The sequence below is a fragment of the Apium graveolens genome, chromosome 3 (assembly GCF_009905375.1).
Source record: "Apium graveolens cultivar Ventura chromosome 3, ASM990537v1, whole genome shotgun sequence".
Lineage (NCBI taxonomy): Eukaryota > Viridiplantae > Streptophyta > Magnoliopsida > Apiales > Apiaceae > Apium > Apium graveolens.
This window is the reverse complement of record NC_133649.1, coordinates 69,868,337-69,940,425: the sequence shown is the minus strand read 5'-3', so window position 1 is coordinate 69,940,425 and position 72,089 is coordinate 69,868,337. Positions and strand designations below refer to the sequence as shown.

The 72,089-nt window shown below is 32.6% G+C and overlaps 2 protein-coding genes and 2 pseudogenes across 2 annotated transcripts; 3 read left to right on the top strand and 1 right to left on the bottom strand.

Moving 5' to 3' along the window:
- The first annotated feature begins 15,459 nt into the window (after positions 1–15,459).
- On the top strand, positions 15,460–15,948 carry LOC141714310 (brassinosteroid-responsive RING protein 1-like). Its single transcript, XM_074517834.1, has one exon. It carries the CDS (start codon positions 15,460–15,462, stop codon positions 15,946–15,948), a length of 489 nt encoding a protein of 162 aa, XP_074373935.1.
- A 919-nt stretch (positions 15,949–16,867) lies between these two features.
- On the bottom strand, positions 16,868–18,177 carry LOC141714309 (uncharacterized). The gene is made up of 3 exons (XM_074517833.1): positions 17,729–18,177; positions 17,534–17,636; positions 16,868–17,425 (listed from the first exon to the last, which is right to left on the bottom strand). Exons 1-3 carry the CDS (start codon positions 18,175–18,177, stop codon positions 16,868–16,870), a joined length of 1,110 nt encoding a protein of 369 aa, XP_074373934.1.
- A 20,361-nt stretch (positions 18,178–38,538) lies between these two features.
- On the top strand, positions 38,539–41,495 carry LOC141714307 (uncharacterized; annotated as a pseudogene).
- Positions 41,496–41,824: 329 nt separating this feature from the next.
- On the top strand, positions 41,825–53,173 carry LOC141714306 (protein FAR1-RELATED SEQUENCE 5-like; annotated as a pseudogene).
- The last annotated feature ends 18,916 nt before the right edge of the window (positions 53,174–72,089 follow it).

Here is a 72,089-nt window from a genome sequence, read left to right as displayed (position 1 = left end):
CAATTAGTAATAGCCTCGACTTTCACAGGATATAACTCAATGCCTCTACCGGATATAATATGCCCCAAGAATGCCACTTCCTACAACCAGAATTCACACTTTGAAAATTTCACAAAGAGTTTCTTCTCCCTCAAAATTTCAAGTGCAGTACGTAAATGCTCCTCTTTGCTCCTAGAGTATATCAAGATATCATCGATGAAGACCACCACAAATTTATCTAGATAATCATGAAAGGCCCGATTCATCAAATCCATAAATACCGCTGGTGCATTCGTCAACCCATAGGACATCACGAGAAACTCATAATGATCATAACGAGTGTGAAATGCAATCTGCGGAATATCCTCTTCTCTTACTCGTAATTAACTGTAACCAGATCTCAAATCTATCTTTGAAAAGTACTTCGCCCCTTGTAACTGATCAAACAAGTCATCAATGTGTGGCAAAGGATAACTGTTTCTGACAGTCACTATATTCAACTCCCTATAGTCAATGCATAATCTCATGGAACCATCCTTCTTCTTCCCAAACAACACAAGAGTGACCCATGAAGACACACTTGGCCTGATAAATCTCCTATCCAACAACCCCTGCAATTGCTCCTTCAATTCTTGCAACTCAAGTGGTTTCATTCGGTAAGGCGCCTTAGAAATAGGCTCAGCACCTAGAACAAGTTCAATAATGAACTCCACCTCTCTATGTGGTGGCAAACCTGGTAGCTCATCTGAAAACACATCTGCATACTCTCTTACAACTAGATAATCCTCGATGCAAGGTTCATCCTTCAATGTATCCTCGAAAGCAAGATAACCATCACAACCCTTAGATAAAGTTTGCTCCTTTTTATAGAGGAAATTATTTTAACCTCCCCTTTCGGCTGAGACCCTTGGTATACAAATTCTGGTTTATCTACATCCCTAAAGATCACCCTCTTTCTTTGACTATCAAATTTGGAACAATTTTCACTCAACCAATCCATGCCCAAGATAATGTCAAAGTCATGCATCTCCATTGGAAGCAAGTTAACCTTATAATTTCTCTCCCATAAACTATCAGACACTCTCGATATATATTATATATAATAACAGAATTCCCCATCGGGGTAGCAATAGACATATGAGTATATAATAATGAAGATGCAACACCAAGATGAAGAACAAATGATAAAAACACAACAGAATGGGTCGAACCAGTATCAAATAACACATCAGCACCACGTCTACCAACAAGAAGTGTTCCAGAAATGGTGCCTAAATTAGTTGTTGCCTGATTTGCCATCAATGCAAACACTCTGGATGTAGGATTCTGTTGACTGCCACTACCACCTCTAGCTCCTCCTCCACCAGTGTTACGCGATACTGTACAATCATTTGCCCTATGGGACATGCTACCACACAAGAAACAAGCCCCAGTCTATCTATAACAAGCTCTACCGGGATGATGTCCACCACATGTAGCACAAGGAGCCACTGGAATCATATTACGGTTTCTCCCATACACTGAGTAACGGCTCTGCCCCTGCTGACGATTCTGCCACTGTCTAGGCTGCTTCTGTCGTTGAAACTGCTGATTCTAATTCTGACCAACATACTGATTCCGGACGTGGAATGACTGACCGCCCCTATTCTGATTCTGTCTGTGACACTGTCCATGCTGACCACTATGACCTCCATACCACTGTCTACCATGTACAAAACCCCGATCATTCCTAGTCCTCTTACTACCACTGTTAGACCTAAAAGTATTGAAATCTATGCGCTCCTTCTCAACATTCTTTGCTGCATCAGTCACTTCTGCCACATCAAATTTAAAAGAAATTATGGAACCCCTCATATAAGACTTTAACCCCTATTTAAATTTATCAGCCTGCAGCGCAGCAGTCCCTGCAACTGTCACAACAAACCCAGCCAACCTTATAGATCTCGCCATATAATCAGTAATGCTCTCATCATGGTGCTGCACAATAGAATAAAACTCCCTCAAATAAGCCTCCCTATCAGCATTAGAAAATTATTGCTCATAGAATACCTCCTTGAATCCCTGTCATTCCAAAGCCTCTCCATAATGCTCCCCTCTAGTAGTTTTCACTCCTCTCCACCACCTTTGAGCATCACCCTCCAACTTATACACAGCTAACCTGATCTTGCAATCAAAAATCTTCTCAAGATGAACAATCCAAATTTCAGCATAAATAGGAGTCGGTGCTGAACTAAAAGAGTCTGGTTTCTGCTTCACAAACATCTCCAACCATACAAACGACTCCAACTGATAGCTCTGGCCATTTTGATTCTGATTCTCATTGCCATTCTGATTTCCTTGTCCATTCTGATTTCCATCACCATTCTGATTTCTATGTCTATTTTGATTTCCCTCGTCATTCTGATTTCCTTGGTTTATCAAGGCTTACTGTACAGCCTGAGCCATTGCTTTCCTTATCATCTCAATAAGCTGAGCGGGGTCAATGTGAAAAGGATCACGTCTAGGACGTGTAACTCCCTTAAATCTGGGGTTTAGATTTGGGAGTCACTAACTGATACACAATACTAAAATATGAACGGCAGAATAAAATAATAAATATGACCCCTTGCATGCAACTGGATCGATCAGAGGTTATAGTATGAAACAGGCACAAATACAAACCAAATATTATTACAACCCATAAGTATACTTAATTTTACAAACTATTCAAATTTTATTACAAACCACTAGACTAATCAAGCATCCCAAAACAGTCTACCTGGAAAACACACCAAACTATTTGCAAGCACACAACTCTTGGTCAAACCTGGAACTCGGGCCTGCTCTGGTCTATCTGAAAGATCAGAATAATAAACCATTATGAGCGAAAGGAATGCTCAGCAAGCAGTACAAAAGTATGCTTGAAGTGATAAACCACGTTATGATAATAACTGAATGACAAGGGATAAACAACAATACTTGATAAGAAATAAAATATAAACAAGCTATAAACAGTAAATGAAAATATTTAGATTGGAATCTTTCATTGACGGACGTACTATCATATGCTGATCAGCCCGTGTGATAGCACTGGATCATGATTCGTAGAAACATGTCCCAAAACACGAGTACTCAAATAAAAAGGAAATATATCTGCCTGTGACATAGTTTGTATTATAAATATTTCATATAATACATGGCCCTCCGCTGGACCGTCCGCCCCGGTCACTTACGCATTCATCCAATCAATAAAACATATTTAGTCAAAGGAGCTGAATCAAATGACATCATTAACAATATAACTCCCCATTTCATATGGTACAGAGTTATCTCAACAACTGATGGCGAAATAACTAGAACAATTAGTTATTCGCTAATCTCATCTCAAAGTTCCACTGTATAGAGTAATTTCAGCAAAATATAAAAACATTTAACCTGAACTTAGAATAGGGAAGATATACTTGCATGATTATGATTAAACAATCTGATAAGTAAATGTTAAACTATTCTGAAATTAGAATAGTATATAGAGTTGCATTTGGTATACGAATAAATAAAGTAATTCACTATTCTAAATTTAGAATAGGGGAGAAAACTTGTCTGGTATGCTCAATAACTTTCCACTATAATCTCGACTTATAACTGTTGGTTACCAACTCCGTCTAATACTTGACTGTGCCCCTTGCTACCTGATTCTATACACAAAGAACTATCTCAATTAACAGAACCAAACTCAATCGACATAACTATACGTCATGACATCTACCCAATCGTTTATAACTAATCATGGCATTTTAATATTGTATACAGATAGCATGCATATAACATAACATGTAATCATGTTATTCATATAACACGTAATCATATAATCCATGTAACACATAAGTCGCATTGTCAAAACATAGGTCTCAGTACGTTTAGAATTGAAATCAGATCAATATCAGTATTTATTGATAAGATACCGACTAAGGATGACTCAAAAATTAAACGGCCTTTCAATACTAAAAAATTAGGTCTCGAAAATATTTTTATTGGAAGCGAAATATTTTTCCGAGTCTATACGCGTTCATTTCGTATCAAACGGACGAACGGTTTATTTATTACGAATAAAATAGGAACAAATCAATTAATAATAATAATAATTAATTTTACCCAAATATAAATTTTAAAAGCTCAAAAATAATTTTTAGGGATTATTTGAATTAATTATAAAAAAGTATACTTTATTTAACTATTTATAAATAAAATTAATTGATTAAATATATTAATCAATTAATTAAATCTATAAATAATTACTTAAAATAAACTATAAATAATTAAATCAAATTTTGATTTTTGAAAATAAGAAAAGAATTTTTGGAATTTAAAATATTAACTAAATGATTTTTAGAATTAAAAGAAATGTATTTTGAAAATAGAATTTGAATTTTGAATTAAATTTAAAACATAAAATATAGAAACAGAGTTTTGATTTCAGTTTATAGGAAATAAAGATCAAACGGCGGGGAACGGGTGGGGGAATGGCCGTAACTCCGACGAACACGTCACCGGAATCTGGAAATTTCCAGAAACTAACCGACGTCCGACATAGTTCCGACGGCTTTAAAACCCGGCCAAACGGGTTCATTTCGATTCGATTTCAACACCAAATCGATTCAACTCAGTCCCAGCAACACAAATTCATCAATCAGAGCATCTATTAATTACCGCAACACAAAATCCGGTCAACACACATCCAAAAACCAGAAAAGCAATCGGAAAAATCCGATTAACCTTAATACTGAACGAAACTCGCAGATATTTGACTCAAAACGATCCTCTGATTATGCCTAATCTTCTACTACCATCAAAATCAATTAACATAACATCCATAATCAATAAAAATCGAATAATAAAACTCATAAAACCAAGAACTCGAACTAAGTTTCCCAGGAATCAAAAAATACATATATACACACAAATCGATTCCAAAAAACATTTTAAAGCTATCTGTAAACCCATAATCATTCAAAAATCATCCTATTTTAAGAACGAATTCAAGCTCAAGAACACAAAATTTGATTTTACTAAATACTAACCCACAGATCGTGATTTTGGTATCAAAAGAACGAGCTTGATGAGAGGATTAATTTGGTTACTAGAGCTTTACAAACGGATATCTATAGCTCTCAAAATCAGTGATTCTTTGTTGAAGAAAAAAAATTTACTCCCAATTTCTTGATTTTCTATTTTTGTTTTTAATAAAATAAAATTAAGTAAAATGGATAATTAGGCTATATATTATCTGAAAATTAATACCCCAAAATCAATTAAGGGTGTTTTCATCCCTTAATTAAAACAATTAGGCCCAAAAATAATGATTATGGGGAATAATTTAAAAAGCAATTAAATATAAAATTTATATCAAAATTTCCCAAAAATTATGAGTAATTCAAAAATGCAAAAATTATGGACATTTGGAATGTGTTTAATTTTATAAAAATGAAAATATGCATTTTGTGGGTTTTGACGTCCCGATGGGGTCCCGGTCTGTTGATTTTTGAAAAACCGAAACAATTCCTAAATTAACAGAAAACCCTGAAAACACATAAGATACATTCAAACGTACATAAAACGAGATAAAACAAGTATCTCGATAAAGACGCAAATAAACACGCGTCCAGATTGCGGATCGATTCATATAAATGCATTTTAAAACACATAACAATTACTCGAAAAAAAATTCTGGTCCTTGCGGGGCCACAAATAACAGTTATAACAGGTCATAACATGGCAATGATTTTTTTAAACTCATGTAAACACATAATATTTATTTAATTATCACAAAACATTCACATAATTTGCCCGGATATTACAGGAGGCATCTACAATATAAGATAGCGAACGAATGAAGATTACAAGAATAAATATGATGAAGCAGTTACAAACAGATTTCAAAATGATGAAGCAGAATGAAATGATAAAGAGCGGAATGAAATTAAATTAAATAGAACACACATTCTATCGTCTACCCAAACTCACAGGTTAACCTAAGTAGGTTTTCTACAAGAAAGAACATAAGCTCTAATACCATCTCTGTAACACCCCCTTTAAATAATAAAAGGTGATATTACTTATAATCTATAAACCTGCACACTGAGCACTAATATATTTCTAAATAATAATTAAACAATCTAAAAATCTCCAAAAATAATATTAAATCTCCAAACTGTCTAAACCGATAATATAAATGCTGAAATCTCTAATAAGTAATTAAGTCTAAATAATGATAGAAGTTCAAAATCCTAAGAACGAAATAAAAGAGAGCTCTCCATCACACAGTCCCAGATCCCCCTAAGCACCTGCCAAAAAAAGAATACGGCATGAGCCAAACGCCCAGTACGGATTTCGAATACAATTTATAAAACAAATATCAGAAATAAAGATTTCATAATTTATAATAAAACAATAATTTTAAAAACAAGCATGATTGAAACAGCTAGGGGTTAGGATATTTTATACTGAGGTCAGAACATATACAAATACACACATCATAGGTTACCTAATGTGTGCAATGGAATGGATAACGTGTAAGACATATACAACGTCAGCATAAATCAAATCACAAATCAAACTCTGGGTGCAGAACAAATATCAAATGCGCAAAAGTTCCTCCCAAGAGCTAACAGAAGGATATGTCGTTACCAATCACACTATCACGGAAGTGTCATGTCACTGGTGCCGCAATGACATGGTTGTAGTACCCCTACAGCTGGTTAAATCGTTATACCCTATATCACTCTAAGGATTAAATAAAAATATTCTCGTAAAATTTTAAAATCACCTGAGATAAATAATTCAGATTTCCAAAGTAGAGGGTGTCATAAATAATTTTTGAAAACCGCATAAACAAATATCTAAAATTTTCAAGATCAATTTTTTAAATAAATTTCGGAAGTTAAAACGGTCAAAGAAAATAGTAACGAAATGAACAGACCGTAGAACGGAACGAATCAAATAAATATAATGGACAAGAGGAGTAGCGCTAAATAAAAAGGGGACATAATCTGTACCTCGAATGTCAAAAACTCTAACACTCACGACATCCGTGAAAGATCTGCTAAATTCCCGGGTCCCGATTTAATTACAAAATGTAGTGTATTATTAATAATCAGTTTATACAATGTTTACCTTTATTTACTAAACCGTAATACTCAAATAAATTAAAACTAATTTATAAGCTTCGGTTTATACCATTCGAACATTCCAAGCTTTCTACACTAATCAATTATTTAATACAGGAAACCTGATAGTGTGCTCGACATGCATGTCACTGAATATATCTTTATTAACTAATTTATACACGTACATGTACTAAGCGTATGCAATATACAAAAAGTAGAATCAAATACAAAATTTAATATTATTATAATTCATTTAAATTTCTTGATCCACGTGACATTGGTTACAAGGTACAGTACATGTAGCGTACACTCTTAACCTCATCTACAAAACTGGAAAATAAATATATTACAATTTAAAAATAATTTTTGAAATAAATAAATAATTACCTGTATATCAATTGACAACCTTTAATCTTATACTATTTATTACAATAACATAGACATGAGACACGAACTCTACGATTAATAAAATTGTAATGTATGAATGTACCAACTAACATAGTAAAATTTATAAAATCAATAAAATATCAATAAAAACCAAATCCTTATAATTAATTTATAATCAAAAAATAAATATCCTAATTCTAGAACTCGCATGTCTACATAGTGAAATTATGTACGATACAATATTATAGAATTTGACTTTCATGAGTAAATTGAATGAATAGTTTGATCTCTTACATGTGTAGCCATAATTTCACAAATTGACAAGTATGAATATTTATATAAATATAATAATAGTACAAATGAGTTACCCTTATGCAAATTAGTTTGCTCGATCTGAACGACCCTTCTGTTGTCAAGCCAAGGTGTTGGTTGCCTATCTCCCTCTCGAATCTCGATACCTTCTCGCCGCCTCTAACCTCCTCTATTTTTTTTTCTTTTTCTTTTTAGGGTTTTTAATATAAGGAGAGACGTGTATACATAAACGCACGTAATCATAAAACACAGACTACTACTTGACTTCGCTATGTGCTAATCTTATTCTTTTCTAATTCCAATTTTATATAAAAAAAGTTGTTGTTATTATTATTATTATTATTCTCTAAAATTACTGATATTACAACTAGATTGGAGTATTTATTCAGTAAACAACCAACAAGCTAGGAATAAATATCTGAAAGAAGATCAGGCCCGATCATGCCTCCGAAATGAAGATAAACTGCTTGGTGAAGAATAATATTGTGGATTGAAAAAATTTCTAAGTCAAATTTTAAGAAGTCACAGATCAAGTTATATCAAGAATTATATCAAGAAGTTAGATAAGCTTGTAGATAAGTCATTACACTTGTAGCTAGAGATGTCACTTACTTGTAGAGAAGTCATTATACTTGTAGAGATGTCACTCTACTTGTAGAGAAGTCAAGGTATATGTAGAGAAGTGGAGATATCGACAAGTCAAAATATATGTAGAGAAGTGGAGATATCGATAAGTTAAAAATGCATGTAGAGAAGTGAAGATATCGATAGGTCAAAATTACATGTAGAGAACTTGAGATATCGACAAGTCAAACTGCATATAGAGAACTGGAGATATCAACAAGTCAAACTGCATAAAAAGAATTAGAGATATCGACAAGTCATGACTCTAGTAAAGAAGTGGAGATTTTGATAAGTCATTCACATTTCAATATGATACGTATCTATACAGTAATGAAGATCTACATAACTCAACCAATTTAAAGATTCAAGATTATCAGTCAACAAACTGTTTTATCACTAAAATGGAAAGTCTACAAATGCAGGTTGAGGAATGCAAGATCAAGGGTTAAGATGAACTGGACAAAGGAGGGTCACAGGCCTAGAAGATTATATGCAGATTTGCTGCACTTAAAATGGATATAGACATATGGACTTTAGAAAATGTATAACCTATTTTAGTGTAAGTTCTGCAAACTGTGCATGTTAACCTATAACACATGTCACGGGTCCTTAGTTCAGACTTAACAGAAATATATCTAGAAATCTTGTATTCTCTCAAGATAAGTAGCTGAGTTCTTATTATTCAAGAATACAAATTTGTCGCACAACTAATTTGGTTGTAATATTAATCAAGTAAGTTTTGATAATTTTATTTATATTTTTATAGTTATTTGATTATTGTTGAAGAGTATAAGATCATGTTCGGTCCTTCATCTACCACCTTGAGGTTTTAGTATGACTGGTTACTTAATATGGTATCAGAGCTCGGTTTACGGAGGGACTTGAGTTCGAGTCCTCCCACCCTCATTTATTTAATTTAAATATTTGTTGTTGGTATTGATATTAGTATTGGTTATATTTGTTGTTGTCAATCAGTACGAAAAGTATCATACGTTGTGGGGGAGTGTTGAACAGTATAAGATCTTGTTCGGGTATTCCTCTACCATCTTAAGGTTTTAATGCGACTGGTTACAATTATCAACTCAATAGACTATAGAATATATGCAGTGATAATTAGTTAACTATAAAATGAACATAAAACAACTATCAAAACTTACTTGATCTTTATATTAAAAATCAAATATGTTGTTGGCAAAAAAAATCATATATGTTGTGCTATAAATATGTGTTCTTCAATATTAAGAACTCAACTATTTCTTGGGAGAATACAAGAAATCCTAGATCTGTTTGTTATAATTGAATTAAGGACCCGTGATATATTTTATAGATTAACATGCACAATTTACAAGATTTGTACTAAAATAGACTAACATAATTTATAAAGACCTTTTGTCTATTTCTATTTTAAGTGCAGCAAATCTGCATACGATCTTCTAGGTCTGTGACCCTCCTTTGTCCAGTTTCATCTTGGCCCTTGATCTTGCATTTTTCAACCTGTATTTGTAGAATTTTTATTTCAATGATAAAATGGTTTGTTGACATATAATCTTGAATTTTCAGGGTTGGTACTTTCTGTAGTTTGAAGCTTTTATCAAGATCTTCAAAGTGTGTAGAGATGTCTTTATCAAGGTGTAGAATGGATTGTCGATATCTCAACTTCTTTACACATGTAAATGACTTATCTATATCTTCACTTTTTTACATGTATTATGACTTGTCATTATCTCCACTTCTCTACATATATTTTAACTTGTCCATATCTCCGCTTCTCTGTATATATTTTGACTTGTTAATATCTTCACTTCTCTACATGTGTTTTGACTTGTCAATATCTCCGATAAGACATCTCGATAAGACAATGTTAATTGTCGACATCTTCACTTCTCTATGACCAAATTGACTTCTGTACAAGTAAAGGACGTCTCTACAGGCCAATTTGACTTCAAGATAGACTTCTTGATATAGCTTGATCTATGACTTCTTGACATTTGATTTCAAATATTTTTCAATTTACAGCTTTATTTTTCACCAAGCAGTTTATCTTCATTCTGAGGCATGACCAGCCTTGATCTTCTTTCAAATATTTATTCCTAACTTGTTAGTTGTATACTGAAAAATACTCCAGTCCGGTCTATTTAGACACTTTTACAGACTTAAGAGACATCATTACAGATTACATAAAATTATAAGTCAACTTAATCGTAAGATTGTCAAAATGACTTAATCTTGTTATTTTAAGGCATGTCGATACAACTTTGATAATACATGTAAAATACGGGTTCAAAATTAAAAATATCAAATTAATATTTGAAGATAATAGAACTTCATAATTCATACGAAATACAGATTAAAATTAAATACTAATATCGAATATTAAATTGATACTTGTAAATAATGAATCAAATGAGAATGTGTAATAAATAAAGAGAGACATTGCCATAAGTACGTAATTAGGGAGTTAGGTAAGTACATAGTGTATTTTAATGATAAAGTTATAATTTTTTAAATTAATTCGCAATTATAAAATTACTCCTTGTGCATTCATGTTAAAAACACTTTGCATTTCACCTAATTTACGTGAGTACATATTTAGGAGTATTAGGATCATAAATAAATGTTATTATATTATGTAGTTAAAAGGATGGAACCCAATGCAGTTATGAACTTCCACCATATTACTCATAAGATTATTTTATGAAACGAATTGTATAATTATCTTATGAACCAAACATCTTTATTATTTTAGAAGATCTAATATTACATGATATTATTTAATATTATTTAATTATTGATAAAAAATTTATTCAAATTAAAATGAAAGAGATGTTATTTTACTTAATTTAATATTACTTAATCTAATATAAGTACAACTAATTTAAAAATGTTTTTTTAATTCAAAAGTAAATAGACGATGGGATGTGAGCTAACAAATACTTAAACCAATATTTTTCAGTTTAAAATTAAATGAATAGCAATAAAGTCATTTACCATTACTTAATTATTGTTAAAAAATATTTTTCAATTTAAAAGCAAATCGATGCCTATATGGACGCTAACTAATTGAAAAGAAAGTCTAAGTTAATTCGTGTTAGGGGTTGAGAGTAACAAAAATTTGATATTTTTGGTACTTTGATTATCACGTGATTTTACTTATTATATGGTTCTATTAATACGCAATTTTTTCATAGTTTTTTTATATTACTAAATTATTGATAAAAATTATTTTTTAATTTAAAAGTAAATAGATGTTATTTTTATTCTACTTAATTGAATTTAAATACAATTCATAAATTATCTTAAAAATTAATTTAAAAATAAATAGATATCTTTTAATTTAGAAGTATATAAATGTCAGTGTTTCCATATACATTAACTAAAAAGAGGATGAAATTCATAGAGAATAGGAGTCGTGTTGATATGTATCTCTTACGGGTCCTTCCTCGTTATTATTAATGTGCAGTTTATTTGACTTAACAAATAAAGCACAGGCTAATAGGAGCTTACCAGAAGAAGCATTAGGTGGATGTAGAGATGCACAAAAGGCACGTCGGGCCGGTTTTTGACCGGATCTTAAAAAACCCGAGTTTTGACCGGGCCGGATTTTTCAGGCATTGACTTTGAACGGGCCGGACTTTCCTAAAATGTCAGAGCCCGTTTGGGCTCTCGAGGCGGGCCTAACCGGGTTTTTTTTCGTGCCGGATCGGATCAGTCTGTGTTTTTTTTCTAATTTAAATCGGATCGAGTTTTATTAGAGATTTCGAATACTACATATATTAGCAATTTAATCATCGTAAAAATGTATTAGTTTACATGGAATATTTTATAAAAACATTACTTCGTTGAAAACATTTAAATTCGGCAAAAAATAAACATGTTTATAGAATAATATGTTTTATCATTGTTATCCAAATATATATAGTGTACTTATTCATTATTTATGCAATGAAATTTATAAATAATATTATTAATCACAAATATGTAAATATATATGTGTTTAAAGTATTATTTATATTTATAGTAAATGTGAATTCATAAATATATAAAAAAAATAGAATAATCAGATTTTAATCGGGCTTTTAATGGGGTCGGGCCGGGCCGAAATCCGGGCTTTTAATCGGGTCGGACCGGGCCGGGTTTTGCCTAAAAATATAGGGCTCATCGAGGCCCTAAGCCCGGGCCGGGACCGGGTCGGTCCTGACCAGATTTTTGGGTCCGGACTTTTTGTGCATTTGGATCAGTGTTATACATTTCTTTGTTAATTAGTTTACATTTGCATTGTTATCACTGTTCTAATAATCCCCGATTTTTTTAAAAATCTCCGATTAATCCTTAAAAAATATTTGGCCGATCTATTTTTTGAAATCCGATTAATATTTATAAATTATTTTTGAATTATATATTTCATAATAAATAAGGTAAATATATTAAATATTATTTAAATATTTAAACATATCCGATTTTTTTTTCAATTAATCCCTCCGATTAATCCCCGATTTGCCGATTAATCCCTAATCGGTACCTAAACCGATTAGTTCCGATTACCGATTTTTACAACCATGATTGTTATTGGTTTATTATACAAAATCTATAAATATTTTAATATATGTATGACTGTATTCTATAAAAAAATTAGGATAATGAAATAGATAGAAAATTGAATTTGTAAAGAGTTGTTGGAATGAGTAATTTTTTATTTTTAGTAACTAAGAGCCATTTTAATTATATTATTTATGAAGAAAATCTATCTATTTATATATATATATATATATACTTCTATATTATACTATACTAGTTATAATGGTGTATAATTTGATATGTTTTTTTGTTAGTTTAGTTATCCATATTTATGATCGTCGGATTTTTTTAATTAAGTAATTAGATTCAAATACAAAAATAATATACACTCAAGTTTCTATATTTACAACAAAAAATATTTATAAAACTATTTTACACTACTCAAACTCTGAGGTTCGAACTCCGGCAATAACAAATATTTATATTATTATTTATAAGTTATCTAAATTTGAGGTTAGAATCCCGCCAACAATAAATATTAATATTATTATTTATAAATATATTAATAAGATTAATGATTCAAATTTTATCAATTATATACTATTTACTATTAACTAACATTTTTTTTATAAATTTAAATAATATGAAAATATTAATAAAAATGGTGTATCTTGCTAGGTGTGAAACTAATGTAAAGTAATGGTAGGAGTTGCTGTAATAACTAAAATCCAATCTTATATATTGTTTTGAAAAGTAGTAAAGTAACTAAATTACAATTATATTATCTTTTTAAAAAGTAATATTAAAAATGTGTTGAAAATGCCCTAAGCTTATTTATTATAATTAATGGTGACCTATAACCACAAACATGGTAGTTTAAACACTTAATTCTAGAACGCTTGCGAAATTAAATGCTGACTATACTACTTAACCAACAGATGACTCTTCTACGATTTGATCAACACTCTTTCGCTATTTAATAAACAAACATGTTTTGTTGCACAACAAAACATATATAATTTAGTCTCCTTTATATGAAAATGAAACAAGACGAATATATTGACGATGATACTAAATTTAGCCGCAGAAAGTGTTGTAGCCTAGTTTTAAAGTATTTTTAATAAGAAAAAAGAAAAAGAAAAGAGTTTTTGTTATTTAAATACTTCCTCTGTTTTATTTTTTTGTCCACTTTATTTTTTCACACATTTTTAGATGCATATTAAACATATTTTTATAATTTTATTTTATTTTTTTGAAATAAAATTTTAATATTTAAATTTTGATTCTAAAATATATTTTTTAAATAAACGGAACTATATTACTTTGCAACTTACCGTACCTACAAAAGTAAAATAAAGTTGAGTGAATAAGAAAAAACTGGACGGTTGGAGTAATAATGTAATCATCTCATAAACTTAAGGGGAGCTTTACATTTGCTCCTCTAATACATGCATCCTATGGAATAATGAACCAGATTTATATACTCCCAAAATGTATGCAAATCATATATTTTAATTTTTTTCTTTTTGAGGATATTTTATATTGTGAGAATTATAAGAATAAAAAGAATTAAAGATAATATATTATTCTCTAAATCTGCCTCCTCTAAACTTGTCCTCTATCCTATGTTTACAGCCTTCTGTCATTCCTGTTTGAAGTTTAGGAGGTATTCTGAAATTAAATTTTCCTATTATATCATAAATTTCAGATCCTGTATCTGTCATGTCTTTTTGAAGTTGAGGGGTGTTCTGAAATTAAATTTTCTTACTGTATCATAAATTTAATCAGATGTGTGACTAGCATGCTTGAAACTAACATACATTAAACATTGAAAAGTGATAGACAATATTGAAGTGATGAATCATATATGATGAAATATTTATATATCTGCTACTTTTGCTATTGAGACATCTGTCCACATTAACATATTGATATATATTTCTATTTTATGTAGTGGAGAGTGAGGACCCCTGATCGAGAACATCGGCCCCCTGTGTCACTTGATTCCTTTTTTAATTATCATATGTTAAAAGAAACTCATTTATGCAGAGATTCCCAGCCCCGGATGTGTTTCCCAAAGTTTATTGCCAGTGTAGTAATTCAAGTAATTTTTTTTTCTATGCAAAATCATCCATCAAATCCTTAACCTCTTTTAGAGGACAGAAATCTAAACTACTGCATCAAGTTTTTGTTGAGCAGAAGTATTACTTGTAATGCATTTTGCATAGGTTACAATTTTAATATCTTAATTTTAGTAGATTAGATTAATTATTTCATAATTATAATGGTAAGTCACGAGAAGTGTCTACAAAAGCATTAATTTATTAATATAATATAGATACATCCACTAACCAAATAATAATTCATACTAATATTTTAAAATGTTCAATGTACAAAGTTCTCTAGACTTTTAGTCAACAATTCCTATCCATTTATCTTCTTATAAAGAGAGCCAACCAGCTAGCAAACTCGACCAAAATACTTTTAACAAAATAAACAAATGGGTGCCATCTCCAAGTTCTTCAATAACCTCTGCACTATCACCATTGTCTTCTTAACCCTTCTTTTTCTTGAACTCCTAATCCTTTTCCGTTCCGTCTCCGGTGCCTTTTACTTCTTCGGCAACTCTCCGATAACCTCCGCACAGTACTTCAAGCTCATTGAAAGAAAGAATCCAGCTAGTCGCTACAAGGAGGGACTAACAGGAGAGACAAAAGAATGTCCTGTTTGTTTGTCAATGTTTCAAGAAAGAGAAGAGATTAGGAAAGTTAAGCAATGTAACCACACTTTTCACAAACAGTGTCTGGACACGTGGCTCCAACAGGATTGTCCTACGTGTCCGCTTTGCCGGATTAGTGTGTTGCCGGAGGAAGTTGTGGCTAAGTATAGGCAAAGGAGGAATAATCAAGATTATTATGGAAGTGATGAGGAGATGATGGTGGTGTTGTCGGCATTACATGGTGGTTATTTGCGTAGATTAGCACATTAGTTATTTGACTTTTATTAGTGGGTTTAGTAGGTTTGTAGCATTAGTTTGGAAGAGATGATGTTATATTATATGGGTTGTCCTTTTCACTGTGTAAATGCAAAGATTATGTGTAATCCGGTGATTAGTTAGTTGTTTTACTTCATCATACAACTTTATATAATATTATTATATATACAGTTATTAGCAATGTATCCTTTCTAAAGAAATTATGTATTGTCTAGTGATCTCTGTTATTGTCTACATAATTTCAGAGATCAATTATCTTGTTAAAGCAAAATGAACTTGGCAAATATACTACATGTAAAATAACCAAAGCAGTAACACAAAGTAAAGTGAATTACATGTTTCTTGTGATCCATAGCTACATGTTTTTCTACAAGTGATCAATAATAAATACAATAAAATAAGAAGTGATTTTCGTTTTTCAAAGAGAAGGTAAAGAAATGATGGTGGCAACAGTGGGCTGATTGAAGGTGCGAATTATAACTTGGTGTCTCATTAGTCAATGCAGGATAAAAATTTATAACTACTCAGTGGAAAATGATATAGTGTGAGCGTTTGGGAAAACCCCAAATTTAAAATCTCCCTCAAATTCTGATATATCAGGTATCTCGATTTTATGTAGTATCATTAATCATTGTATCAAAGTAAAACGAATAAACGCTAATCTAATCACAAGCCCTCTTTCAAGAAAAATTTACTCACAAGCCCAAGTAAGTAAAGCATTGAAGGCTTATTATGTCAAGCCCAAGATTAACCGGCCCGTACAGTTTACTTTTTCAATGATGGGCGAAGCGTATATGGGATTACGGTCCGATTTAAGTACAATTTAACTACAATTACTAATTGTCAATTGGGGTCCAATTTGTACAGTTTTTTTTTGAAGCCATTTTTTTTTGCCTCCAGAATAATGATTTCATTAATGTTGTAAATCACTTAACAGAACATGATGAAAATCGGAATCGACATCCCACATTCTCCAACTACGATCAGAAATTGAATAACTGTATCTCGCTAAATAGTGAGCTACCTTATTCGCTGAACGTTTAACAAATTTAAAACTTACGTTTTTGTGATGCAAACTCGCAAGCATGTCTCGACAATCTTTAATAACTCTCCCCATATATGATAAGCAAGAGAGAGTGCTACGGATGACCTGGACTAGCTGCAAGCAATCAGTTCCAATGATTGTGTTGGCGCAATCATTCTCTTTAACCCAGCTTAACACCTCTCTTATACCATATGCCTCTGCCAATTCCGGGTTGGGCTGACCTCTCATACACTTTGAGTTAGCTTCAATTAACTGCCCTTCATGGTCCCTTACTACAAATGCATTGTTGTAACAACTCGTTTCTGCAAAAATGGTTGCGTCAACATTTATCTTAATACTGTTATTCGGGGGTACGTGCCAGTGTTCATCACCGTCGTCTTGACTCATATAAGCCATAAACCGGTCAAAAGTATTGTCTTGAACACTCTTCCATTGATTAAGAACAGAATATGCAGATTCAACCACTTCTGTGATCTCCAGGCAGTGTTGGTTCCATACAAGTTCGTTTCGATTTTTTCAAATCATCCAACAGACCAATACAGTAATACATATGTTATCATTATCCTTATGAATAAACACTAGATGAAGCCACTCTTGGAAGGAGCTAAACTCACCAATAACAGGCTGATTGTGAACTCTTTCCCAGCACATGACAGCATAGGAGCACGATACCAGAATATGAAGAATTGTCTCCGGGAGCTCATTGCAAGTAGGGCAAAGATTTGTTACCTGGACTCTTTCGAACGCAGTAAATCCTTTGTTGGTAAGCAGTTTGTGGAGGTACGCCATAAAAAATTCTTGACTTTGGGTGGAATCTTCAGATTCAAAAGTTTTCTCCAAAACCCTGAATTTGGCTCTGTTTGAACTGTGTTCTTTAAATCCTGAAGCAAAGCATATGCGCTCTTGACTGAGTAACACCCTAACTTCTCTTGACGCCAATACCAAGAATCTTGCACTCCAGTATCCAACGGGATCGATAGAATTAAATCAGCATCCCTGTTATCGAAAACATCTAGAACTAGATCGATGTCCCAGTTTCCGTTATCTTCCATTAATGAAGAAACCATTTGCCCCTGTAAAGTAGGACTATTTGTTTGAATGTAGGCTTCGTGCTGCAAAGGCAACCACGGATCCTCCAAAATATTGATTGTGGTTCCGTTACCAATCATGTATCCCATGCCTTGTCTCAGCATTGATTGAGATTCGATAACACTCCGCCAAACATAACTGGGATTATGGCCAAGTTTAGCACTAAAAAATGACCCATATGGATAATAGCGAGCCTTGAAAACACGACTAACCAGCTTTTCTGGGTTGTTCAGCAGTCTTCAGCCTTGTTTACCCAAAAGAGCAACGTTAAACTCGTGGATGCTTCTAAACCCCATTCCGCCCAGAGATTTCTTCTTGCACATATTGTTCCAGCTAAACCAATGGATCCCTCTTTCTTTTTTTGAGTCCGTTTTCCACCAAAATTTACACATCAGATTCTCCAAATCTTGACAAAGATTTAGAGGTAACAGGAAGACTCCCATTGCATAGTTCGACAATGTTTGAGCTACTGTCTTCAACAACACCTCTTTATCACCTTTAGAAATAATTTTGTTATCCCAATCATGTAATTTATTTTGAAACTTCTCCTTAAGATAACCAAATATTGAGGATTTGTTTCTACCAATTATATTAGGCAGTCCCAAATATAAACTTTGATTGTTGGCCTCATGAAAGTTCAGCTTTTGACAGAGTTCAATTTTCAGCAAACCTGATGCGTTTTTGCTAAAGAAAACTGATGATTTATCCACATTTATTTGCTGCCCTGAAGCTGCTTCAAATATTTTCAGAGTTTGAAGCACATGATCTGCACTCTATAAAGTTGCTTTACAGAAAATGTAAGAATCGTCTGCAAAGAACATATGGGAGATGGATGGTGCAGAACGAGCCATTTTAACACCTTTGATTTTATTTCTTCTTTCTAAATCATTCAATAATGTTGACAGGCCTTCAATGCATATTAGGAAAAGATACGACGATAATGGGTCTCCTTGCCTGAGGCCCCTTTCTGGCACAATGGACCCAAACTGCTTTCCAGCATGTGAAATCTGGTACTGAACTGAAGTCATGCATCCCATTATCAATTTAACTACTCTCTCATTAAACCCCAGTTTTATTAGAACAGCCTCCATAAATTTCCATTCAACACGATCATAGGCTTTGGACATGTCCAACTTTAAAGCCATCCAGCTATCTTTACCTTTATTCTTTCGCTTCATAAAGTGCATAATCTCGAAAGCTATCATTATATTATCAGTGATCAAACGTCCAGGAATGAAAGCACTCTGAGAGTTTGAGATAACATAATCAATAACTTTTTTCATTCGATTAGCAAGGACTTTAGATATTATTTTGTACACAACATTGCAAAGAGAGATAGGACGAAGATCAGTCATGAAAACAGGATTTTTCTTTTTGGGGATAAGAGCAATATTCGTATTTTTCATCTGAGAATCAATCGTACCAGAAGTGAAGAAATGTCTAACAATATCAACAATATCGGCCTTGACTATATTCCAACATTTCTGATAAAATTCCGGGCTCATCCTGTCAGGTCCCGGGGATTTGTCTGGGTGCATGTGGAAGAGTGCAGCTTTAATTTCTTTCTCCTCAACCTCTGCAGATAGCATATTATTTTGATCTTGTGTGATTTTACTTGATAAACAGGCTGTAATGCTTTCCCAATTCGTGTCTGTTGCAGCAAACAAACGAGTAAAATAGCCTGTTATGGTCTCTTCTAGCCCAGAACCCCATTCTACCGTGTGCCCAGTTCCGTCCTTCAAAGAAGTAATTTAGTTTGCTTTCCTCCTATTTTTTGTAGCTGCATGGAAATATTTGATGTTTTGATCACCTTCTTTCAACCATAATTGTTTATTTCTTTGTCTCCAGAACACTTCCTGTTGAGCATATATTTCGTTAAGATTCTTCTTCTCGTTTCTAGCTGCCTCAATGGAGTCATTGTCCCTTCTTCCTTTAAGAGCCTTCAAAATCTTCTTACTCTTACTAATCCTTCCTTTGAAGTCTCCCGTAATATCTTTCCCCCAGACTGATAGAACTTCTGAGCACTGTGTTAACTTATCATAAAAGGAGTTGTTTGGGCTATTACTCCACACATCCTTTACTAGTGTATAGCACACCGGTTCTTGAAACCAGGCGTTCTCAAACCTGAAGGGCTTTGGAGAAATAGAAATTTGGACTGGCTGAGTTTCCAGCCAAATTGGGCTATGATCTGATGTTGAAACTTCCAGGTTCGTCAGCTTAGCATCTTTGAACAGAGTAAGAAATTATTGTGAAACAATTGATCTATCTAGCCTTACCTCAATGTGATTTGTTGAGCCTGAACCACGTTCCCATGTGTATTGATAGCCACACAAGTTCACATCCATCAAGTCACAATCATACAGCACATCTCGAAAACCTTGCAAAAGTCTCTCAGGGTAAGGTCTACCACCTTTCTTATCATTTTGTGATAAAACATTATTCATATCTCCGATCAGGCACCAAGGTAGAGAGTTATCTCTTGCCAAAGTTCTAATCAAGTCCCATGTCTCTTGACGTTTGGACCTGTTCGGTTCTCCATAAATTCCAGTAAGCATATACATGTTCCCTTCCTTAGTTGTCACTTTAGTGTCAATGTGATTCTTATTAAAAGAAGTCAGGGAAATCTCGTCTTTGTTTCTCCACAGCAAAGCAATGTCACCACTGTGACCCTGAGTTTCCACCACGAACATGCCTTCAAATCATAGTATATTACTTACCTTCTCTACTGTTTTATTTCTACATAAAATTTTAGACAAAAAGATGTAGTCGGGTTTCTTTTGGAAAACAATTTCCTTAAGGAATTGTAAAGTGTTAGGTCCCAATTTGTTTGTAGAAGGGGGGGTTGAATGCAAACAATACCGTTTCGTCGAATAAAATGCGGAATAAAATTGTGAAACAAAATTCAAGTTAAATAAAACTTTTATTAAACTTGAAAGGTGTTACAACTACGGTATCGATTACAAGGGATTAATCTCAAATCAATTATTACAAATTTAGAATAAATTCGACATGAACTTTTTCTATTTTTGTAATTAAAAGATCAAATGCTAAAAGCGATTTGAGATTAAGTTCTAGGGATTTTAATCCGCTAGATTGATATACAAGAACAAGATAAGTAATTCTAGTGGTTTGGATTTAACATTAACAAACTAGAATATTTGATCTTGAATAAGCAGAGGAATGATGAAATATTTTCTTTTGTTTTCTGCTGTGTTTTCTTGTTCTGTATCTGCTCTGTTTTTGCTGAGTTAATAGTTGATATTGTCTTCTGCTTCCTTTTAAATCAATCACAGCCGAAGTTGTTGAGAACTGGTGTGACAATCTATTTGAGCTTGAATGACTTTCGGTGAGACAATCTATTAGAGCTTAGGAAGACAATTAAAATGAACTAGCAAGACTTTCGGTATGACTATTGATTGTCATACCGATTGTCATAGTAGTACAATTGAAATTGTTTTTCTGAATACATAATTGATTTTAATCTAATTGAAAATTCTATCAATACAATCAACTGAATTAGCAAGACATTCGGTATGACTATCAATTGTCATACCGATTGTCATACTAGTACAATCAGTTGTCTTACTTAGAATTATCACAGATTTTAATCAATTAACATTCTGAAAATCCTTAATATTAATTCTAAATTAATTAATCAATTTAATTCAATTAATCAATAAATTAATCCTTGCAGATATAATTTATTTTCTTAATTAAATTATATGACTTAATTAATTAATAGAGAATTAATACTAACCCTGAGCAGCATCCATTCTTCTGACAATCTTCTTAAAGTCTCTGAGACTTATGAATCAATTCCGTCACTTCAATGCTGACACTCGATGTACTGTCTGGTTCATGAGTGACTAACTTCCGTGACGTTTCTTCATGTCTTGACTTTGTTGTTCTGATTGAATCCTTGTAATAAATGATACCTTGACGAGATCTCTGTCACTTGATTAAATCCACGATCTTGATTTATATCACTGAGGCATGATCAAATTCTTGAACTTCTTCCAGTGAATCTTCAAGTCTGCAGATGAACAATGTTTCTTTATTCTTTGACAGATGTTACTTTGTGAGATCTCTCTGATGCTTGATCCACTATTTACTTATTACATTCTTATTTGAGTTGAGTTAAATACTCGAAAAAACGAGTAGGCTATGACATATGCCTTTCAATCTCCCCCTATTTGCTTGTTAGACAATAACAACAAATACCTAGAGGATAACTCAACTAATCAAATAAGAAAAAGATATAAACAATAATGTAAAGTAAATAGCAGAAAAGTTCTGGATTATATTTAACATTTTCCAGATTCCAAATGAAATTTACAAGTGAATACAAGATAGATGTTCCTCTAGCCTGAACATATAACTACATTAGACTATCTTGATTCATAACGCTCTAATCATATTACATTGAGTTTTGAGCTAATTGACTTTAGTTGTCTTCTCTTCTGACTTCACCTTCTTCTAAATCTTGAAGCAATTCCTTGTCAAAAACACGATCCTTTTCTGAAGTGAAGCTTGCAGGTCTGACTGGTTGAACTCCAACTGTCTTCAACTTATTCTTGAGTTGATTGTACCTTTTAACATTCTTCTCACAATAAGCTTGAATCAAGTCAGCAGCTTGAGTCTTCAACATGGATGAATATCCAGCAGTTCTCAAATGATGTTCCATCCAGACCAGATGCTTAGCTGAGTAGTCTTTAAGAGATTGTACATCTAGTTGACAGATTTGAAGACAATCAGACTTAAAGAATCTCACTTGATGAGGATTGTTGACCACTTGAGGACTAGCCCTGCTGGCAAACTCTTTAAGCCTTTCCCGAAGAACTTCATTCAACTCTGAGCTTCTTTTCACTTTGTTTAAAAGAACCCAAATCTCTGACAACGAACGATTCTCAAATAGATGAAGTGACACCTTGAATGATCCTTCACTCTGACAATATACAAAAATGCTCATCTCATTTAGGGATCTATCAAAAGCAGCTGTGATCCTTGAGACTTCAGTCTTGATAGCATTCATGTACATGTCATTGTTAGGATTTGAGATTTCCAGCTTGTCAAGAAGATGTAAGAACTGCCTATCATTATTAGTGCATAGCTGAGGCATATCGAGTACTCTCCTAGCTTCATCCCACTTTCCACCAATCTTCAGTCTGACATCTCTTCTCCTTTCTTGAGCTTTAATGTCATGAAGACGTTGCTTTTGAAGAGTTTCTGTTCTTTGAATGTCTTTTCTCCTGTCAATGATCTGTGAGACCTTCTTAAGTTCAGCTTCTTTTCTTTGCATCTCTGACTGCTCTTTCTGAAATTCTTTCTCAAACCTAGGATCCACTGTATCTTCTTCTTCCCAATCTTCAAAATCACTTTCTTCTTCAGCTTCAAATAACCCATCTTTATCTTCCTGAACTGGTTCAGTGGGAATGTCAAAAATATCGAAGTCATCCTGTTTTCCACTGTAGTAGGCATCATCAGCCTTTCCTTTATCTCCAGCAGAAGTATCTTTTTCTTTCCCTTTGGAACTACTCCCTCCTTTCTTCTCCCCCTTAGTTGAGGGATCCTCTACTGACTTTCCTTTGAAACCTCCACCACTTCCAGAGCCTGATCCTCCACCAGACGGTCCTTCAAAATAAGCTCTTTGTTCTTCATTAGGGCAATGAGAATTCTTGATCATGTAATATAAGTGCTTCATGCCTTCATTTAGATGTTCCATGCCCGTCTCTATCTTTACAAATCTTGAGTTGTCCAGTGAATGATTCATCTCAACGAGGTCTTCAAGAGAAGTCATTCTTGTATGTAGGGAGCAGAAGTTGGATATGTCATCAGCTGATAAATTTGGAGTGTCCTGAATAGAATTGAGCTTTGGTATTACAGTAGTCTTTAAATCTGAGATGTCATTCCTTATGATTGCAAGCTGATTGTCGACAGAGGTGGAAGAAGAAGACCGTTCAACCACTTGTGCTTTGAATGCTTGAGCTTCAGCTTGACTTTTAGCAAGTTCTTCTTTCAGGGCAGCAATCTGAGCTAACAGGTTGACAGTATCAGTGTCTGTGTGTGCTCTCACCTGAAGTTCACTCGTGTTTGGTTCACTCATCTCACGTGCATGTGTTTCTCTCAATATGATTGCTCGTGAGGAGTCTTCCAATTGCTGTTCTTTTGTACCTGCATTAAAAATCACCCTAGCCTCTTCAAGAGAGGTCAGTGGTGGTGCAATGGGAATTCGCGAGTCCCGATCCTCAGTCAATGCTATCAAATCTTTTGGAATAGATGTCTGAATTGCTTCAGGGATAGATTGACCGAGTTGCCCTCCACTTTCTCCAGATAAATCTGCGAGTGGAGAATCCCATAAGGGAGCCAGAGTTGTTGGATCTGGGAGGGGAGAAAATGACTCTATTAAAGATGGCGGAGAGTCAGATTTTCCCTCTGAAGCATGTGACTGCTCTTCTGCCGTAACTATGGCAGGCACTGTAACCGACTCTACGTGCACTCCTCGCTGGGTGTCCTGAGTATTATCTGGGGAAGTGTATGGTTCCATTGTGAGTAATGGAATTGTGCTTGACTCAGTACAGGATGCCATGGCCCTATGGCGAATTTCAATAGATGCATCCTGTTGAGAGAATGCCTCTAGTAACTGTTCATTGGCCATTTCAAAGTCCATGTCCTGTTGGGAGGACAAGGATGGGCTTTCAGATGCCTCAGAATAGGTTTTTCTTTTCTTAGAAGGAGGCAGAGCTGAGGGTTCACTCATATTTGACATTGTACTACTTCCTATTAATCTTCTGGGTAACATTTTAGACAGTGGGGGAGAGGGTGAGATAGAATGAGACTCTGTGTTTGGCTCTATGACCTGGGATTGAAGCTGTGGTTCTACAACTTCATGGTCAGCCCTATCAACCACTGAGGGTCTGTTAACAGAAGTAGGAAGAGAGTGAGAGTGAGAGTGAGGAGTTACTACCTGTAATGGAAGAGCCTGGGTGGCTTGTACCACTGGAGGTTGAGGTTGCTGTTCATGGCCGGGAAGATTAAAAATAGGCAAGGGAATATAATTGGCCATGAAAGCAGATACAAGTACTGGTACTTGCATAAATTTGAAGGTTGTGTCTTGGCGAGTGTAAATCTTTTTGCTAACTGGTGGGGGTTCAGTTACAGCAGAGTTAGCAAAAAGTGATTTGTGTTCAGGGGTGAGTAGATGATCTGCTATAAGCATAAGAAAACGAGCATAGTAACATGATACCCTACGATTTGTAGAATGATCACGTAAAGCAGAAGTTAGACATCTCAAGAGAATGGGAAAAAGTAGTTTGCCAAAATTGATCCTTTGATTGAAAACAACCGCAAGACCAATATACTGCAGGGTGGAAGTAATGTTATGAAAATTAGATTTTGTGCAGTTGGCAAACACTTTGGAAAGTGTATCGAAGAATATATCCCATTCAGACACCAAATTTGATTTAGAAAGTTTGGTTAAATTGATCACCCCCTGATAGTGAATGGCATTGAAAAAATTTGTGATATCATTTTCAGAGGGTAAATTACAGAAATTGTCTAGTGGAAAATTTAAAGCACGATTGACAACTGTTTCATCAACTACATACTGTGTGTTTGCGATGGTGAATGAAAAAGATTTTGAATCATCGGTCACAGTAGAAGTTGTGCAAATCAGTCTAAGTAGATCGACGTTTAAAATCACATTTGATTTAATAGCAGAGCTAACAATCGAATGATCATTTAAAAATCTAATCCAAGGCTTAAATTTTTCAACATCACATCTTTCCGGATTGAAATAACCAACTTGATTATGCGCGACAATTTGGAAATTGAGAGCCATTTTTAAAAGAATAATAATAAGACACAAGCTTATCAGAATTTTAAGAATAATATTAAGAAAATTCGAATTAATTAAATTAATTTAATAATTCGAATTAAATTAATTATAATCGAAAAATTTAGACCGAAATGTATCTCGTTAAAATTCTTAACTCACAAGCACAATTTTGATAAACCAAAAGACACAAATCTGAAATTAAAATTAAAATGGAATTTGAAGGGGCAAACTTATTTTAATTTGATTTTTGCGTTTTTTATAATAACTTTTATTTTTAAGAAAATTTCAGCAGCACTTCTTTATGTATATACTTGTATGTATATATCACAAAGTGATGATTAAGAGTGCTGAGTAAAAACTCGAGCAAAGAAATAATTGGATTGATGGTTTTGTTCTTGTTCGAGGAGAGAGAAGAGAGTAAAAGAGAGTAAAAAAAACTGTTCAAATTTTTGAGAAATGAAACTGCTGTGATGGTTTAAAACAATACACAACACACGCTTATATATGACAGCTGGTATGACAATCCGGGATTGTCATACCGATTGTCATACCAGGCAAAAAGAAGGAAATGAAACAAATAAACTAAGTATTAAAAATATAACTGGTATGACAATCTGATAGTCATACCGATTGTCATACCAGTACAAAATAAAACAATATTATTCTGATATTAATTTTATTACTGGCATGACAATCAATAGTCATACCGATTGTCTTGCCAGTTATAAAATTAATCTGATTTTAAAATAAGCAGTCATTATTTACTAAAATGACTTTCAGCAAGACAATTTCAATTGTCTTGCCGATTGTCTTTCTAGAATAAGATAAAATAAGCATAACAGATTTATATTTCCATGTTTACTGAAATGATTTTCAGCAAGACAATTTTAATTGTCTTGCCGATTGTCTTTGCAGTAGAAAAACAAAATGAATATGTACAGACTTCTAATTAAGTACTGAAACCACATTTCAAAATAGTAAAACTGAAATAAAAACTTATAATTTTTACAGAAACAAATATAATATATCAGAATTAATTATTTTTATTCCAAAAATAGATTTCTGTTGAATTTTAGCAAATAAAATTCATAGAAAAATATTTTTAGAGGAAATAAAATATTCTGAGATATTTTAAATTAACAAGTAGAGTAAATAACATAGATAAGATAATATATATTACATAGAAATAAGCAAGAAATATGATAAAATGATAAAATAAATTTGCAAATGAATTTTTCATTTATGAAAAATTCATTTGTACATTCATTCAAGAACAGATTCCAGATATTAATTAAATTGATCACAAAAACTATTTAACATGCCCAATTTACCAACTAATCTGGTAAATGTGGATTCGTCAAGTGGTTTAGTGAAAATATCTGCTATTTGTTCTTCTGTTGGAACAAAAAATAGTTCAACAGTACCATTCATGACGTGCTCTCTAATAAAATGATACCTGATGTCAATGTGCTTTGTCCTCGAGTGCTGCACAGGGTTGTTGGTGATGGCTATTGCACTTGTGTTGTCACATAAAATAGGAATCTTGTTCAATACAGAGCCATAGTCTCGTAGTTGGTTCCTAATCCACAAGATCTGAGCACAGCAGCTTCCAGCAGCAATATATTCAGCCTCGGCCGTTGAGTTGGAAACTGTTTGCTGTTTCTTGCTGTACCATGAGACTAGCCTGCTTCCTAAGAATTGACAACTTCCTGAGGTGCTTTTCCTATCAACAACACTTCCTGCATAATCTGAATCTGTATATCCGACAAGGTTAAAACCAGATTCTTTAGGGTACCAAATACCTAGATTTGGTGTTCCCTTAAGATATCTTAAGATTCGTTTAACAGCAACGAGATGAATATCTCTAGGATCCGCTTGGAACCTTGCACATAAACATGTAGCATACATAATATCTGGTCTACTTGTAGTAAGATAGAGTAACGAGCCAATCATACCTCTGTAGCTTGTGACATCTACCTTAATGGAGTTTTCACATGGTCCAAGCTTGACAGCTGTAGTTGATGGAGTCCTTGCTGATGCTGAATCCTCTAGATTGTACTTTTTGAGGAGTTCCTTGAGATACTTGGATTGACAAATAAATGTTCCATCTAACCTTTGATTTACTTGTAATCCAAGAAAGAATTTCAGCTCTCCCATCATGCTCATTTCAAACTTGCTGTGCATTAACTTAGCAAATCTCTTACAGAGATTATCATTAGTAGACCCAAATATTATATCATCCACATAGACTTGGACTAATATAGTATCATTCTTATGTTTTTTTGAAAAGAGAGTTTTGTCTATGACACCTCTAATAAAGCTATTTTCAATAAGAAATTCAGAGAGAGTGTCATACCATTTTCTTGGTGACTGTTTTAGCCCATAGATAGCCTTGAAAAGAAAGAAGACAAAATCCATATGATCTGGATCTTCAAAACCAGGAGGTTGCTCCACATATACCTCTTCATCCAGCTTTCCATTCAGAAAGGCGCTCTTGACATCCATTTGATAAACTTTAAAGTTTGAAAATGCTGTGAATGCCAGAAATATCCTGATGGCCTCAAGTCTAGCCACCGGAGCATAGGTTTCATCATAATCAATACCTTCAGCTTGAGAATACCCTTTAGCTACCAGTCTTGCCTTGTTTCTTGTAACCACACCATCTTCATCTAGTTTATTCCTGAATACCCACCTTGTACCAACAGCTTTCTTGTGTACAGGCCTAGGTACCAGTTTCCAGACTTGTTGACTTTCAAACTGATTGAGTTCATCTTGCATAGCAATCACCCAATCTGGATCAGTTAGTGCTTCTTCAATTTTCTTAGGTTCCATCTCAGAAAGAAATCCTGAGAACAGACACTCATTTTGAGTAGCACGTCTAGTTCTGACTCCAACATCTGGATCACCAATAATCAACTCAAAAGGGTGAGCTTTATTCCAGACTGTCTGTCTTGGAAGATTTGATCTTGATGATTCGCCTTGAAATTCATTGTGATGTTGTGTCCTACTAGATGATCCTTTAGCATCTCCCCCTGAGTTGTTGCCATGTTGACTTGAAGATTCTCCGACAGTAGCAGTGGTATCTCCATTGTTTCCAGAGTTTCCATCACTATTACCTTGAGTATTATCAGGATTAACAGGTTCTTCAACAGCAACAACCTCAGGTTCTTGACCATGTTCTGACTCTGAATCTGACGTATCATCAAACTTCAGTTTCTCAGAAGGATCTTCAGTTTGGATACTAGGGAGTTTAGTGTCATCAAAAGTAACATTGACACTTTCAGTTACTTTGTGTTGATCAATGATATACACTCTATATGATCTTCTTCCATATCCAACAAAAATACCCTCATATGCCTTTGCCTCGAACTTACCACGACGATCATCTCCATCCTTGAGTACGAAGCATCTGGCACCAAATACATGAAAGTATTTGATAGAAGGTTTCTGTTCATTCAAAATCTCATAAGGAGTTTTCATGAAGTCTTTGTTGATTAGAGTTCGATTCTGAGTATAACATGCAGTATTGACAGCTTCAGCCCAAAAGTACATTGGAAGACCTGATTCATTTAACATCGTTCTTGCAGCTTCAATCAATGTACGATTCTTCCTTTCTACCACTCCATTTTGCTGAGGGGTTCTAGGAGCTGAAAATTGTCTGGTAATCCCTTTGTCTGTACAGAATCCATTTAGAAGTGCATTCTTGAATTCTGTTCCATTATCTGACCTTATTGCTCTAACAGGGACGTTAGAATCTAACTCAATCATCTTGATATGATCAATCACAACTTGTGGTGTTTCATCCTTAGAGTGAAGAAATAAAACCCACGTATACTTGGAATAGTCATCAACTATCACAAGACAGTAACACTTCTTTGACATAGAAAGGATATTAACTGGACCAAATAAATCCATGTGCAATAATTGCAGAACACCAGTTATGGAAGATGTGTCAGTGCCTTTGTGACTTGCTTTCTTTGACTTTCCTTTCTGGCAAGCCTCACATAGTCCTTCTGGAGAGAATTCCAGCTGAGGCAGACCTCTTACCAGTTCTCTTTTGACAAGAGAATTCATTGTCTTGAAATTGAGATGGGAAAGTCTCTTGTGTCATAGCCAACTCTCATTTGACGATGCTTTTGCATAGAAACAATTGACTTCAAGATTGCTTCCAGAGTTCATGTCAGCTACGAACAGATTTCCTTTCCGTATTCCCATTAAGGAGGGTTTTTCACTTTTCTTGTGCAGAATCTGACACTTCAGCTTGTCGAATAAAACATTGTAGCCGTTGTCACAGAACTGACTAATGCTAAGCAGATTGTGTTCAAGTCCTTGCACAAGATATACATTTTCAATGATAACATTTCCAGCTTGCAAACAGCCATATCCCTCCGTTAAACCTTTGCTGTTATCTCCAAAGGTAACCACTGGGCCAGCTTTCTCAACCACATTTGATAGCAGGGCTCTATCTCCGGTCATATGTCTTGACGATCCACTGTCAAGAATCCACACTACCGGTTGTACCTGTTTAATGCCCTGCAATACAAATGGATTAGAACTTCTTCGGAACCCAAGCTTGGCTGGGTCCGGCATACTTGTAAAATTGGCCTTTATCAGGCAAAACAACATTCTTAATTTCACTATTCTCAACATTCTCAATGACTGAACATTTGACCTTTAAAACAGCCTTATCAGATTTATGTTTAGGCTTAGGCACAAATGTCTCCTTTCTAGCTTTAGGAGGACTAGCAGTCTTAGACCTATCATGCTTTCTATTATTCACATGCTGACGAGGAGTAGTCTTATCATTAGAAGCATGCTTACCATTAAAATAAGCAAACAACAGATTAAAAGCACAAGACATACAATCAGGAACACCACATGCTTTATGAGAAGGATTAACAATAGGCAACTTATGCATGGTAGACATGGCATTTGTGCTATCCAACTCATGTGTGTCTGAGTTAGTCTCAGTTGCTTTCACAACCTTGACTGGAACTTTTGACACACTTGACTTGGAGACAGTTTTCCCATTAGCATTATCTTCAGCATGGATTTCTTCTTGAATAATAAAAGAGGTCTCATCAAATGGTTCAGCAATTGATTCCTTATAGAGGGGTTCATCAACACCCTTAAGCACATGTGGTACTTCCCTGCCTTTAGCACATACATGAGGAGGGGAGTTTATGCCTAATTTTCCAATAGCAGCATTGTAATCATAACCTATTCCATGTGTTTGATTAACAGCTTGCTTATTGTAAAACTCTTTGGACTTCGAATAGGAATTAAAGTAAGCTTTAACCTTAGCCTCAAGACCGGTGATCTTGTCTTTGAGAATAGTTTCGAGTTGTCTATAACAGTCAACTCTATTCTCTAGAAAAGATACTTGGTCTTTAAGTTTATCTTGATTAATGTGCACAAGTCTTAATTCATTGACCTCTTTCTCAAGGTCTTTGATTTGTTGATTTAACAATTCATTATCACGACGAGCACAATCTAAGTTACCTCTTAGATGATAAACCATTTCAGCATCAGAAAGTTTTACCTCTTTTCTTGACGATGAGGTGCTTGCATCACTAGCCATGAGAGCAAGATTCCCAACTTCTTCGTCTTCACTGTCAGTATCATCCCAACTTCTTCCCTTTGCCAGGTACGCCCTTTCAGATTTACTCTTCTGATTAGAATCATAAGAGTTCTTCCTTGCTTGTTTTGGCTTCCTGCATTCTGTGGCAAAGTGTCCCAACTCATTACAGTTGAAGCATCGAATGGTGCTCCGATCAACCATCCCTGTTTTATACCCACCACTGCTGGTGTTAGAGGATGAAGATCCACCTTTCTGGAATCTGTTGTAGTTGGACTTGTACTTGAACTTGGGATTCCTTTTGAATCTGACATTTGAGAATCTCTTGACAATCAGGGCCATTGACTCATCCTCCAATTGCTCCAGTTCTTCCAAGGAATAATAATCATCTCCTGATTGATTTGTAGTAGGTGAATCAAATTCTGCTACTATCACATTATCTTCAGCCTTGGAAGACTGTACCATTCTATCTGACTGTTGAGATTGTTGTTGATATAGTGGTTGTTGTTGTTGTTCATCAGCTACCAGAGCAGTAGACGTGCTGACCACTCTTCCTTTCCCGTAAACTTCCTTCTGCTGAATCTGCTCCAACTCATAAGTCTTCAACACACCATATAGCCTTTCCAAAGAAATATCACTCAGATCTCTTGCTTCTCTTATGGCAGTGATTCTATGTTCGAGATGAGTTGGCAGTGTTAAAAGGAACTTTTTATTGACCTCCCTGATGGAATAGTATTTACCATTAATGTTCAGGTTGTTGATCAATGCATTGTACCTCTCAAACACTTCAGTGATTCCTTCTCCTGGATTAGATTTAAAGTATTCATACTCAGAGGTTAGGATTTCTAGTTTGTTCTCCCTAACTTCCTCTGTGCCTTCATTAATAATCTCAATAGTTTCCCAGATATGTTTAGAATCTTTACAATTCATCACATGTCTGTTCATTAGGGGATTAAGGGAATCTACTAAGATTAATTGAAGGCTAGCATCCAGGGAAGCTTCTTCTATTTCAGCAGGAGAGAAGTCCTCAGGATCCTTCACATAAGTTCTCGCTTGGGTGATCACCACATCATTCTCTATTACCTCTGGTTCAATAACCATAGGAATTTTTGGACCCTTCTTCAACACTTGCAAATATTTGGGATTAGCAACCTGTAAAAACAGTAGCATCTTCTTCTTCCACATCACATAATTTTCTTTATCGAAAAGTGGAATTTTAACGGTTCCAACTTTTTGTGTAGTCATTATGAATTTTTGAGTGAATAAAAATTCAAGAAGTGAAAGAAACACAAAAGTCTAGGATCTTGATTTGTACGTTAATCAGAAGGCTCTGATACCAATTGTTAGGTCCCAATTTGTTTGTAGAAGGGGGGGTTGAATGCAAACAATACCGTTTCGTCGAATAAAATGCGGAATAAAATTGTGAAACAAAATTCAAGTTAAATAAAACTTTTATTAAACTTGAAAGGTGTTACAACTACGGTATCGATTACAAGGGATTAATCTCAAATCAATTATTACAAATTTAGAATAAATTCGACATGAACTTTTTCTATTTTTGTAATTAAAAGATCAAATGCTAAAAGCGATTTGAGATTAAGTTCTAGGGATTTTAATCCGCTAGATTGATATACAAGAACAAGATAAGTAATTCTAGTGGTTTGGATTTAACATTAACAAACTAGAATATTTGATCTTGAATAAGCAGAGGAATGATGAAATATTTTCTTTTGTTTTCTGCTGTGTTTTCTTGTTCTGTATCTGCTCTGTTTTTGCTGAGTTAATAGTTGATATTGTCTTCTGCTTCCTTTTAAATCAATCACAGCCGAAGTTGTTGAGAACTGGTGTGACAATCTATTTGAGCTTGAATGACTTTCGGTGAGACAATCTATTAGAGCTTAGGAAGACAATTAAAATGAACTAGCAAGACTTTCGGTATGACTATTGATTGTCATACCGATTGTCATAGTAGTACAATTGAAATTGTTTTTCTGAATACATAATTGATTTTAATCTAATTGAAAATTCTATCAATACAATCAACTGAATTAGCAAGACATTCGGTATGACTATCAATTGTCATACCGATTGTCATACTAGTACAATCAGTTGTCTTACTTAGAATTATCACAGATTTTAATCAATTAACATTCTGAAAATCCTTAATATTAATTCTAAATTAATTAATCAATTTAATTCAATTAATCAATAAATTAATCCTTGCAGATATAATTTATTTTCTTAATTAAATTATATGACTTAATTAATTAATAGAGAATTAATACTAACCCTGAGCAGCATCCATTCTTCTGACAATCTTCTTAAAGTCTCTGAGACTTATGAATCAATTCCGTCACTTCAATGCTGACACTCGATGTACTGTCTGGTTCATGAGTGACTAACTTCCGTGACGTTTCTTCATGTCTTGACTTTGTTGTTCTGATTGAATCCTTGTAATAAATGATACCTTGACGAGATCTCTGTCACTTGATTAAATCCACGATCTTGATTTATATCACTGAGGCATGATCAAATTCTTGAACTTCTTCCAGTGAATCTTCAAGTCTGCAGATGAACAATGTTTCTTTATTCTTTGACAGATGTTACTTTGTGAGATCTCTCTGATGCTTGATCCACTATTTACTTATTACATTCTTATTTGAGTTGAGTTAAATACTCGAATAAACGAGTAGGCTATGACATATGCCTTTCATAAAGCCCATGGGGTCCCAAGCCCATGGCAATTCCAGCTGATAATACTCGTAATCCTTGGCGAGCACTCCTGTGAGTACTCGCCACTTCCCCATTTTTTGGATGCATAATATTAACTGGGCTTATTTGGTTTAATTATCTTGCCTCCGAATTCATCACTGTCTCGTGTGTGCAGCCCAATGTATTAGCTAAACCCGAGGCCCCATCTGTTTTGCGCTTTTTTGTTTCAACAATTGTAACTACTTCCCTTGTATTAGATGGCGTAATCATAGGGGTATCATTTATCCGATTTCTTATCTCCAGTATCCCGCCCATCTTCTCATTTTGAATTTCATTCCTCCCTACATTCACTCCATTCACAACTATCTCTTGATTTGTAGGCGTAAAAGGTGGATCTTGATTTCCATCACTTTGTCTACTCTGATCCTGGTTTTCGCCTGAATTCGATCTCCAATCACCGTCATCTATTCCCGTACGAAGCCACGTTGCCCCAATCTACTTCGCATGACGTTTAAATGGTGCTCTCATAAAGTCTCCATATGGTTTGACAATATCTTTTTCTGGTATTACGAATAAATGACTGCAAAACTTATCAGCGTGTCCCATAATTCCACAGATAAAACCGAATGTTGGTACATTCTCATACTTAAACGATATCCAGAACCACTCATTCCCTGTACTTTTGATTTTCATTCTTCTTTTGAGTGGTTTAGGAACATCAATTGTAACTCGTACACGGAGATAGTCACGCCAAACCCTAACAAAATTACTTGGTGCAGAAGCTACAAATTTACCTACATAATTACCCACCTCCTTGAGGATTCTCTCCGACATGAACTCCGGCTTTAGATCATAAACTTGAACCCATAGGTCCATTATATTAAGTTCGACACATCGTGGATTTTCTCATTTCTTCAATCGTGCCATTATCAGTGCTCTTCTATTGAAAGACCATGGGCAACCCTCCATGACTCTGTTAACGTCCACTTCATGATAAAATTGGAAAAGGTAGCGATTCACGTCTAGATCTTTGATGTATACTCCCTTTCCTGGTTTCCAAAGTGCTGTCATCGTCTGCTGCATGGCTTGGAAATATATATTTCCTTCTGTTATGAAACGTGCTACGACACAGAGATTTGCCTCAAAACCCTGAAAATATTGTTTTGCATCTTGTATCACTTCCGCTTCGATGGCCAGACCTCCCTCTTCCTCATCATCCAAAGGGATATTATTCATTGCATTTATCAAATTGCTAGCAGGATCCATGATTCAGACTAATGAAATAAACTAAAAGACAAGAGACGACAAAAGACTTTCATACCATGTCAAAAGACAAGACTCATTGTTTACAACTAGACTAGTTTTTAGTTGCACTTTAACAGTTTAAATGTTTTTACTTTAAAGTTTAAACTGTTTAAAAAAAATTGAAGCCATTTAAGTACAGTTTATTTTATGGAATATAGTTTTGAAAATTTATTATTTACTTTTCTAATTTTTTGAAGTGTAGGAAAATTATATTTTTAGATGATCTGATTCTATTTCATTTGTCTGATTTCTTGTAAAATACCTGATTTTCCACGTTTATTTTGTTTCAGGATTTTCAAAACAGAATTTTTGGAACAACATTTTTGGAAGATGATTATTATTTTGAAAGAGGAAAATATCTAAAATAAAACATTAGGTTGTTATTTTTTCATAACTCTTTTATAATAATTAAATGGTAAAATTTTATTTTTTTAAGAAAAATCATGTTTCCGGGTTTCATATTCCAAACAAATATTATTCAAAAAAAAGTTTTGAAATTTTTATTCAATAATTTAGTTAATTTCCGGTCAGCAAACGATCGTGACATAACTCCAGCCATGAAAAAATTATTTATTTTGTTTAATAAATTAATTATATCACCATAAAGTTGTTACCTAAAGCCACAGCCGGAATGATCTAGCCGTGTAGCCATTTGAAAAATCCTAAAATAAGTCATTTATAAATTAAATTGCATAAATAATAAGTAGATGAAAACTTATAAGCTAATATAAGTGTCTGAATAATTTATTTATAAGTCGGAATTTCTTTTACTTAGATGAAATAAAATAAATAATTTCTAAATATAATTATCTTCATTTATGAATAATAAATCTCAATAACATTAACAAATTATATTTTAAAACTAAAATTAATAAAAAAAATCAGAATAAATTATGAAAAAGTACGTCGTTATAAACAAATATTTACGGGTAAGTTAATAAACAACTTTTTTTTGTCGCCAAAGAGGCCCTTATCAGCTTCAGTTTAATTAGCAATACACAGATATAAAATTACTTTCCATCAAAATAATTATAAAATGTCATGACTGCATCATCAATTAGATTAACGCATACTTCCACTTTTATTTAAAAAAATTGTGTCTATAACATTACTCAATAAATATATGTTAAGAATTTTAAGTAAAAATCATGCATTTACACATTTCTTTATTTATTATTTGTATAAATTTTATTAAGTTTGATAAGCGGTAAGGAAAGTAGTTTTAATATATTCCCTATCCCCTGGAAATAGTACGCTTTTTATGTATAAAACTGGTCTATATTATATTATAATAGACGAAACATGGAAAGTTTGGTAATCGGTTGGTCATACCTGCTAAAATTACTTAATTATCCACTACAAGAATTCTGGATAATGCCAACAAAAATGAACGGATAACAGTCCGTTGGTAGTTACTAACAGATTACCAACGAAATTTAAGATTTTAAAAAGCCAAACGAATAATAACGGAAGCCCAATTGTACACCAACAAATATTTACTAACGGAAATTTTAGTTGGCAAAATGGGCGTCAAAAAAGCCCGCCAAAATCTGCCAACAGAATTGCCAACGGATTAAAATCAGAATTTTCTTTGCGAACTAGTAACAGAATAGCAACTAAATAGTAACAGAAGCTTAACGTTTTGCCAACGGAAATGATAAATTGTATTCCGTTAGTATTCCGTTACTAATTTGTTATAAATGTAGATCGGTCAACTTTATATCCGTTAGCGTTCCCTTAGTAAATGTAATAACTAAATTTAATACGGGCACCTACCTTCTCAACCAACCATACGTCCCAAATATTGTATTCAGATTTAGTTAGACTTTATTCATTTTCTTCTACTCAGCTCATTTGAAAGCCACCTCCGATCTTGTCCATATATATTCTTAAAAAATCAAGTTAAGGATTGAAGAACGATTTATTTACAATTAAATTAATAAAGTCGGTCTTTTTCTTTAACTTCAAGATTAAACTGTGTTTTGCATTATGTTTTTTGAGTAGCTGATTTGCAAATTTTATTGCATTATGTTTTTTGACTAGCTGATTTGCAAATTTTATTGATGTTTCTATATGTGCATTGTAATTATTAGCTTGCAAATCTCTTTCAAATTTGTGGACAAAGTTTACACCGACGTAGCAATTCTGTGGTCATTCCGTTACTAATATGTTTTACCAACCAAATTTTAACTCGCCAACGGAATGTGTTGTTGGCAATAATGAAATGAAGTATGATGAATTATACTGTATATGTCGATTAGTGCTCATTTAGGAATTTCTTATTTTCTTATTAGGGTCGATTATAATTTTTATTATGATATTATATTTTTATCTTGCTAATTACCAATACATTAAGTTTGTTTGTTTAAATATGGTATGTTATGTTTTTCTTAAAATTATTTGATATTTTTGCAGGTTACTATAACATTTAATATGAATAATAATCGGTCCTGGATATATCAAAGAAAAGATAGTCGGGGATTTTTAACTCGAGATTTTATAAATGGATTGAAAAATTATATGCAATATGTTAACATCCCTGAATGGGACAATATTCAGTGTCCATGTTTCAAGTGTGAGAATCGCAAATTCTGGAATGCGGAGACGGTAAAATTACACTTATTGGAGAAAGGGTTTGTAAGAGATTATTATGTGTGGGATCGACATGGAGAGCCATATGTTGCTAGACAAAGTGGAGAACAATCATCCACACATTACTCCAATACCCAAGGTAATGACAACCTAATGTACAACATGGTGATGGATGCTGCGGGCCCAAGTTTTGATCCGGAGATTCCAAATGCAGAGGCACAAAAATTGTATGATATTTTAAAGTCATCTGAGAGAGAGTTATATGAAGGTTGTGAAACTTCTCAGTTGTCTGCCATGGCTCAAATGTTGAGTTTGAAATCTGATCATCATTGGTCAGAGACATGTTATGATCAGACGTCATAATTCTTCAAAGATATCTTGCCTCAAGATAATACGTTTCTTGATAGCTTTTATAGCACGAAGAAGTATATGGAAGAATTGGGGCTTCCTTCTGAGCAGATTGATTGTTGTGTTAATGGATGCATGATATACTGGGGTGAAGATGTCAACATGGAGTCGTGTAAATTTTGTTCACATGCGAGATACAAAATAAGACATAACAGATCTAAGAAGGAGAGAAAGAAAATGCTTGTTAGAAGGATGATCTATTTTCCATTAGCGTTGAGATTGCAAAGGTTGTATGCCGCGTCTACGACAGCAACCCATATGAGATGGCATGTTGAACATGATCAAGAAGAAGGTGTGATGCGTCATTGTTCAGACTCGGAGGAGTGGAAACAGTTTGATAGAGCACATCCCTCATTTTCCTCAGAGACGAGAAATGTTAGACTGGGACTTTCTGCTGATGGGTTTCAACCATTTGGTGCAACGAGTAAATCACATTCTTCTTGGCCAATTGTAGTGACTCCATATAATTTGCCTTCATGGATGTGTTCAAAAGAACAATACTTGTTTTTATCTATACTTGTGCCTGGCCCAAAAAATCCAAAGTAAAAGATAGATATTTTTCTTCAACCATTGATTGCTGAGCTAAAAATGTTGTGGGATGTTGGCGTGGAGACATGGGATAATTCTTTAAAACAAAATTTTCATATGCGAGCTGCATTGATGTGGACTGTTAGTGACTTCCCTGCTTATTCAATATTATCTGGATGGAAAACTGCTGACCATTTAGCTTGTCCTCATTGTGCTCATGATCATGATGCATATAATCTTTCCCATGGTGGAAAGACTACATGGTTTGATAATCATCGAAAAAATTTACCTGCTAATCATCCATTTCGAAAGAATAAAAACTGGTTTACAAAGGGAAAGACAGTGACCGAATCTGCCCCACCAGTCCGAACAGGTGAAGATGTGTTTCAAGAAATTGAGTCACTTGGTTTGATGGAAGTTACTGAATTGGGAAGTGAGGAGCACAATGCTAGAGTCATTAAAACTTACAACTGTGGATGGAAAAAAAGAAGCATCTTTTGGGATTTACCATATTGGAGTACATTGTCTATTAGACATAATCTTGACGTTATGCATGTTGAGAAAAATGTCTTTGAAAATATTTTCAACACCATCATGGCCATTGAAGGTAAAACCAAAGATAATTCCAAGGCAAGAAATGATATTGCAATGATTTGTCGGAGACCTGAGTTAGCATTTGATGAATTGACTCGGAAGTATCCAAAAGCATGTTATAGCTTGGACAAAAAGCAAAAATAAAAAGTACGTGAATGGCTGAAAGATCTTAAATTTCCAGATGGATATGTTTCAAATATGGGGCGTTGCATTAACATGAAGAAATACAAATTATTTGGAATGAAAAGTCATGATTGTCACGTGTTTATGCAACGATTCCGATTGCTTTTCGAGAATTTCTTCCCAATAATGTTTGGGAGGCCGTGACAGAATTAAGCCTTTTCTTCAGAGATCTCACTTCACATACTTTGAGGGTAAGTGATATGCGTAGACTTGAAGAACAAATTCCTATCATACTTTGCAAGTTAGAGCGCATATTTCCACCGGCATTGTTCGACTCAATGAAACATCTTTTAGTGCACTTGCCATATGAAGCACGCATTGCAGGTCCTTTACAGTATCGTTGGATGTATCTGTTTGAAAGATTTTTACGCCACTTGAAGAATAATGTGAAAAATAAAGCACGGGTTGAAGGATCAATATGCAATGCTTTTTTGGTAGAGGAAGCTTCCACTTTTTGCTCGCACTATTTTAAGCAACATGTTCAAACAAAACATAGAAAAGTTCCCGGAAACGATCCTAGCGGAGGTGAGGAGAGTTTTGAGGGAAATATTTATATATTTTCTCATCCTGGACGTGCACATGGTAGTGTCAATACACGTTATCTTGATGATCGAGAATACATGGCAGCTCACAATTATATCTTATTTAATTGTCCTGAGGTTGCACCATATACCGAGTAAGTTAATTACAATTATTACGTACTTGTATGTCCATGCCATTAAAAAAAATATGTCATGTGATCTAATTACTTTATTTTTGTTTAATCAGAATATTCATAAATCAACTTCGGGAACATAATCCACATCTAACTAGTGTTGAAGTTGATTGGTGCTTAGAAAGTGATTTTGCGATGTGGTTCAAAAATTATGTAAGTTAGTTGATACTTTCATAACTAATATTACATAACTGTGAAATATTTTCTATATTCTAATAGTCACCACTAACAATTTTAGGCTCAAGATCTATCATTGGTTCCGAATGAATATATTCGGGATATTTCATTTGGACCTCTACGTTCGGTAAAGTCAGTACCAATTTACTACGTGAATGGGTACAAATTTCACACACGGGAATATGGGGCTGACAGGTCAACGTTCAACAGTGGAGTATGTATCAAAGGATCAAATTATAGCGAGGCTTTTAATGATTACTTTGGAATAGTTGAAGAGATTTTGATTGTCGAGTATCCACATTTTCCAGCGAAGAAAACAGTTTTATTTAAGTGTGAATGGTTCGACCCTACACCTAATGTTGGAACAAGAATTCATCCACGGTATAATATTGTTGAGGTTAATAAAAAAAAGAGATTGCGTGTGTACGAACCGTTTGTACTAGCAATGCAGGCCATGCAAGTCTACTTTTGTAATTATCCAAGTCTTAAACGAGACAAAATGGATTGGGTAGTTGTGTGCAAAGTAAAGGCTCGATCACTTGTTGAACTTCCTCAAACCCCAACATCAAATCAAGAACTGTTTCAAGATAATATTCCTACACATCTAAATCATATTAGTACGGATGATATTGCCACACATCTAAATGATGAAAGCGGAATTGGAGTAGATTTAGATGAAACTCCGGAGAAAGAAATGGAACATGAATCCGAATATGACGGATCTTCAAAAACCGAAGATAGTGATAATTGTGAAGATGAATATATTGATTCCTCCGAATAATTTTTTTAGCTATCAAAGTATGCACTTTTTTAGATAAATGTATTTAATTATTTTTAAATATATATACATATATACTATATATATATGTATTTAAAAGATAGATATAAATATAAATATTATAAATGTTGTTATATTATTGTAAGTTTAAGTTATTTCGTATAAGCGGTACAATATATTGAGTTTAATATTTTAATTGTATTTTTTATGAAAAATATAAATACAGGGACAACAGAAGATTGGGGATGAAGCACAAGCAAACTAGGGTTTTTTTCTCTGTAAAAAGGCACCGAAAACAATCTCAATCGAGCTGTGAATGACACCAAATGAAGATGAAAAAATTGGCAACTCCTCTATCTGTATGTGCTTATTCATTTTCTTCTCTATATCTGTATGGGTACATAGTGTTCATTATCTATCTGTTTTTCTATCTCTATTTATGGATGAAATGGTGATGTTCACTATTTTCTTCAATTAATTGAGTTTTGTGTATGTGTAACCCCTTAAAACTAGTTATTTTAAGGACGAGGGGTTGTTTTTATGCAACCCCTTAAAACCCCTATTTAATCTGCAAATTTAGATGTAAGAACAACCTAACTTGTAATGTATTGGTTGGATATATGATTCAATTAACTTGTTTCTTTTTTCAGCCCATGACTAAAGATGGAAGTCTTGATGAAGACAAGGGTATTTGGGATAAAGGTGTTGGTTTTGCTCATTATGCGAGTCCAAAGAAACACAGCGGAGGTGAAACTGATGGAAGTGCAGATGATATCCATGACGGTTTTGCTAAGGTGAACTTTAAATTCAATTAAAATTTCAGGTTATTTCTATGTATAGCCATAATGTTATTATTATATTTCAGATTGTAAAAAAAAAAAGCCAATCGGAGTGCAAATATTGGCAAGAAGGATGGTCTTGCTCATAATAGTCAGGTCCCTAAGATGACTACTGAGAAAGCTAGTTATAGTGACCATGTAAGTCCTTAGTGTATAGTTTTTTAATGTAGTTTTATTCAAAGTTGTGGCCAGTGTCTGAGGTGTCTGTCTTCTGCGTTCCTGTTGTATTTTTCGATTATTTGTCTGAGCTGTCTGTCTTGTTGGTGTTTTTTTGATATTTTTTAATTTTTGCTTCATTTTAAACTTGATATCATTACTATTCCAATAGAAGAGCTGGCAGAAGTATGTCAGCGCAACAGGACAGTACTAGAGATTGTTCAAGGAGTTGTATCTCTTGTTAAGATAGTTTTGTTGTATTGTGTGTCATTTGTATTTACAAACAACTCTTAATGGTACTATTTTCATTTTCTTAATGGTACTATTTAGAAAAAATTATTTGGTCAGATATTCTTATTAGGAAAAAAAGAATGCTAAGAATGTATACCATTTTCGCTGCTGGCTTGTCATGTGTAGCGCCACTTAACACATAGCTGCAGGCATGAAGGTAAAAGACATCAAAAGAACTGCTAACAATACATACTTCTAAAAACAGAATAGCCAAAAGTTACAACTTACGTGTGACTTGTTCCTAGCAAGGTCCCATGAGCTATCTTTTCAATTTTTTGTCTGAGGTGTCTGTCTTGTTGGTGTTTTTTTTGATATTTTTTAATTTTTGCTGCATTTTAAACTTGATATCATTACTATTCCTATAGAAGAGTTGGCAGAAGTATGCCAGCGCAACAGGACAGTACTAGAGATTGTTCAAGGAGTTGTATCTCTTGATAAGATAGTTTTGTTGTAGTATGAGTCAATTGTATTTACAAACAACTCTTAATGGTACTATTTTCATTTTCTTAATGGTACTATTTGGAAAATTTTATTTTACATGCTATCCCTCATTTCCTAGTATCAAATGATGACCAGTTATTGGTTGACGGTATGAAAAAGTTATCCTAATGTGATTTCTACCCTCGTGTTATAGGTTACTGGAGAGCCACTAATGCAGCGTAAAGATGATACTGCAGAAGTTCTCAAGTCAAGGCTGGAAGCATTCCACAGGAAAACTGAACGGGTAAGAATTCCTCATCAGATAAAAACTATAGCCACTTCATATTATGATCTGTGTGCCTCTCTCTGGTTTATGCATTTATGGGTTGAAACTTAAAAACAAATATACTAAAAGGAGAAAATTTGAAGTACAGTGTACAAACTGAGGTTGATGAGCTTTGTCGCTGTTGACTTAGTTTTGGTTTCCTGACCATCTTATGTGTAAGGGAACTCCATAATACATTACTTGTGGAGGTTTACCAAATTGCTTGTGTAGTTTACTAAGGAGATAAGAGGCTTTTGCATACAAGTATTTGATTGCAGGCTGCAGCTACTGCTAGTGCCACGTATATCAATTGAGATAAATCTTTAGTTATTAAAAATCAAATTTAAAATTTATAAATGTTATAGGATAGTTTAGTGTTTAGGTCTTAGATTCAGTCTAGAAAAGGTTAGGCGTTGGATTTTTTATTTTTTATTTTATTAACCTATAAATTATACAAGAAAAACAAATTAACTGTTTCATCTAAAGTATTTCGATATTTGACACAAAATCTTGGGACTATAGATAAGGGGAGAAGCAATAAAATATTAGTGTAATTATTGAAAAACAAGGATGAGAATGAAACTTGCAAGATCTTGGAACTGCAAATGAAATGAATACTGGTGTTTATGTGAACATTGGCACTTTGATTTCTCCGGTTTCTACATAAACATAATATGGGGACTCTTCGACCTTTTAGTTTGGTTTTAAGATTATTATTCAACTTTATTACTTTTGCTTCTTTTTTTTAATTTTTGCTACATTTTAAACTTGAATTGTAATTATATGTTTAATTATGATAAAAATACTACAATGATAAATACATCAGCTATAAGACTACTTGTTCATCACCAGGTTAATGCTCATTCAAATTAACCAATTTTTAATGTATATTATTACAGGAAAGAATGAGGAGGTATGTGAGTCCATCAGAAAGCATACCAGAAAAATCGGGACATGGCAATTCAACTCAGTCAGGCCAACGAATTTCACCCCAATCTGCACGTGTACCAGAAAAATCTGGACAGGGAAACTCATCTCAGCCAGGCCAGTCGGTTCTACCCCAATCTGCACGACGCTTACCAGAAAAATCCGGACAGGGAAATTCAAGTCAATCAGGACAGGGCATTCAAGCCCAATCTGCACAACGTGTAAGACAACATCTAATCTCTGAGTGTCTGCGACTGCCATGCAAGTGCTATGATATATTAGTTGCATAATGTCTCGTATATAACTTGATACATTAATATGTTAGGGTCTTAAATTTTAATACACAGTCTTTGAGTGTGTTGGTGGTTTTTTGCTATTTTTTAATTTTTGCTGCATTTTAAACTTGAATTGTAATTATATGTTTGATTTTTAATTGTATTTCTAGAAATTAGCTAGTTAATATTACTTTATTGCTGTACTTGATTTTTTCTTAATTAATATTACTTTGTGAACTGAAATTTAAATGATAATTAATTTCAGAAAAGCAAGGAACGCGTATCAGAAAAAGTTGGACAACACAAATCACCTCAATCAGGACAACACATACCCGTCCAACCATCAAAGCGTGTACAAGAAAAATTTGGACAACGCAATTCACATCAATTTGGACAGCCGAATCCTTTTCGATCAGAACCTCAGTACACCATCCAAGTAAGTCACGAATTCAATCACATTAGAAAGTCTGAACACATTTTGCTTGTTTACGTTACGAACCTCATAAACTAACAACATACAATATATGCAACTCAGGAAAATTTATTTGGAAGTTTTGGGAGCCCTGCTGGAAATAGGTTAGCCCTATCGCAACATTCACCTGTTCTATCAAGACAACATACAGTTCACTCAGGACCAAGCACCCCGGATCAATCACAACAATCACAGCAACTAACTGCTCAATCGCGTCAACTCACGCTAAACACACAAAATATATCTTCTACAGCTGGAAATGATTTCGGTTATTGGTCTATTGGCTCTACACATACTGATGGACGGATTCGAGTACAAGTCATTGAAAAAGTATAAGTTTTAAGTTAATCTTTTTTACTTGCGAAAATTGGGTATTTTATGCAAATTCAAGCAGTGTTATTAATATGCCTTGCATAAATTTTATTTTTCAAGGTTGGAACCTTCATATCAATGTTCTACTAGGATTAGAAAAACCTTCTATGAAAGACTTGAGCCTGAAGGATATAACTGGAAGTCAATTTCAAAAGAAACTCAAGATTTCTATTTTGAAGAATTTAAGATAATTACATAATATCTTTTCTTGTACTTGCATTTATTCATAAATTGATTTGTGACAAGTATTTTTTTATTGTCGTAGAAATATTTTGTATGGAGGAAATCAGATAAAATAATATATAAGGGCTGGTTAGGAAATGCACGGAAGAAGTATTCAGAAATTTGTAGTGTAGCTCGTGCTAGATGGGAAAATGGTGAAGAACGAGATAAAAGAATTGATGAGATTGTTCATCGAGTTGGATTATATTTTGGGAAACTTCAGAATTTCAGAGGAAGTCTATGATTCAGAAAAATAATCATTCCAGCGGGGTTGATGGCCACCATTCAACACATACTAGTGGTTCTGCTTCTCATTGGACAGTTGCAGCTCTTTGGGTAATCTTCCAGTGATTCATTTATCAACTTAGTTTTTAAAATTATTATCACTTGCTCTAATGTTTGCAATAAATATAATTTTATAGAAAATGAAGTACAATCGAGAGCCAACTGCAGATGAGGTATTTTTAGTGACACACACTAGATCAGTGAAGAAAAAAAAGAATGTAGATGGTGAGAATGGCAACGATTATGAGGATGATGAGGATGGCGAGGACTCTGATGAAGATAGGGTATGGGTTGATAAAAAAAGTCAACAAACATATGTAAGTTACTTAAATTTTCTTTTTTAGCCTGCTCTCCTGATTTTATGAAATATACATTACTAGTAGAGTTGAGAATGCTGATATAAAATCACTACTAGTATAGATATTTTATAATACTGTCAATTATGATTCATTGTCATTAGAATTCATTGACAAGTGATTATTTAGAAATTATCTTCAAGGGTAGTATGTCCTCTGCCTAGAGTTAATATTTCAAAAGAGAAGCCAGTAACACTACAACATTGTTGGATAAACTGTCTATATCTGCTACTTAAACTCAAGAAAACAACATATAAATTATAGAAATCTTACTGCATTTATGGTAAGGGTGAGAGATCAGGGAGAATAATATCAATCATATAAACAATGATCTCTGAACAAGCTAAGACTAGCACCCTTCCACGAAAAATACGAGATCATTAAATAATTACTGGAGTGATGCTACGAGTAGAAATACATAATTATAATAGAGTTAAACTAACATAATAAGGCTAGTCCGACGTACATATTAAATGGAAGAGTTTGTTCTGAGCAGATGAGAAAAATTAATGCAACATTATTTTTTTTTGAAAAAGTAAGCTAATGTCAGCCGGATATTGCATTGACCTTCAGAAGTGCTTGTTCTTTATTACTTCAAGTCTCCTGTTTATATTTGTAGTCATATATTTTGTAGTCACTGGTTGATGTTGTTACTTGTACCCATATATTTGTAGTCACTGGTTGATGTTGAAATAAATTTTATGGGATTGATGTTATAAATTTGGTTGGTAACTACTGTTGGTGTGTACAGGAAACATTCCTGAAGCTTTATGAGTTATATGAGAATGCTGGAGAGCCAATTGACAAAAATGTTATATTTCTTGAGGCAGCAGGAGGGGTTGACAAGAGAAAGAGGGTGTATGGCGTTGGTTCATCGCAAACTCTGTTTTATAAGCCGGAGACAATTCCCAACAGTTCATCAACCAATGCAGAAAATCAGAAATTGCAGGAAGAGCTAAAAATTATGAAGGATAAGATGAAAGTAATGGAGGATAAAAATAGCCAAAATTCTGGAGGTTACTTCTGCACAAGTTGCTCAAACCCCTGCCACTGATTTAGATAGTGAGAATGATGGTGAGGATAGTGAAAATGGTGGTGACCACTAAAGTAACTAGTTTAGTACGTTGATGGTGAATGGTAATGTTTGACACTAATAGTGCTACTAATATTTATAGTTATGGCCAGTATTCCACTGTGTTTGGATTTAAGACAGCTTACTATATATTGTGTTTGTGTGCTGGGTTTGAGTGTAGTGCAACTCTTACCCCATTTTGGACAGTGTGTTGCGTTATGATATGAAACAAATTAGATTTTGTTAATTTTTAATTTAATTGCATATTTATTGATATAGAAATGTCAATAATTCTGGAAATTGAAATCTTTGCACCATTTAAGCATGTTTACCAACAGAACACCATCATAAATGTAGAACTTTAACAACGAAATTACGTCGAATTTCAGATTTGTTATAACGAAATGATGTCGTATTTTTTTGTTAGCAACTTTTAAACTTACCATTGTCTTTCTAGATCTACTACCAAAAATTATGTTACAAGTTCGTTACTAAATTTAACAACAGATAATCCGATAGTAGTTTGTTAGAAAAAATCTGTTAGAAGTTTGTTACTAAATTTAACGACGAATTATTTGTTGGTAGTTTGTTACTTTTGATGACAAGATGTGCGTTATTAGTTTGTTAGTATTTTGTTACTAGCTTAGCTACGGACCCTTAATCCGTTAGCTAGATGCTTCCCAACGGCGTTTACACTAACCATCTAGTTCGGTTGTTATTCTGTTAGGAAGTGCTCTTGCCAACGGTTTTTCTTGATTTACCAACCGAATATTTTATTGGCAATACTGAAATTTCTTGTAGTGATCCTTGATTAATTATTTAAATTTAATTGGTCAGTCGGTCTATCGGTCAATTTTAATTCTAACTATATTGAAGTCAATTTCTTCTGCAATTATAAAGTACATTTCATCTCGAACTCTATATCATTATTATTAATATTAAAGTCAACTTTTTCTACCAGCTTTAAATTCTAATTCATATTAAAGTACTTCTTCTATCAATTTAAATTATATTTCATATCGAACTCTATATTACTGTTATTGATACTAAAAGTCAACTTTTTCTACTAATTATAAATTCCAATTCATATTTAGTTTTATATTACTCTAATTCATACTTCAGACTAAAATCAATTCAAAACTAAATATAATATTACTGATCTGACTAAAATAGTTATACTATTGAATTAGGATAAATAAAATAATATATTTATTAGTCATGTAAGATAAAAAAAATATTATACAATTGATCAAAACTAACACAAAATTATAATCAATAATTCGATTAACTAAAATAAAATCATATATACTATTTATCCGAACGAAAATAAAATTATCTTATTGATCAGAACATAAAACAATTAAAATTAAACTAAAAAAATTAGTTAAATTTGGTCGAAGTAATTGGTCGCGGGCTAAAATAAAATAATGTACACCATATATCTGGGATAAATCCAATTAATATCAGACTAACATAATTTGTATCCAATTGGTAAGAGCCAAAAATTAATTTTTAATTAAAATATAATAATAATAATTATTATTAAAACACACATAAAATTATCAATAAAACTATATATTCAAATGAAAATATTGTTTTTTTACTCTTATAAAATTATAATATCGGTATAATAATATTTTTCCCCCGTGTCGAGGCTATTTCTTTACTCTCTCCGTACCTAAATACATGATTATTTTGACTTTTGACCGGTCAACTTAACCAAATTTTGACTGAAGTTTACACATATCATGTAATTGAAAAAATTAATAAAGAAATATTTTCATGGAAAGTATATTTAGTATATTTTAAAGTGTAACTTTTAAATTTTAAAAATAATTAATCGATAATTTTTAATGTTGAGTCAAAATTTGGTCGATTTTACTCCTTCAAAATCAAAATGGACATATAATTAGGGATGAAGGGAGTAAATATGTTTAAGTGTTCTAAAACAATTATGAACATAGGGGAATGATCAAATAGAAACCCAAATTAAAATAAAAATTAGAAACCAATCCTAGTTGTTCAATCCTTATTTCAGCTTTTAATCTGAGCCATCCAATTAATTTAATTAAAAAAACATAAAAAGACAAAAATTATGTGAATTTAATATCATAACTGTTTTTGCTTTCTCTCTCATCAGCAATTATCTCTCCTCTGCTCTCTCTCTTCAAGAGTTCTCTTTATTCAATCGTTCTCGTCTCTCTCGATTGATCTCATCTGTTTTTCGATTGAATATTAAATATTGATCTCATCTGTTCATCTGTGTTGATACTGCTTTGTGATTGATTGTTCTATCTTAGTGTTTTCAGGTTATCGTCAAATTTTGTTACTTGATTAGTACTCAGAGATGATTATATCTGATTTGAATAAAATTAGAGACAATCAAGGTAAATAATCTCGTTTTCAGCTTAAATTAGCTCTTGATATTATGTTTTATTTGTTCATTTGTTGATCTTTATCCTGATGAACATTTTATATAGTATTATTGTTGTAGATTTGTTTTTTGTTTTGTTTTTCATTCGGTTTATGTGTTTGAGTAGATTTGTGTATATGAATTTGTGAAATTTATATATTTTTGTAGAGTGTTCAAATTTTTCGTTTGTTTTGTGTTTATTTTATTGATCGTCTTTTAAATATTAGTGGTTTTATTTGATATTGTAATGTTACTTGTCTTTTATATGTGTATTTTAATTATATTTTTATTATTAGTTAGTGAGAATTATTAAAAATTACATTCTTTATATCTTACGTTGTTTGTCTTTTATAAAAATGTTTGTTTTTAGGTTCTACTTGTGGTGATTCGTCTCGGATTAGCAGTGATATTTGTACTAAGTTGTTAATGAAGTGACTTCAATTGAAAGTGAAAGTAGTGTAAGCATAACTCCCGGTGGCAGTTTGAATTACATACCTTGTTCTGTTGGTGATACTAGTATACCCTTACCAATTAGATTTTTGATTCTCTAGATAAAGGTTACAAGTTTTACAAGAATTATGGTCGATTAGGTGGTTTTACTATACGGAAGACAACTGAGAAGACAGATGATGATGGACGTGTTCTGCTGAAGCATTTTGTTTGTAGTTGTGAAGGTTTTAATGATCTTAAGGATGATACAAATCCAGCAGTTAAGAAAAGGAGGACTGTTTCTAGGAGATGTGGATGCAAAGCGAAGATGATTTTGAAGTATATGTTTCCTGATAAGTATATTGTTAATACTTTTGTTGAGCTACATAATCATCCATTAGCTGATAAAAATGGTCGTCAGTTGTTGAGGGTTAATAGGGAGATGGATATTAGTTTAAAAAATCTTTGTTATAATGGTGCAAAAGTTAATATTGGTTCCAGCAAGATGTTTAGCTTTGCTAAAGAAATGTATGGCGGATATGCAAATGTAGGTGCGAACTTGCGAGATTTTCGAAATTTCAGTAGGCATCTGAAATTATCCATTGGAGATAATGATGCGCAAATGATTATTAATAAATTCAAATGTATTCAGCAGAATTCTGAAGGCTTCTATTTTGCTTTTGATGTTGATTCTTCTGGTCACCTAAACAAGTTGTTTTGGTCTGATGTTATTGGTCGGAGGAACTTTGAGTTGTGTGGTGATGCAGTGTCATTTGATGTAACCTTTGATACCAATAGGTAATTTTACTAAACATCTTTAGTATTTTATGCAATGATTCATAATGTTTACTATTTAAATTCCAAGTGTTTAAGATTCTTGATGTTTTATTTAGTGCTTAATATACTGATGGTTTTGTAGATTATTTTTTTGCACGTCTGTTTTTTGTAGATTCAAGTTTTTAATACTCTATTTTTTATTGTATTATTTGTTGTGATATTTTTAAAAAAGCAGGTATAATATGATTTTTGCGCCTTTCACTGGTGTGGATAAGCATTATAGATGTGTGACTTTTGCGGCTTGTCTTTTATCATATGAGAGTATTGTTGATTATAGTTGGGCTTTTGATCATTTAGTAAAGGCAATGGGATGAAATCTGGTTGTCAATGTTACAGATCAATGCCCTGCTATGAAAGTAGCTGTTCGTGATGTTTTTTCTGATGTGAATGGTTTAGTTGCTACTAAACACCGTTTATGCATGTGGCATATTATGGAAAAATTTCCAGTAAAGGTATGATTTTCATTTTTTTTAATAGCCTAGTATTAATACATTATATTATGTACTTATTTTATGTGTTATGTAACCTTTGCAGCTTGATAATCGATTATGCAAAGAAACAGATTTTATGGAAAAGATGAAAATGTACATATGGTCACCTGTAATAGAAATTGAGGAGTTTGAGAGGGGATGGCAAACAGTTCTCAAGGAATTTAACTTAGAAAGCAATAAGTGGCTGGAAGATTTGTATGCCTTAAGGGCATCATGGATTCCCGCTTTTTTTAGAAATGAAGCAATGTTTGGGTTAATGAGGACTACATCGAGATCTGAAAGTGAAAATTCTTTTTTTGCTCAATTTCACAAACAAGGAGATACATTGTCTGAGTTTTGGTTACGATTTGAGAGTGCTATGGATAGACAAAGAAATGAGGCTGCTAGATTGGATGAGGAATCAAAGTCAAGTGTGCCTACTACATTTTCCACATGGTTTATTGAAGATGATGCTGCTCGTTTATTCACACGTACTGTTTTTTACCAAGTTCAGGAGGAAATTTTTGCATCTTGTGTGGATATGCAGATTAAGCGTATGAGCAATGAAGTTGATGGTGTTACTTGTTTTGATATCAAGGATGTGAAAGTCAATGACAAACTTTTTAAGGGACTATTTTTAAATATTATTGTTTCTATTCCCCCTGCCTAATATTCAAAATAATTTTGCAATCACTTTTGATATATTATTCAAATGATCAATTCCATAATTTTTCCATATTATGTAATTGCAAAGAATACAATTGTATGTATTTTATGAATTTTTACTTCAGTTGTATTGTTTTCTGATTTATTAAGTAGTTATTTGATTTTTTTACATGTATTATTTTAGTGATTGGTAGATGATATTTTTGTGATTTGTCCTAAATATATTTGTGATTTTTATTTTGTATTTTTGTAATTTTTTCCCAAGTCTCTGTGAGTATGAACCATGCTGTGTGTTCTTGCAAGAAATTTGTTATGTGCGGTATTGTATGCAGACATTCATTTTGTGGGTTGAGACATATTGGAGTAACAAAGTTCCCTAAAAGTCTTGTTCTTAATCGTTGGATGATAAATGCTGAGAGTGGAACTTCATCAAATTTAGATTTGGTAACCAGTGCTTGTTTTAAGTTGGAGCAGGTATCTTTGAAACTGACAAATATCTGGTTTGATTTTCGTCAATCTGTTGACAAGGCTGGATTTAATATGGACAAGTTGGATCATGTAACTCAACTATAAAGCAATTGAATACTGATCTTGATGATGAAGATGAATCTACTGTTGCTTTTACCAAAAAAGATCACATGGCTGCTATGGTTGGTCAGCAACCTTCGGAAGAAGTAACAATTCTTGTCCCTAATATTTGCAAGAATAAAGGCAATTATTTTAAGAGGCTGATGAGTGATAGGGAAAAAGCAGTGATCAAATCGAAAAAACGGATTCGGAAGTGCGCACTATGTCAAGCAACTACTCATGCTGCCAGAAAATGTGAAAAAAGGAAGAATGCGAAGGCCAAATAAAAAGTGAAAAAAGTAAATAATGTGAAAGTAGTAGTTGTTGATGGAGAGAAAGCTGGATGACTGTTTTTGATGATATTACTTTTTAATTTTCATATATTTCTTAAATTGTTGGTAATTTTACTGTTTGGATATTATGGTACATTTCAAGTGACTAGTTTGCCGATATTGTTTGTTATAATTCTTTTTTAATACTGATTGTCGTCTTTAAATTTTGAAGTTGCTATTACTATTTTTCTGGTTAATTTTGAATATCGATTGTTATTTTAATATGATTTTTATGAGAAATTGACCAAAATATCATTATTTCAGTAAAAAATGCCCAAAATGTCACTTTTCAAAATTATGATCTAAAATATCACTTTTTAACTGGGTATCATGTAGAATTTTTAAAACGGGGAAAAACGATACACAAAATACCATTTTTGCTATTGTTTTTAACATTCCAAGGTTACAAACATTAGATGAACTAATGTTTTGTGTGTATGTCTTTTTTCTTATATTTTTCTTACTTTTAAGTTTTGGGTTTTTTTGTCTTTCTTCTTATTTTTAAATTTCTTTTGATGTATTGTTTAGGGGTCCGAAAATATCAGTTAATATTACGTTTTCGATAAATATTACACCGATTTAGGGTTTAGACTTAAAATTGAAGTTATCGGAGATGTAATTCCATTGCAATATCCAGAAGTTGCAAAAGAATAATCCATTTGAAATATCACACTGATGGCTAACAATCATAATATCCAGTTATGCAATAATCATGTACTTCTCCAAAGTCACTACTAATATCTGTTGAAATTCCCAACTAAATCAGTTAAAGATTAATTTAATTATCCAGCTTCATTGAAAGGAGTTGTCAAATTCTGTGCAAATGTGACACTCTTCCTTTTTGCAGATTGATTTTGTCTATATTCTGTATTTTTATATTCTTGAGAGGATTTAGATGACTGGATCGCCAAATTCAGAATTTTTCTTGACGCGGCTTCAATGTAAAGCTCTTTGCCTTCTTTCATTATTTCTCTCCTTTTTTCATTGAGTTCTGAAGAAAGAATAGCACTATTATATTTGACTCTGAGGGTTGTAATTTGTTTTTTCTGACCATTCTGGCAAAGAAGATTTTAAAGAAAAATTATTGATATCATATTCACAATCAATTGGTTATCCAACATAACTTTAAAATTGATTTGGTAAGGAATATTTGCGTACCTCTTCTTCATTAAATTCGGCATTCCAATTCTTAACATCACCTTTATATGTTTCCATGTGTCTACTAAGGAAGATTCCACAATCAGTTGAGTTATTTTTTGTCTGTCATTTCATCTTCATGTAATGAGGCTTCAAGTTCTTCATTCTACTTGACAGATTGTGATAGCCTTTTGCTTTCAAGTACTTTACAAAGTGAGAGTGCTGCAAATAAATTGATTAGTTTAACAATAAATTGTTATAAAACAACTACTTAGTGATTGAACTACTGATAGTATGCGATTCATACCAATATTTTTGGTTTCTGTCCATAGCATATCTTTGCATTGATTTCTCTGTCTATGTTATCAATTATCTCATATGCTGGGTTTCGCATATTGTAGCATATCAAGTAAAAATGCTCGTATGCAATAGTGGGGGAAAAAACCTAAAAAATTAAAAATGTTATACATAACAATGATATATATTTGGATTTGTCAAGATAATAAGTATATTTATTACCATGTCAATATTTTCAAGTTTTCCCCTATTGAACCTGTTGAGCATCTCATCCATATTTTCAACAAATAATGGATAGGTCAGAGTAACACTCTTCGAAGTATCCAAAGTTGGGTACTGTTAATGATAGATTTTGTAAATGTTAGAAATTTTGAAGATAATATAAAAAATGGAGATTGATGCAATTATTAAGATTGTTATATTACCACAGAACCAATGGTACAAAATAGGCGCATAGGAGACTCATCTGCCTTGTATTTCTCATTATCATTCAAGATAATCACCCATGTGTCTATAACAGAAGTGGATATATTTTGGTTGACTTCCAATGTCTGCATATCCTCCCTTAAGCAAAAGAAGTCTGTCCATTTGAATAATTGTTCCCTGTGAATAACAAGTATATATATTTTTACTGTTAATATCTAGTTTAATTTAAAATTAAATACAACAAAGTTGTAAATACTGTACTTACATTGGATCTCTTTTTTGTATCATGAATCTCCAAAGTCCTGTTTCTTGACTTGTAAAGTAGCTGCCATTTATGTCTATAATTCTTTCCATGTATGGGGATTTCCCAAATCGACCCAATTTCAGAATTCTTGTGCTTTTCTCTCTCAGTGCTGGTTTTGGAGTTATGAAATCATCTTTTTCTGTTACATCTTCAATCTGACCATATATGTCTTCATCTATTCCAAGTGAGAAGGAAGGAATTGCTTCATTAACATTAGGATCAAAGATGGTAGATATGTCAATATTATTCTGTACTGAGTGCAGATAATCAGTAATGTCAGTTTGATCAATGTCTTCTGGTGTCAACTGAAAATCATCCTCGAACAGTGAGACATTTTCTGAAGCTGTTCGTTGGCTTTCCTGCGAGTACTTTTCATTTTGTTTTTGATTAAAAACTTCATTGATAGTTTCTTTAACCATTAACAACTGTTCATTATGTGGATCTTCCTGCAATGCCAATTTGAGGTCTGTATCAAACAACATCTTTGTTTCAATTAAGTCATGTGCCCTGTCTAACAAATCTTGCACTTTGTCCTGTAAATTTGATAAATGAAGTGTTATACATTAGTGATTAGAGTTTTCAACAGCAGTGATTAAAATCATTCAAATTAGTGCTCAACGTGTTTAATATAAGAAAATAAGAGTGTCTTACCTTTGTTTTTGTTGTTTTTTGTGCTTCATCTTGCATTTTCTCCGTTCCAGCATGATTATGTTCCTCTTGTTCAGCCTCATTTGTTGTTTCCACTTCATTTTGTCTTTGTAATGGCCTTTGTTCTTCTTCAGGTTTATTTTTTCTTCCTTCCCAATCATTTTCCTGCTCCCAATCATTAACAATGGTCTCATTTTCTTGATCATTCCATGAACGCCAATCAGCGTTGTTATGATTACCATCTTCATTGTTATTGTTGTCTTGAGTGTACGTTTCTTGCTCCTTGACATCCTTGTAGTTAAAGTTATAAAAAAATGTTATGCATAATTATTTTACAGAATATGTATTTAAATAAATTTGAAAGGCACTGAATTCATACATTTTTCACAGTTTGTTTTGACAAATAATCTCTTAGTGGCATTTGAACAGCACCAACTCCAAAAACTCCATTTGACACTTCAATTGTTTATCTTTGTTTTAAAATATCTCCACTCCAACCCTTGTAAGATGGAAACTTTCTATCTACCAATTTGATTCCTTTGTGTTGGACTCGATCAACGTATAACATCTGCATATAAGTGACACGAGAATTTAATTAATAACTTATTTTTGTAGTAAATCTGCAAAAAACAAAAGTAACAATTGATGAATTTTAAAGTAATTGAACGGAGTTTACTTACAACAAGAAAGATCAACGAGCCTCTGAAGAAAACTGATGTTGTGTTATTCCAACTGTCGGTTGCAGCTACTAGGTAGTTTAACAGATACTCTGCCCAATTATATTTGTAGCATTCATCAAGATTACCATGTAATCTAAGTAGTTGCCTGTCAACGTAGGAGTTGGTGGGTGTTCCACAAAGAACATTTGACAGCACAATTAAGAAATTGAGTTTAAAATTCGTGGTCAATCCTTGACCCTTCATAACCTGCACCACCATTCCAGTTGTAATCTGCTCCCGTTTGTCAGCTGGGAATTGTTGTAACCATTCATCTATTCTATTTTTGTACATGTCAGTTGTTCCTAATATTATTGACTCTCCACCAAATGGCAGGCCAAATATATCAAAAACATCTTCTTCTGTGATCTGGATATCCTTGTGTTTCAGTTTTAGATATACACTGTTGGCGTCAAAAATTTGAAAGATGTTATAAGCCAACTTCGACGGAATCATCTCCAAACAGAAATCTAGGAGTGGTTGAAATCCAGAATCTTCAACCCAATTCGTCTGATCTTGTGTAAGATAGTAAAGCATTTCACTCAACAACCTTGGAGAATTTCTGATTTTTATTTCTTGTTTCAGTTTGTTAATATGTTTGGCAGGTTCAATTTCCTTGATCAATTTCAAAAAAAAATATGTTATGAATTATTCAGGACAGTATAATTATATATGCTTTATTACACATACAAACAAGAATATGATATGTTACCTCAATCTGAAATTTTGTATTTTTCTTTGTTGCAAATCTGACATTCGACTTTTTTATCATTGTTTCCTCATTTTCATTGTTATCCTGTTTAGATAAAAAAGAACATTAAAAAAGTAAGAAAAAACATTAATTCTAGAGCTATAAAACAACAGATCCATGCTTTTAAGTTGATTCACCAAGTCTGAGACCTGGACTTCATTAATGACTAAATTTGATTAGATTGCATGCTAATTTACAAATAAATAAGTTTCCGTTCTAGTTCTTAACTGATATCACAACACCAACTTGACATTAATTCATAACTTTGTACGTCAGAAGCAAATATGCTTAATGTTAATTCTATAATCAATCTGACAGCTGAATATAGACATAAGGATTTTTGTCCTTCTTTCTAACAATAATACTCTCCGAATGATTCAAAACTTTCAAGTACACAAACAATGACAAGTATGCGAATACCATTTTATCAGCTCGTCGTCCTTATATTTCCCCCTACCGGAATAATAAAAATCCACCCCCTCCCTAAAGTACATTAAATATATTCTTTATATCTGAATATAAAGAATATTTACATTCCAATATAGAGAAGCCAATTTTTTAAATGAAACTAATGAAATACAAATTAGTGATTGGTACATATGATTTTAGTAAATATGAATACAAATTTTAGTGATTGTTGTACTTTTTTTCATTTTACCTTTGATTAGTGGTCCTAAACACTAGTTTTCAACTAAGAAGAGGATAACATTTTTCATTTATATATAGACTAAATATTGTGAAAGAAGTAATATATTTATACCTGCTTAAATGCCTTCCTCTTCCACTTTGTAGTTTTTTGTTTCTTGCTAGGTTCTTCTTCTTCATTTGGTCTTTCTTCTTCTTGGAAATGATCATCCACCATTTCATTTGTTTGCTCTTGTTCATTTGTATTATGTTATTTTTCTTCAGGATGATCAACCTCCATTTCACGTATTTCCTTGTATCTTGTTTGTTCTTCGACTGTTTCATCTTCTTTCTGTTTGGAAAAAAATCTTTAATTCATATATTTATTAAGATTTTTAAAGTATGCCACTAATAGAGTACATACGTTATAATCATGCGGTCTTCCTGCAGTTTCTTTAAATTTGTTGTTTGCTCTTCTATAGAACTTTCTCAAACTTGATCTTGGAGGAGTGCTTGGAGGAGTTCTTGTATGTTGTCCTGCATTATTTTAAAATAGATAATTTGATAATTATGTTAGCAAAGAAGAAATAAAGTTTTTCATTATACCTTGTTCCATATCGCTGTCAGTAAAATCTTCTAAATTAATAAACTCGGGTGTGAGATCATTGTTTCTCTTTTTTGGCTGACTTAGATGTTTAATTCTTGAACTGCGTCTTGGTGTTACTGAAGATAGTCTTGTACAACACAACAAAATAACAACTAAAATAGGTGGTAATTTATTATTTTCAGACAGTATATTACACAACTTACCAGAACAGGGCAATTAGTACTACAATATCAATTTTTTTTTAAAACTATAGGTTTTAAGTATAGTTAATCTTTTCAAATGAAATTGAAAAGGCATAGAAATTTTATAATTTATATTTGATCCGCCTAAATTTATATCATCTATGAATCAATATACAATATACCATAACAGGGCTATATACAACACAACATACCATAACAGAGGCAATTATTAATATAGTTAACCAATGTAATTGTAATAAAACTATAGTTTATAATCTATAATTTCATCATTAGCACTAACATGTGGTAAATAAGCAACATTATTATAATTATAGCAGAACGGTCAATATTTGTGCATAGGCTACACAGGAATGTCTCAATTGGTTCATTTGACATACATATTTACACCATGGTAATTTTCATTTGTAAGTTTCCTCACCTGATCAATGCTCTAAATAACAAAAATAATAAGCTGTAATTTGGCTTCGAGAATACTCCCATAACCTTTATACATATCGCCATGTCTGTGAAGATCTAGTTATATCTTATTTTTTCTACCATGGCATCAGATTCTACTGACTTCAAATTTTCACTAGGATGACGACGTAAACGATTTGTGTGCTAAAAGATGGTGTCATATAGTGCTCCACTCTTTGCATATTTAACTTATGTAACATTAGACGCCTCTTCTTCCGTCCACTGATAACCAAAATTGAGCAATCCAACAGCAAGTGGATTTAACAGCCGTCAAAAAAGATCAACTACAATAGGACCTTTACTTAGGTTTGCCAAATCAAGAAATACAGAAGAACAAACCTCCAGGTATTCAAACAAAAAAGAAGTAGTCAAGACCCAATCGAATTCTTATCTTCAAGACCCCCTGAACAATCTATGCAACACTATGACTTGCGTGTAAGCAACTCGTGGTTATGTTGTGGTCAACTTATGGTCAAGAGTTGTATCATGACATCTAGTACCAAGCAACTCATATAAGAACCATAATTTAACTTGAACTAATTTTAAGAAACACATTCTTTTGATACATATACTCTAAATTCATGGATTGTCCTGAATTTATTGAAAATACTCTATAGCTTGTGATTGAAACCAAAGTATATAGTAAACATGTTGAAAATAAGCAAACATGTTTAAAATAAGTATATCCATAATGTAATATTATTAGGAAACATGTTGTAAATAAGTATATAGTAACAAATGATTGGTACATATGAATTTAGTAAATAGGAATACATATTTTGGTGATTGCTCTAAAAAAATTTTGTGATACCTACCAATTAGATAGATATGTGAGCCATTGTATTTTACTTGTTTTGATTCAATCTCTCATTGAAAAGTCAGATATTAGCTAAAATTGAATAGTGAGATATAGTTAAGTCCCCTTCTGCAACTGTATTATCATGGAGGGATCTTTTGTAGTTTATTATCTAAACTACAATACCTCGACATCATTAAACATTCGACATTGGTAACTATATACATAATTAAATACCATCAGGCAACGAAGCTGTGCGATCAAAGAGGCTTTAAATTTAATATTCTTTATACAGAGAAGAGTTTCCAAGCCTTACATTTGCATACATTTGAACAGTGTTACTAACACGAAATATTGTATTGTACAAGTTTGCGAGACTAGCATTTAAATTAAAAAAATTCAACATCTAAAAATCTTTATCGTAACATACTTAATGATCAATTTATAGCGTAAAATGATTAAATTATGCTTAAAGACTAAAAACCGGTAGCGTAATCATTAAAGTAGGCATAAAACTAAAAAATATCAAAAAAAACATCAAAATTACAGAAAACAACTACACGGGCATAATTATACAATTAACATTTGTAAAACAAATGAAATCATTAAAAGTTCAACAAATTTTATCAAAAAAGTATAAAACCCTAATTTCACATACCTCCTCTAGCGCTAGCCATTTTATCCCTTCAATAATGATAAAATCGCTAATTAAAAGCTGTTTGAAGAACGTATAAAGATTATTAGTTAGCACCTAAACAGTAATTAGTGAAAAACACAACAAACATGAAAATATCAACATGCATCAGTTAAACTATGTGTAAATGTAACAACAAAGTTGATTATAAGTAAAATATCACTATATCAATAAAAAATTTACACCAATTTACCTTTAATTGTGTTTTTTGTTATTTTCGTACACGAGGAGTACAAATTCTGAAGAAACTTTGATCTCCTCTTCGTTTAGTATTAATCACTAGAATATTATGTCTTTCAACACGATTTGTGCTTAGAAACTAAGAAATGCTTGTCGATTTTGAGCAGTTTAGAGGGATGAAGACAATGTAACTGTTTTGTGTGTAATATGTATGTATAGTTTCCTTTTATCTCAACTTAAAGATAAATTAATTATGCAACTGTTTTGTAGTTATGGGCCGATATTTTTTTTTTTGGTTTGGGTTGCTTTTATTTGGGCTGGGCTGCAGGTTTCTAGTTTTTATTTTAAAAAGTTTCTATTGGAGTAGCCCTCTATGAACATATACGTGTATTAATATAAATATATTGAATTCATATCATTTAAAAAGGTAAAAAAAATAAATGAACATATTTAAGAATTCAATTCATAATATATATTTTTTAAATTATATAATATAAAAAAACAATTGTGCATCCATTCGTGTATCGCACGCTGCTTTGCAATATTAAAAAGTAATTTTGTTATCCACCGAGTAAACCTAACACTTGAGTTGATACTTTTCAAAAAACACTTAAAATGATGGCTGCTTTGTGTAGGCTATAAAAATATATTAAGGGCTGCATAAAAATAAACGTTTGCCCAACTACTAAAAAATGGCCCAAAATTTTAGAGCACCAAAAATTTGAACTTCAGTCAACTACTTGTGTATTGGTCTCTCGTAATTTGACTAATATTTTTCGCTTCTTATTATACCTAGTCAGTATCATTATCATTTTCGTAACTGTTCTTTTTCTTGCATTGTACCTTTTTGTCCGCTCCATCCTCAGAATATCAGCTTTCTTTACTCCGATCACCACCGCTCAATTTTTTGAACTTATCGAAACAAAGAATCCAACGAGCTATTACAATTCCGCGATGAATAATCAGTCAGAGGAATGTTCGGTTTGTTTGTCGACATTTGAAAATGGAGAAGAAATTCGGAAGGTTAAGCAATGCAGCCACAGTTTTCACAAACACTGCCTTGACGCGTGGTTTCGACATGATCATACAACGTGTCCGCTTTGTCGGGCAAGCGCCTTGCCGGAGAGAATTGTGGCTAGGTATCGCCGGCAAAACGATACTCAAGTTTGTTATGGAAGCAAGGAGGAATTTTTGATGTTACTGTCAACTGTACATCATTATTATTTGACAAGGTCAGCTCATCGCATAGTACCTGTTTAAACTTTATAAAGACTTGTAACGTTGTTGTGGTGTTCTGTTCCCGTTAGGCAGAATTGGAGTTTTTTGTACTTTGTTGTAGTTATTCTTTTGTTGTACCCGTCACTAACTAAGCCTTTGAATTTCTTTTATGCTTTTAAATGTATTTTAAGAATTGAGTTATTCTTTTTTATGGTCAGGTTTTGGGTTGGGTTTTCCTCTTCGTACGTAGGGAATTAGTGTTTTTTTTTTATCTCTATGATTTCTCTCTATTGTTTCTTCTCCTTTTATCCCCTGTAATTTCCAGGAGTCCCCTGTTATAGGCTGATGAGTGATGAGAGAGTTATAAGAATACGTGAGGGACAATGAAGAGATTAGTGGGTGAGAGAGTATGCAGATGAAAAACGCGTGTAAAGTAGGGGATGGATAAAATCAAAGCAGGGGCCTACAAAAATTGAAGGCATGACTAAGCCTTCTGTTTGCGTAGGGGAGAGGCCCATGGTTTCCTTTCTCCTTTCTGAAGAGTTTTTTTTTAGGAAGACGGGAAGTATTTCGTAGGCCTCTAATCATATAATGCCATCAGTTTCAATTCAATCTTATACTACATTCCAACATTCTAATCGGGTTCATAAATTTTTAATTGGGGTAGTTGGGTCGTAAGCATTTTAGTAACCAACTTAGTTGGTCTGGTCAATAAATTTTTAAGTCATCAACTTCAAAAATAATATTAAACTCAATCCTCCTTTGGAGTACATGAACACAAGGCATCTGTCAATAGTGAGTCTGGGATCCCAGACGGAGTGTTCTTCATGACCATTTGTGTTATGCTAAACACCCAAGGAAGGTGATCCAGATTCAGGATGGTCATGATGAAGGTAGGCTAGCTTATGTGGATGAAGATGACGATGGAACAGGGGTACCAAAGGCACGATGATCAGGGCCGCAGGAGAATTTGTCAAGCATGAGCGACACATTGTTTTGAATTGTACTTTGTAATTCTTTAATAAATCTGATAAGGCATGCAATGCGATGGATGTCGTAGTGTTTTAAATCATTACTATTACATTGTTAGAGACCTCACTTAATAAAATGACTTAAATTTTGACTAAGAACGTCAATTTAGAATATTGTTGAACTTGTTTTTAGTACAAAGAGTAGTACAAAGAGAAGAAGAAAAATATAGCTACGAACCAATTACAACTAGCTAATCAACAATTCCAGCTATATGAAAGAACTAGTGTTCTTGAATTCTTGCGCATATTTCGCAAAATATATGTAATATGTGCTCGTCTATCTCTCATATAGAAATAATTGGATGTATGGAAATATTTGTATGTTATTTATTTTTTATTTTTAATAGTAGATAGTGAATCAAGCTAGTTATTATATTGCTGAGTTGTAAATCATGATTGGGGGATGAGCTGTAACTGCTGGTCACCAATTTTTTAATGCTGCAATTGCTAAAAAGGCCCGAACAGTCATCATGTTTGCAACGGGAGCGAAAGTTTCATTATAATCTATTCCGGAAATCTGATTATTTTCAAGTACTACTAATCGAGTTTTAAGTCGTTCAATACGTCCATCAGAGTTATACTTTATTTTATATACCCAGCGGGTATCAAATGCCTTCTTTCTGTGGGGAAGTTTTTCCGTAGTCCAGAGTACCATTATCCTCCGAGACACGTATCTCTGTCAGCATTGCAGTCTGCCACCCTGTATCCTGCATTGCTTTTTTAAAATTGTTGGGTTTAATTCCTGTAGTAACAGTTGCAAGAAAATTTCGATATGGTACAGAAAATCTGTCATAATTAACATAATATGTTATTGGGAAGGGTTTACCTGAGGTGAGCTCTGGCGAAGACCCTAACAGAATCTTATACTCTTTAACACTCTCTCAATCGTACGATACTTTTCGATACGATTGACAACCACAAATACAACTAATATCAATACCAATGCCAACAACAAATACTTAAATTAAATGAATAGGGGTGGGACAACTTGAACCTGAGTCCCTCCCTAAACCTGACTCTGATACCATGTAAAGTTTATGATAAAATCTCTTGCCCTTGTATTGATCAATCATTCGAATATATATACAAATTTTCAGTACCTATTCTAATCCGGGAAACATACATTAAACATACATTAATAACTTACATCATGCCTAAATATTAGAAATATATATATATATATATATATATATATATATATATATTTAGGGTGCCCTTCCACAGTCACAGGTGGTTCTAGCAACCACCTGCCGCATTGAGGGATTGCAGCAACCCCTACAGCATTGTTTCATTGGAGCTAGTGCAATGAAACATTGTTAGAGGACACTGTTTGGCCGCTTTATTTTTTTCTAATTTATTTTTTTCTGTTAAAAATGAATTTTAAATAATTTTTCGAACTTATATTTTGATATTTTTTAATTAATATTTTAAACTAAAATATTTAAATTTAATATTGAATTTAAAATTTTTGAGTGAAAAGATATTTTTTAATTATTTATCCGAAATAGTTTTTTTAAATTTTTTATTATAACGGAATATTGTGAGTTTTATGTTTTTTTTTATTTTCCTTGTACTTGTCCATTTTAATTTATAATAAACGAATATAATGCTAAAAATTGAAAATGTGGAAAACTAAAAAAAATGAAATTTTATCGATTTTTCGTTAGTTATAAAAAAAATATAAAACAACTCAGCCCCCAGAATGCAAAATATTTTTTGTAACAAATAAAAAAAATACCCTCTGCCACCTAAAACATTGTTTAATTGCGGCTAGTGCAATAAAACATTGTTGGAGGACGTTGTTTTAAATGTAACGGTTCTTACTCGCTTTATTTTTCTAATTTATTTTTTTTGTTAAAAATGAACGAACCTATATTTTGTTATTTTTGAATTAATATTTTAAACTAAAATATTTAAATATAATATTGAATTTAAAATTTTTGAGTGAAAAAATATTTTTTAATTATTTGTTCGAAATAGTATTTTCGAATTTTTATTATAACGGAATATTGTGAGTTTTATGTTTTTTTTAATATTGTGAGTTTTATATTTTTTTTATTTTTGTTGTACTTGTCCAATTTAATTTATCAATTTTTAATTTATAGTAAACGAATATAATGCTAAAAATTGAAAAAGTGGAATACTAAAAAAAAAGAAATTTTATCGATTTTCGTTAGCTATAAAAAAATATAAAACAACTCAGTCCCCAGAATGCTAAATATTTTTTCGTAACAAATAAAAAAAATACCCTCCGCCACCTAAAATATTGTTTCATTGCGGTTAGTGCAATGAAACATTGTTGGAGGACGTTGTTTTAAATATAACGGTTTTTGCTCGCTTTATTTTTCTAATTTATTTTTTTTGTTAAAAATGAATTTTTAAATATTTTTTCGAACTTATATTTTGATATTTTTGAATTAATATTTTAAACTAAATTATTTAAATTTAATATTGAATTTAAAATTTTTGAGTGAAAAAATATTTTTTAATTATTTGTTCGAAATAGTATTTTCGTATTTTTATTATAACGGAATATTGTGAGTTTTATGTTTTTTTTTATATTGTGAGTTTTATGTTTTTTTTATTTTCTTGTACTTGTCCAATTTAATTTATTAATTTTTAATTTATAGTAAACGAATATAATCCTAAAAATTGAAAATCTGGAAAACTAAAAAAAATGAAATTTTATCGATTTTTCGTTAGCTAAAAAAAATATAAAACAACTCAGCCCCCGGAATGCTAAATATTTTTTCGTAACAAATAAAAAAATACCCTGTGCCACCTACAGCATTGTTTCATTGCGGCTAGTGCAATGAAACATTGCTGGAGGACGTTGTTTTAAATGTAACGGTTTTTGCTCGCTTTATTTTTCTAATTTATTTTTTTTGTTAAAAATGAATTTTTAAATATTTTTCGAACCTATATTTTGTTATTTTTGAATTAATATTTTAAACTGAAATATTTAAATATAATATTGAATTTAAAATTTTTGGGTGAAAAAATATTTTTTAATTATTTGTTTGAAATAGTATTTTCGAATTTTTATTATAACGGAATATTGTGAGTTTTATGTTTTTTTTAATATTGTGAGTTTTATGTTTTTTTTTTATTTTTCTTGTACTTGTCCAATTTACTTTATCAATTTTTAATTTATAGTAAACGAATATAATGCTAAAAATTGAAAAAGTGGAAAACTAAAAAAAAAAAATTTTTATCGATTTTCGTTAGCTATAAAAAAATATAAAACAACTCAGCCCCCAGAATGCTAAATATTTTTTCGTAACAAATTAAAAAAATACCCGCTGCCACCTAAAATATTGTTTCATTGTGGCTAGTGCAATGAAACATTGCTGGAGGACGTTGTTTTAAATGTAACGGTTTTTTCTCGCTTTATTTTTCTAATTTATTTTTTTGTTAAAAATGAATTTTTAAATATTTTTTCGAACTTATATTTTGATATTTTTGAATTAATATTTTATACTAAAATATTTAAATTTAATATTGAATTTAAAATTTTTGAGTGAAAAAATATTTTTTAATTAATTGTTCGAAATAGTATTTTCGTATTTGTATTATAATGGAATATTGTGAGTTTTATGTGTTTTTTTTATTGTGAGTTTTATGTTTTTTATTTTCTTGTACTTGTCCAATTTAATTTATTAATTTTTAATTTATAGTAAACGAATATAATGCTAAAAATTGAAAATCTGGAAAACTAAAAAAAATGAAATTTTATCGATTTTTCGTTAGCTATAAAAAAATATAAAACAACTCAGCCCCCAGAATGCTAAATATTTTTTCATAACAAATAAAAAAATACCTCCCTACAACATTGTTTTATTGCGGCTAGTGCAATGAAACATTGCTGGAGGACGTTGTTTTAAATGTAACGGTTCTTACTCGCTTTATTTTTCTAATTTATTTTTTTTGTTAAAAATGAATTTTCAAATATTTTTTCGAACTTATATTTTGATATTTTTGAATTAATATTTTAAACTAAAATATTTAAATTTAATATTGAATTTAAAATTTTTGAGTGAAAAGTATTTTTTAATTATTTGTTCCAAATAGTATTTTCGAATTTTTATTATAAGAGAATATTCTGAGTTTTATATTTTTTTTAATATTGTGAGTTTTATGTTTTTTTTTATTTTTCTTGTACTTTTTCAATTTAATTTATCAATTTTTAATTTATAGTACACGAATATAATGCTAAAAATTGAAAATGTGGAAAACTAAAAAAAATGAAATTTTATCAATTTTTTCGTTACCTATAAAAAAATATAAAACAACTGAGCCCCAGAATGCTAAACATTTTTTCGTAACAAATAAAAAAAAATAACCTTTGCCACCTGTAGCATTTTTTCATTGCAGTTAGTGCAATGAAACATTGCTGTATGTGGCTTTTTAATCCCCCGCCGCAATATTTTATATATGTTGGGACTGAGCTAAACACCTCCCGCAGTGAGTCATTGCGGGAGAGTTTTTTATTATTATTTTGTTCTCATTTGCTTTTTTTAAATTAAAAATTATTTATAAAAAATATTTAATTCATCATAACTTCATTAAGGAGTACAAATGTGTTATTATACATAATTTTGACATTTTTAAAATTTAAATTAAAATAGTTTGATTAGAATTTACTTAAAAAAGTTTTAGAAAAGACGACACATTTCGATCAATACACAATTATACTTGCAATACTCCATTCATATATTTCAGTTAATATCTTAGGTTTTTTATTTTTTCATTAAAACTAATATTTTAATTATTTTTCCGATTATATGTCTAATTTATTTTTAATTTTTTAACTCATTATATAATTGATAATAAATGAGAAATAGTAATAAAATTAGAAAATATAGAACAAATGGTTGTTAAAATTAATTATATATTTTCTAACTCCGTTATTATCGAAAAAAATTAATTCATTAAAATATAATTTTTTTTGTTATTTTAGAAATTAAATAAAAACAGTAATTCTGCCGCATTATTTAATTGTGGTAGGTACCTCCCGCAATGTCTCATTACTGGAGGTCTGCTGTAATGAAATAATGTCGGGCTTTTGGACCAAAACCCATATATTTAACTTCCATATCCTAATAAAAACTCCGACAAAAGTTCATTTGAGTAATTGACCAATTGAAGTCTAATTTTCCGACTTCAATTTGAAAATAAACATAAACATACTTTTCAAACTTCGTAATTTCGGTATCTTTCTGTTTACGAAATTTTTATTTTAATTCTACCGTGACGGGATTCGGACAAGTTAAGTAAATAATCTCTGACGAAAATTAGGTGGTTTTTATATAAAGAAGAGTTTTTATAGTGGGTACAAATACGAGCATGGCAAGCATTAAAATATTGATTTATTTTAATTGATATAGGAGTTGTGAATTATGAATGCGGGGTTCATAATTGTTAATAATTGAAAATCAATTGAATGAATTAAAATTCAAAATTTTGTTTGTTATTATATTTTCAGGGACACCCTGTATAAAGAAAAATAAAAATGTTAATACTATTGATATTGATCATTAGTGCTCACAGTAACATGGAGCGATGGCTTTGTCAAAAATGTATCTTTTTTGACCAAGCTACTTAAATTTAAACCATGAAAAGCTACACATAAATTCTGAGCTTGGTGTAGTGCACGCGGTACTTTGGGAGGGCCAACTTGTTCCCACCTTCCCCGAATTTGAAAGCATACCGGTACAAATGTTACTGTAATTGTTTAAACTAAAATTCCAAATTTATAATGAATTATCGTAATTTTTTCTTAAATGATATTCAAATGATAATCCAAATTTAGATAATAAATAATATTAATTCAAATTTGATCATCGCTATTCACCGATCTAAATTTACTTTAATATAAAATAATAATTTTATTACTTTTGTAATTTTAGCTTATTAGATTTAAAATTGATTTGTGATTAATTAATGAATATTAATTATATTTTGGATGTTTATTAATGAAATGAATATGTTTTTAACTAATTAAGTTTAAAATTTTTAATATTTATAGGTGTAGTAAAAAAATTATTTTTAATTTAATTAATTAAATATATATAAATAAGAGAAAACCGGGTTTGTGATTGATCAGAGGAGATTATATTACATTTCCTTATAAATACTGAATCATATTTTGTAATAATTGAAACATACTCCTGTATTTATAAATACAACCCCTACTTCTATAAATTAGTTATTAAAATTTGAATATATTTTCCCCACCATCATTTTTCTGTAATTTCGTCACTAACTTTTCAAAAACAAAAAAAAAACATAAGAAAATTATATATACTGCAAAGGATATCACGCGGGTGGCACTGTAGTAGCGTTTCTTCGGGGACTCCTTTGGTCAAAATTTCCTCTCCTATATATATTCTCATTTGTATTGGAAAATTGAGTCTAGCAGTAGCAGACATCATTATTCTCTAAACCTAAACTTCAACAAATGTCTAACATTTTTCGATTCTTCTTGCACCTCTTCAACATCATCATTATTTTCATAACTGTTATTTTTCTTGCATTGTTAATTTGTCTCCGCTCCATCCCCAGAATTTTAGATTTCTACCGACCGATCACCACCGCACAATTCTTTGAACTCATCGAAACAAAAAATCCAACCAGCCGATATGATTCCGCAATATTGAATGATCAGCCGGAAGAATGTTCGGTTTGTTTGTCAACAATCGAACACGGAGAAGAGATTAGGAAGGTTAAGCAATGCAACCACAGTTTCCACAAACACTGCCTCGACACATGGCTCCGTCAGGATTTTCCAACGTGTCCCCTCTGTCGGACAAGCGTTTTGCCGGAGAGAATTGTTGCTAGGTATCGCCGGCAGCGAGATGGTAAAGTTTGCATGGGAAGCAAGGAGGAGATATTGATGTTACTGTCGGCCGTTCATCGCCATTTTTTAAGTAGATCAGCTCTTTTTTTAGTACAGGATTGACACAATTTTTTATTTATTTTTCTTTGGTTCATTTTTTTATTCATTCTTATATACAAGTCGTGAGATGTTGGCTTTCTTTTGAATTGATCGTCATATGGATTCCGTGTAATTTCGATTATGTGTATATATGAACTACGAAGGTAACCTCGTATATGACAAAAATATTTCGGTGGATAAATTATTCCGGTTTATATATCTGAATGGCTTTTTGTTTTACCAAACTTAGTATTAGTATTTTCTTTTTAGGCTAAGCTCCTATCTCAATTTTTGCTAAAAAAAAAATATCCGCAGCATGTATAAATAAATAAGTATGATAATTCAAAGGCTTGACTAGTTGACTTGACCAAAAAATAACGAATTAACTATTTACATTTTACCCCCTTCCTGGACTACCGTCGCGTCCACGTAAGAGATAAAATTGAAAGAATTAAAGTGGACACAACTTGTGTTTTTCACTAATTAATTACATGCTGAAGGGGACAGGCAGTTATATTATTTTTAATTGGGGTGAATAAAATAATTTAAAAAGATAAATAGGAGTTGAAGGGATGATTTGAAAAAAAAATCTATATGATAAAAATTGTGAATACAATGAGGTTAATACGGAATTGAGTATTGTTATATCCAAAATTTGGCATTAAATTGACTTGGGTCAAACACGGGCTAGTTACAGTCACACTCGGCATTGCGTTGTGGGAGTTAGGACACGTCCAAGCCTACAGGACGCGCCTACTTGAGAAGGGATATGTTACGAGGCGGGGAGAGTGCATGGTCAAGGAAGGACGCGTCCAGACGTTATGGACGCGTCAATGTTTATGAAAGTGCTTGGCAGATGAAATCTTATGGTGACGGACGCTCTAGAACGCGCCTACCTTAGCAGGGATGTGTCGTTGAAAGTGAAATGTTGTGCATGATGGTTTAGAGGAGACGGTGTAAGTCTAATAAGGTTAAGGACGCGCCCTATATTCTAGGACGTGTCCTGTGACTTTACATGTTATAAGAAACGATTAAAGCAGAGTTGGATTTATGGAGGTTAGGACGCGTCCAATTGGTTAGGACGCGTCCTGTGTTTGATCTATATACTTTTGATGTTGAATTCAGGACAAAGCTTGCATGGAGAGGAGTAATGGAGGATTATTTTTACTAATGTATTTGTTGCAGGTACTCTCTGAAGAATTCCCTCCTTGAGACGGTCAAAGAGGGGGGTGTCCGTGAAAAGCTTGAAGGCCTTCAGGGGTGTGCCTGATGATTGAAGGCCTCCTCCTGTATTCAACGGGTGTCCTCGTTGGGGATGTGGGGTTTACTTTGGTGTGTGCTTTGGGAGCTCTGTTCTTGTATTTAACGGGTGTCCTCGTTGGAGAACTTTGGAGTCATCCTGCACTTTGCACCCAAGAGCTTGGGATCACCTGTCCTGCTATCTGGTGGGTTATCCTCATTCGGGGGACAGGGACGCGTCTGGCATTTGGGGTGAACCGTGGTTATACCTGCGTTTGTAAATCAAGGGAGATAGCTGTAGCGGAGTGTTATCCTTGTGCAGGGAGATGCACTATCCGTGAAGTCCTACGATTACGGACGAGCCTTGGGCCTTTGCGGTTGGGCCTCATAGTTGGACATTCCTAAAGCTAGCGGAAGATGGATATCGGATGGGCTTCAACTGGGCTTAGGAGTAAGAAGTCTAAATTCATTAGACTTCCTGTTCTACGAGAACTACGTCAGGCTTGATCCCTATATAAAGGGTACGTAGGCACATTGAGAGGGTAAAAAGTTGAGAGCTGAAAATAGAGCCACCACTTACTCTGATCAATCTCAGCCTAAAACAACC

Excerpts from the sequence above, each read along its gene's own strand:
- LOC141714310 (XM_074517834.1), top strand. The coding sequence starts at position 15,460 with ATGGGTGCCATCTCCAAGTTCTTCAATAACCTCTGCACTATCACCATT.
- LOC141714309 (XM_074517833.1), bottom strand. The coding sequence starts at position 18,177 with ATGGGATACATGATTGGTAACGGAACCACAATCAATATTTTGGAGGAT. Across the intron at positions 17,637-17,728 it reads CTGCGTTCGAAAGAGTCCAG|AGTTCACAATCAGCCTGTTA; the intron begins GTAACAAATCTT and ends GTGCTGGGAAAG. Across the intron at positions 17,426-17,533 it reads ACATATGTATTACTGTATTG|AGTGTTCAAGACAATACTTT; the intron begins GTCTGTTGGATG and ends AATCAATGGAAG.